The sequence below is a fragment of the Astyanax mexicanus genome, chromosome 7, assembly GCF_023375975.1.
Source record: "Astyanax mexicanus isolate ESR-SI-001 chromosome 7, AstMex3_surface, whole genome shotgun sequence".
NCBI lineage: Eukaryota > Metazoa > Chordata > Actinopteri > Characiformes > Acestrorhamphidae > Astyanax > Astyanax mexicanus.
This window is the reverse complement of record NC_064414.1, coordinates 18,228,759-18,289,706: the sequence shown is the minus strand read 5'-3', so window position 1 is coordinate 18,289,706 and position 60,948 is coordinate 18,228,759. Positions and strand designations below refer to the sequence as shown.

Here is a 60,948-nt window from a genome sequence, read left to right as displayed (position 1 = left end):
ATCAGATAAACTGATTAAGAAACTGAAGTGTTTTAGTTTTATATTACAGAATTTGTAACATGGTTGCACTTTATGTTGTCTATATTGTGTTGTTTAGTCCATGTTGCACAATAAAAGTCTCTTAACTTTATTTGACTTGATTCTAAGTATATATTCCACTTTCTGTATCTGTATTAGTAAATGTGCTCCAGCTGCAGTCAGTCAGTCAGTCAGACTCTCGGGATCCGGGGGAAGGACGTCCCGGCGCGGGGCTGCGCTTTAGGACCACGAGGAACGCGAGAGAGCCGAGAGCGCGCGCGCAGAGCTATAAAGACAGCATCCACGCGCAGGTCACGCACAGTGCGGCGCGGGCAGCTCCTCACACACCTCACCGTCAGCGAGCCGGAGCGTCCTAGATACGCGGGGGTGCGCGTGTGAACCGCAAACCGAACCGGACCCGGACCAGAGCCAGAGTCAGAGTAATGCAGCAGCGGCACCCGCACGGAGGGCGCGGGCTCGCGGTGTGGCTCGAGCTGTACAGCCCCTCTCTCCGGTGAGAGACTTCTTTCCGGGAGACACACGGCGGAGAGCGAGCTGCACATTCTGGACTTTATTATATTATTATCGTTTTTGTGTTTGTTTCATTCACATTCTTCTGTACAATCTCATCTCTGAGGGTTTTTAAAGCGCCAAAATCCAGCAGTTCCTGCTCGCCCTCCCGCCGCTCTGATCTGATCTGATCCGCAGCTCCTCCACTCTCAGCTCCATGCTCAGCTCTAAAGGTAAGAGGCTGCCTGTCTTACCAGTCAGAGCACGAACTTGTACAGCAAATGAGCGATTGCACCAAGATGACATCGATGCATCTCAGCCTCCCGCAGCCTGACAGCTCAGCTGCTGGCTCTGTTTGCGCCAAAACAAACCAAGAAAAAAAAACAGAAATATGGATAATCCCTGGATAATTGAACACTGATATTTTTATTATTTTATTTGTTCTATTACATGATGACATATAATTACTGATTACACACAGTGGTGTTTGTTACTGGTGACCTGTAGAGTAAATAGTAGCGACCATTGTACAGAATACCTTAAGTACTGTAACACAATAAATGTTTGAAATAGTGGAAAAGGTGAAAAAGGATTTACTTCCCATTATTGCCATTATAAATTACTTAATATACAGTATAATAACAACAATGTGCACCTATATGCAGGTTAAGCATGGCATGGTCTCCAGTCTTTTAAATATATCTACATATCTGCCAGTTCTGATGGCAGGTCAGGTGGGTTTCCTTGTGCCAAAAAGATGCAAAGCTGAAAAGCCCTGGATAATTTAACACTAACAAAAACCCACTGAATACACTGAATATGCTAATGAAACCTTAATATCTGTGTCTTAATTTATGCTGATTGTTTTTTTGAAGCAATAACCAACATGGCACCAGCAGATTCTGATGTTATTATTAATGATGCCCTATAGATCCCACAGTCCAGCATTTATACATCATCACATGGACCATTGCTTTTCAGACACCTCTAGAGACATACGTTAATACATACATACATATCTGCCAGGTCCAATGGCAGCTCGGCTGGGTTTATTTTTGCCCAAATAATGATGGAAAGCCCTGTATAATTTAACACTCCCAGCTTATTTTTCTTGTTTTCTTTTTTTGTTTGCAGTGTTGTTTTAATTGATGGCATTCTCTGTTTACTTACACACCGCGGTGTTTGTTACTGGTGGATTGTAGAGAATACCAGTTGATCCGTGTATCTGAATCTGAAATGAGTTTTGGTTATTATCTAATTCTTGGAGGAATGTACAGACTGCAACACAATGGACAGCTAACATCTTGTGCAGCTCCAAAACGAGCAGGCAATAATGACTTATTTATCACATTTATTATTTTTTTGGATTATAGGAAATACTTGAAATTCACCTTTTTCAGATTTAAAATATAAAAGTCTATTTTGATATAATCACTCTCTTTCGATTATTTTAGTATATACTACACCTGCACATGTGTGATAAAACGTATCTTAACATGGACAGATTCATTCTCTCTTTTTTTGCATTGTTGTTTTTTTTATTTTGATGCATTTGTTTACTGGTTATACACAGTGATGTTTGTTACTGGCGGTCTGTGGAGTATACCAGCGTACCTACCTACAGGAATGTGAAATTAGATTAGTTTATCTGATTCCTGGAAGATAAAGCTAGTAGATTACAGCACCACAGACAGTTCCCCATGTGCAGCTCAAAAACAAGGCACTGATGACTAATTGATCACATTTAGTTTTGATTATGAGAATAGAATGAAACAAGTATACATGTGTGATTGGTTTAACTAGAGGGCTACCTGGAATTCATGCGTGACAGCCAATATGCACTGATATGAATACAAGTGTGCTGATATTTTACATATATGTACTAGAGATGAGCCGATCCACATTGTTTCAGTTCCGATTCGATTTCGATACACAAGTTCTGATTTCAGCTTTTTCCATCCCAAAATATTTTTGTATTGTTTCATTTATTTTACATAATTAGATTTAATATCAGCATTGTTGGTATTACATCATAGGCTAACATTAAAAGGCTTAAACAGATGAAACTGCATATTCTATTATGAGAGCAAAAACATACATTGCATTTAAATTAATTGTAAAGTTTTACAATTTTATTTCAAAGATTGTTCCTGGACTCTAATTGCTCCAACAGGCTGCAAAATCCATTTTGAACAGCCTTTCCATAACTCCTTAGACTTTGGGTAATTGCTAAAAAAAAATGTCTTAATGTCTTCACCCCTCCTACTCTAATCTAAAACCAATGCAGGTGTTTAATTAAAATCTCAGCCCACAACCTTGATTGTTATCATTTACAGACTAAAATATCTCCAATCAAACAAACCAACTGCTAAATGTTACTAGCTTACACAGTTACTGACAGTTATCTATAGCAGGCTAGCGTGCCGCACTAAAATATCTCCAAACAAACAACTATTGAGTCAAATCAAACCAACAGGTAATGCTCTTTACACACTCAGAGATTGAAGATGCTGGTAACTGAAATCCAGATTGGTGATCTGTTTTTATTTTAGTGTTAGGGCGGGTTTATGATCTAGCGTAAACTGAAGACTGGAATCTGGATTGGTAAATTGATCGCCCCGGTCTGTACGATGACCGATACGTCAATATCGGACCTGATACCGATAAGGGATTGGATCCCTTCTGTCTCTACTATGTACATATCTTTTAATTCTGATTAAATCTCAGCCTCCTGCAGCCTGGCAGTATGGCTGAGTTTGTTTGCAACAAGAAGAAGAAGAGAGCCCTGTGTAATTTCTTGTATTATTGTATTGTTGTTTTAATTGAGGCATTTGTTAACTGTTTACGGACATTGTTGTTTGTTGCTGGTGGCCTGTAGAGTATGCCAGTCGATCTTTGTATCTGAATCTAAAATAAGGTTTCTTATCTGATTTCTGGAAGACTGTAGAATACTGTGCAATACCACAGAGAGCTTATTGTGCAGCTTCAAAACGAGGCATTAATTTATCAAACTTAGTTTAAAAAAAAAAAAAACATAGGTACAGTATACACATTACATCCGCACATATATAATGATGTACTGTATTTTACTGTAGAGTACTTGTCCATAAGTGCATCTAATCTGAAAGGAGGTTTCTTATCTGATATTAGGTGGAATGCTAACTGCAGTACCACGGACAGCTCTATGGGTAGCTCCAAAACAAGGCACTAATGGCCAGTTGATCTTATATAATTTTGATTGTAAGGACAAAAACTTACATTATCGCCAACATCAATTACTTACACTTTGAAAAGTGATTATATACACAGATATAGGAACTGTGGATTTATGTCCAATATTTTACATGCACATTCATAATTATTAAAAATAGGGAAAAATTAATGTTGGTCTTCTAATGATCTTCAGAAGAACCAACTGATGTAAATTCCTGTTGTAGTTGTGATTTGTAGAATGTTTTAGATGTTTCAGATGGGATAATGTGTTACATCAACAGGACTGAGTGAAACCCAGGGTCACAACTAAAATGGATAGTTTAACTTAAATATTATGGATTTATTATGAAATAAATATTTTTAAAGCATAAATGGGAATTTGGAGTCAGTGCAAAACAAATTACATCTATTTCATGGTAAAATGTATAGTTAGATAGTGGGGACAGATAACAAATATTATTCAGTGTCCTAAGTAGTTTTTATTCATATTTTAATTACATATTTTACTTTTGCAATTAGGTCAAAATACAAGACACTGTTTACACATTTATACATGTAATTTCTTGGGGATAGAAATGGCAGCCATTCTGTGAAATGGCCCACGTATAAAAAGTGTACCTGCAGTAAAATATACATATGAAAGTGTTATTCTGTAAAATCTACATTACATAAAGGCCAATGCTATAAATTATACATATAAAAAGGAGACATGCAGTAAAATACACATAGAAAATACACATAGATGGAGATCAGACACCAGCACATCTGACGTAAGCCAGTGATTACGCTAAGTACTGCAGGTGTAAGCTGCTCATCTTTTCAGCAGTGCTGAATTGTGCTCTCACACTTTGACAAGGCTTAGCCACAAATGCCTGTCAGATGTAATGACCAATTGTTTTTTAGTTTATTTCTACCATGGCCTCTTCCTACTTAAGGCCTCTGTTGCTTCCATTTGCACATGTGGAAATAGCTGCTCTTAGCTGCTAGGTTGATTAATGTAATTTGCACACTGGGCTGATACATGTGAATATGTATCTGACAGTAAAATTGGTTTCCTAAGTCCAGCCTCCTAGATCTTTTCAGTATTGAAGAGGCTAATTGGTCACAGGGCATTGCACAAGCAGCAAAATCTGCAGTAGAAAGGCTCTTAGTTAAGAGAGTGAAATTGTATTTGCAGATTCCCCAGAACCCAAACACAATGGATCTATTTAACTGTGAGTAAATTAATTAATTTGATGCAAATTGCTAAATGTGTTCAGTAATGCTAAACATTTCTGTGGACTGATGTGCTAAATGTTGGCTAATATCGACATTCATAACTGTACTTACTGTAGTCGATTAGCCAGCCCATGTATGTTTAACTGCATTGCCAAGATAGCAATGAGCGTCTAACGGTTGACTGTTGTCTAGACTATTGTCAGATAGTGGCTAATCTGTGTTTTCCATTGCCAAGATATCAAAACACCAGAAAATTGCCTGAAAACACCTCACTTCCAAACCACCAAGTCTATCAGCATAGATATATTCAAAGCGCCTTTGCTTTTTAAACATTGCAGACGCAAGACATTAAAATAGACTGTTGGCAGGGTGTAAGATAGCAATTAGGATCGCAACATGCCTTACACAGGGTGTAAAATAGAGCCTGAAGTGTTCATTTGTAAAATAAGAAATAAATAAGGTGCTATTCTTTAAACATATCTTTATCTGTTTTTGCAAATGCACCCTTTGCCTCTTAAATTTCAATGGAAGTCAATTTAAAAATATTTCATTCTGTCATTAGTGAACATTTCTATTGTTACTCTAGTCCTCTAGTAGCTGTTGTGTAAGTTAATAAATCTTCAAACATCAGTCTGAAGTATTGGTCAAATCTAAACAAATTAAAGTAAATATTAGCATATTATCGCTGTATTTAAAAAGACTTATATCTTCAAAATGGTAGATTTAGTGGAAAAGGAAAAATGTCTTAATTTAAATGGAATTCAGTGTAAAAAGGTTTAATTTTAAGTCATTTTGGATCATGTATATTGGTCCATTCATCATGAAATTCTGCTACAACATAAAGAACAACTTCTAGATTCACATTATGCCAAAAAATGGGTGCATGTAAATTTTTATATGACAAGGATGATATACAGCTAAAATTCTGATGTCATTAAAGCCGAACTTAAAATATTATAACTTTTTGTTTCTATAGTTCATTGCCCCCCCCCCCCCCCCCACCCCCTTCACTTGAATTCAGGAGGCAAAGTAAGTAAAGGCGTTGTTATTAAGCTTCAGCCGTATATGTATTGTCAGTCTGCATACATTTCATTTCAAGAAGTTGGCATGAAAATATTAATTTCTTGGTCGAAATTTCAGTATTATTATAGTGCAATCCATTAAACATCTGGCCTATGTGTTCTGTTCATTTATTTTTTTTAACAATGGAGCATGTCTCTCTTTCTTTCTCTCTCTCTCTCTCTCTCTTTCTCTCACAGACAAAGGGGTTCTTCTTGCTGAACTTAGCAGAAAAGCGTGTGTAAATTCCTGGGATCTTTGCCATGTGCTTTTAGATTCTTCAGTGGTGCAGAGGCAGGAATCAATGGCTCAGGGATGCATGACAGTGTGGGCTGCAGAGGCAGCATTTGCATAGCTGGGGAACAATTCACAGATCTATTCGCAGTCCTGCGCAGGAAATGGAGGAGAAGTTGTCAGGTGCCTTTTGACGCCAGGGCTGGAACATTTATAGCAGTGGTTGTGAGGGTATAGTGATGATGACTGTTTTTCAAAAGGTTGGCCATCAGTATAGTAAACACTAAGGAATGTGTTTTGGCTGTTATTGTGTGTACGCACTGCTTTATGCTGTCAGTGACTCAGATAATGAAGGGATGTATGCTTTTGCTGTACGGCATGTGTGCAACTGGACGTGGACCACCATCTGTTAAGCCTGAATGGCATTACAACATGAGGGAAGTGTTAAACTGTGTACTGAAATGCCTTACAGCAATGCAGTTTCCTCAGAAAGCATGTAGTAATGGAGAACCAGCATAGCATAGCTTTACACTCATAGCAATTTAGCATTGTTTTATTGTTTTAACAACCAGTAGTTAAAATGAAACTGCTTAAAATGACAGATTTCTATCAGGATGTCCCAAAAAAGTATATTTGTTAATTATTATTGATGAATTTTTAATCCATATTTAGTATTTAATTTAAATGTATGTATCAGTATTTTGAAAAGGCTGTTTCAGTTGATTTCAGTTAATATAATTCAGATAATATTAATATGAACAGCATAAAAGCCCACACTGGTAGAAATGGGCGATATGGAAAAAAAATATTATATCACAATATTTTAAGGCATATGCAATATTTATCACAATTTTGTAAGGCACACACAATGCATCAGCAGTGTCAGATTCTTAAAAACTGCCATTCAAATGCCATTTCATGAATATTACAGTGATTTTTATTCACGTTTGGCTTCACATCATCCAATAAAACAATGAAACAATGATTTTTGATGTCCTCTATACAGTTAATAAAGTATGTTGTTGATACAATAAGAAAATATCACAATACAAGAAAATATCTTCATATTGCCCAGCTCTTGTTACAGCATCAGTTCACATGTGCTTACTGTATTTCACTGTGTGTGTGTGTGTGTGTGTGTGTGTGCGCATGTGTGTGTGTTAGTGTTTGCGCTCACGTTGTGCTCTGTATACTTAGGGTTAATATGATTGTCTTGTCTTGTAAAAAATGATGTGTTAGTTTTATGCCAGATAGAAAGGGTCACACACCTTCCAAAAAGGTGTCACGTCAGTCCAACGGATATTTACCCAAACTCCTGGAGATCATCAGGATATTTTTTGGCGAATGTGAGGTGGGCTGTTGTGTTTTTGTAGTGTTTTTTGCGTTGGAACTCTCTCTTGAATACCATTTTCACCCAGTCTCTTTCTTATTATTAAATCATTAACACTGAACTTAACTGAGATAAACGAGACCTGCAGTTCTTTAAATGTTGTTCTGGGCTCTTTTGGAACCTCCTGGATGAGTTGTTCATGCCCTTTTAAAGTAATTTTGGTTGGTTGATCACCCCTGGGAAGGTTCACCAGTGTTTCATGTTTTCTCCATTTGTGAATAATAGCTCCCACTGTGGTCTGCTGAAGTCCCAAAGACTTTGTATCCTTTCCAGACTGATAGATTATAAATGACTTTGTTCTCTTATGTGTTTTGAGTGCTTTTTTTTACTCAGGATATATTGGTCTGATATTAAAGGTTGTTTGATAATCTAAAAAATGTAAGTATGAAAAATGTAAAAACACAAGAACTCTATAGGGGAGCAAATACCTTTTCACACCACTGTATATTATGTAAATTATTTGCAGCAATAAATGTGTTGGGCTACACTGATTGTTGTGTTCTACTTGATTTGATTTTTTGGTTTAGATTTTTAGATCTCTATATGTTTTTGTTAAGCTAACTGTCTTATAATTAATCAGAGAGAACAGATACATTAAGTATAGAATTTGCTTCCAGATCTGAGCATTCCATGCAGAATACTCCATGTTTCTTTGATAAGAACCACCTTTTCTTAGAATAGCTGCCTTGAAGTTGATGTGTGTGGGGATTTTGCGCTCCTGCTGGTGGTGTTGTTTGTGATAAGTGAAGATCTCTGGCTGTTAGAAAAGCAGCAAACATGAAAATATTCTCAAAAGGGTTTTATATGGTACTGAAAAGAAAGGTGTTCAAATGTTTTTTTGAGTTGTCATTAGTTCTATATAGAAACAATATCTGTACTAAAATTTTATTTTATTTTTGTAGTTAATTTAGGTGAAAACAAAAGCATACTCCAATATCATGTGTATTATATTTTTTAGAAAGAACTTGTACAAAGATTGTCCTCTCCACTTTTGCCATATTTTCACATAATAATGACAATGTGAATGGGGCAGTCATTCTTTATTGTGTGTAAAGTTGCATAATGAATGGAAGAATAGAAATGCTCAAAAATAACCTTTTTTACACTGACTTCCACTGAAAGTGAAGGTGAAGATTTTTCCTTCTTTTGTAAAAAATAGTTGCACCCAGAAGAGATTAACTATTAGGTATACAATTGGTGGGTAGTCGTGTCAGATTGTCACTGAGTGACTCAGAATGGCAGTGGGTCATCTTGAGTGGTCAGCACATTGATTAACGGATTGTTGTCACGCGTTACACGACATTCTGAAGGCCTGCTGTCATGGTGTGGGGTGCATCGCTCAATGCCAGATCACCTTTGGTCTTCATTACAGGCACTTTTAATAAGGTCCTGCAACCAGTGGTCCTATGTTTTCTAGGGTTGTCACGATACCAAAATTTTGACTTCGATACCGATACCAACTGTAGTATCATGATTCTCGATACCAAAACGATACTTGGAAGAAAAAAAAAACAATAAAAATATCTGAACATAAAATGTTTATTTTTGACTGAACTGGATTGAACACTGAACAATAGGTGCAAACATTTTTATTCTAAAATTAAACATTTGAACAAAAAACAAGTTTCGTTATTATAACCTTAACTATAACATAATTATCTAAACACTTCCTAAAAACTAAAACTAAAACCAGAGGTAATGGTAGCCTGACTATGTGAACCTGACGGGCGGGCAGAAGTTAAGTTCTGAATAAGGAAAATAAAGAGACAGAAGAACATTACAATGTTATGTTCATTTTAACACTCACTGCTCCGTTTTATTAATCAACCGTTTACCGTTTTTAATAAGCAGTCGCTAGTAAATCTTAGTAAAGCTACAGACAGAGTGTATCTTGACTAACTCCACTAACCTGTCGACTTCTCAGCTCTTTGTAGAGATCAGGGTGCTTGTCTGCTATTATGTTAAATAACACTGTAACATAGAAGCATAGAACTATTATTTAATTAAAATGATTTTAAGAACAGCTAAACACAGTGCTGCAGGTCAAACGCGGAGGCGTTCACGTGCGAGAGAGAGAGAAACAGAGAAAGAGACACAGCGAGAGTGAGAGAGAGAGAGATTTGCGTGTTCTGATGTGAGCTACTCACAGGTAAAGGTTCTCTTTTATCTCCTCGTGCTCATATTCTAGTCCCACACATAAGTCTGCAGCTCTCAGTGTTTTCTGTCGTATTTTGCGGCTAGCGCGAGCGCTTATAACGAACACCGCGGACCGCGAGGTGCCGCCGCGCTTGTGCCGAATCCGCTACTGAATCCGACTCCCGCTTCGCGGACAGAATCGGCACAACACCCCCCGCTGTACAACTGCGGGAGTGAAAACAGCGCTAATAAATAAAGTAGTTTAGTTTCACTTTCAGTTTTCGTTAATTTCGTTATTTTATTTAAAAATAAAAATATAAATAAAAAACAGATGCCTACATCTCAGACTATTTTCCCACACTTCACTCCTCGCGCCCGTTTTGTCCACAAGTCGCGGACGAGAGACATCTGTTATTTTAGCCGTCGCCATTCTACACTCGCTGCTGCTCTGCTGGCTTGCGCGTGAATCGATTCATTTGTTCAGAACACTAAGTTTATCTGAATCCTGCCACACCGACTGCTGCGGTGTGAATCAGTTTTCTTATGAACTGAATCAAATCGCGCCTACTAATTTGACTCATTTGAAGCTAGTGACTGGGCTATATACAGTATCGAAAGCATCGAAGAACCGAATCGTTTGTGATGACGTAGTATCGAAAAAGAATCGAACCTTCGGTACACCGTGCAACTCTAATGTTTTCTAAACGCACATTCCAGTGCAGTGTTTAAACAGGACTATGCTCATCTGCATACTTCTATCATCTTAAGAACTTGCCTTGAAACACAGATGCTATCCCATGGCCAGCCACATCACCGCCTACTCAGTACTGCACCTATATTGCAAAATCTGCAGAAACTGCATGTACATTCATGTTGCATGGGATGGATTATCGCAAGGACACAATTAGAACACCATTAGGAACTTCTACAACTTCATACATGAAGTATAATCAAAAGTTGCTCATATCAGTCTAAAGATTCTTAATCATTCTATGTTCCTGGTTACTTTATCTACCTCTTAAGTAGCATTATAATCTGGCACTCCTTTAATGATTAGTGTATAAGGAAATATATATATATATATATATATATGCTCCACACCCCGGTAACATTGCTAATGTTGCTTGCTTTGCTTTATTACAGGAGACAGTAGCAGGGCGATGTTTCCACCTCATGCCTCCTCGACATTACTCATGAGGGAAACCAGCGACGGGGCAGAGACCTTCCCCAGCGTCTGCACTCACTAGGCCAAAATGGAAACAGGGCTCAAAACAGAGGAGGAGAAGGACCCTCCCGCTCAGAGGAAGCCTTCTTCATCAACAGACAGTGGGGACGCAGTGTCTGAGTCCTGCAAACGCAACGGCCTGATCAACACCCGGGGCGTGATGGTGGAGACCAAGGAAGGCATGGTGTCGGTGTACTCTGCCCCGCAGTATCAGGGCCACATGGTGGTCAACCTCTCCCCCCAGCAGGGGGGCCAGGACAGGAATGGGACTCGGGTCACTGGGCACCACCCGCAGCTGCTCAACCCCAGTGCACTGCCCCAGACCGTAGATCCCTTCTACAGGCCCAACCTCATCCTGTACCCAGAGGGTGTGTTGAGGGCATGGGGGGAGGGAGGGGACTGCTGCGAGACCACCTTCATTGAGGACATGGCTCCAGCTTCAGGCACCACCAGCTTCACAAAAGAAGGAATTGTATTTGCCGATAGCAAGTTCCTGGACTTGTCTATGGACGACGCCAAGATTCAGACGCTCTCCTACGACGTGGACGACGATGACGAGTTTCAGGAGTTGGAGGTAGGAGAGCATTTAACATGGGAATTGTGGCAAACTTCCATGCTAACAATTTCACATTGACAGAGTTAATAAGAAAACTGTGTATCTATAGCCTTATCTGGACTGGATTAGTTTCTCAGGGGGTCCTGGGGTAATTGTCGACTGCCACACATCGTAATTACACTTTGAGTGGGCATTTCCACAGAGATCCACGTAAACACAACAGCGAGTGGAAATGGAGGAGCTACTGAATGTGATGTCATGTGACTGAGAAAGCCTAAAAACTCACTGTCCTCCTGTTTTTTTAATTGCAGTCTGGATGCAAGAGTTTTATCTCTGAGTAGAAGTGTGAAATATTTTTCACAGACGTCCCCCTCAGAAACTAAGCTCGTCCGGATAGGGCTTATGAAGTTGTGACTTTGCAGGTAGAGTTTGGCTTGATTAGAGAGGAAAATACAAGGCGTTGCAAAACAGTACAACTTCGAAGCAGCTTGAATCGAAATGCAATTTACAATACATGTATCTTTTGATTGCTCAAGAATTGTACCTACCGAATTAAGAGATTAGGGGTGGCAATCACAGGATCTCCCAATACAATATAACACACTGTTGTACACATTAATCATACTGTAATAATATCATGATACTGTGATAATGCTATGCAAAATATATACCAAGACAACTCTCTATGATACTTCACTGTATCTGTGCTACTAAAGAGGGTTACATTCTCAGAAATAAGCAAATTTCAGGAATTATTCAATTAACCTCTCATTTACTTGGATGATGTGTGTTTACATAGCAAGATTTGGAATCAAGTAGTTTCATAAGATGTTCATGTTGTACAGGGCAGCTGGTGTTTTTAGATGGTGTGCATAAATGATTGACAACTGTGATTCACAGTCCACATCCAACTGATGTTTATGTATATATACATGTGATACTATTTATTGCAGCAGTTTTCATTGGACTGACACACTCTCCTTCTTTAAAACACTAATATTTCTGATTTTGTTTGGTTGTTTTACAGAACTGAAGAGTGATTTGTAATTCACTGTTGATCATTTCACACTATCCAGTCATATAAGGCATTCACAGAGCACGTTTCTGCGGTTCTCTCCGCATGACTGGCTGTAAGAGTGAGTGTGTTATGGGGGTGATGGTTGTTGGAAGGGTTGTGAGCAGAGTGGCAGTCTGGACGGCCAGTTTCCTGCTGCTGCCCGCCTGGCCGGGCCACCTGTTCTGATTCTGCCGCTCAGTCCTGCAGATCCCCGTGAGGTGACAGTAATGCTGGGAGGGAGGGAAATACGCAGATGTGCTGCAGAGCTTAGTCAGTGATCTTTTCATTTAAATTTAGTAACTGAAAATCCTTGAGGTGTCATTGAATATACCTGACTAGCCTACCTCTTAATACAGTGTTGTGTGTAATGGGGCCTAATGGCTAATGGAAACTGGTATGGGTTTTTTTGGAAATGGAAAAGAGCAGTAGTATTAGTAGTATTAGTAGTATTTTTTCACTATTTATATAGTGAAGAACCAAAATATTTGGACCACACTTTCAAATGAATTGAAAAACACTGATAATGTCATTAACTCAGCGCATCTCAAGATCTGAGAAATGAGCCTGAACAGTCAGTTCTTGTAGTCAGCTTGTACTATGTGGGAGAAATTGGCAGGCATGAAGACCTGAGTGACTTTGACAAGGCCTACATCATTATGGTTAGACAGCTGGGTCAAAAAATCTCTCAAACGGCAGAGCTTGAGGGGTGCTCATGGTGAGCAGTGGTTAGTACCCAATTATAATGATCTTAAGAAGTTCAAATCACGGACTGGCATAAGTGTGTTGGACATCCACGGCTGATTGATGTATGAGGGCAACAACAGCCAGTCAGACTCACTGTAATTAAAGTACTAACAGTGTAAGAAGTTTTCCTCATGCAGTTATCAGCAGAGGGAAGCATGAAGTGCTGTAAGATTTTGTGGGAAAACACTGCACTGACTTTAGACTTGATAAAACACAGTGGATCAACACCAGCAGATGACATGTCTCTCCAAAACATCAGTGATTGTGGAAACGTCACCCTAGTCTTTTGATTTTCAAATGAAATGCAAAATTTACTGATGGTCAGTGATGGTTTGGAGAGCTGTCATCTGCTGGTGTTGGTCCACTGTGTTATATAAAGTCCAAAATCAGTTCAGTGTTTTCCTGGAAAATCTTAAAGCACTTCATGCTTCCCTTTGCATGAAGATTTATTGAGATGCAGATTTCCTTTTCCAGCAGGACTTGGCACACTGCCCACATTGCCAAAAGTACCAGTTGGTCTGATATAATATTTCTATTTTCTGAGACACTGATTTTTGGGTTTTCATTTAGTTTTCATCGCTTAAAATAGATCATTCTGTGTGCAGTACATCTATATAATATATGAATTTCACATTTTGAGCTGAATTACTAAAAATAAAGTAACTTTTCTATGATATTAAATTTTTTTTGAGATGCACTAGTATATCATGTAAATGGTTGGGTACATTAGCAAGTCTTATCGTAGCTCATCCACTTTACAACAATTTGACAAAAAATTAAGGTAGCATCATCATAGTTTATTGCATAATTTATGCGTATGATGTATTCTGTGTTCTTAGATTAGAATGGGAGATAATAGGCTACCGCTGTGATTAGTGCTGCTCAACATATCTTTTAGGCATTATCATCTCAGTGTGTACATGCGCAAAATTGTCAAATTGCCAGATGTATCATTCTGAAAGACCCCTGTAATGTTCTGTGCGTCATCTCTTTAGATTAAACATATACTTTCCTTCTTTGGAATCAACCACATTTATAATACTGTCAAATTTCAAGCACCACATATCCCAAATCTCGATATAAAGCTGCACTGTGTAAAGAAACTGAAAAAATAAACAAACATTAGACTGACAAAGTTCAACTTGCACACAGAGTGGAACTCAACACTAGCTTTAATGGGGTTCTGCACTAGTGCTGGGCGATAAAACGATATCGATAGTTATCGAGGAAACTATATATCGCGATAAGTCGGGGCGAGAAATTCGATAAACTAAATTTTCTATTTCCCGTTTAAGTAGCGTTGTGAACAGGCGCAGCACGAGATCAGGCAGCACGCTGAACTGCTGCTTAGCCCAGTACAACCCCTCCCCTCCCTCTCCACCATCCCCCTCTCCACCATCCCCCTCCGCCCCACCCCCCGAGCCCCTCCACTCTGAACTCCTCACACAGCGGCTCCTTCTCTCCCATTTACTGGATAAACTTCATTTATACTATTCAGCGGCGCTACACTGGAAAACTCACCTCTTAAATATGAGGCATGCGTCTCCAAGATATTTAGAGAGGTGAGCTTGTTCAGATTTCTGAAGGCAGGTAACGCTGCTCTGTTTGCTGCTAGTTAGATTAGCTTGTCTCCAGTTTAAAGTTAGCGATGTTTACGGTGTAAAAGGGATCTGTGCAATCTGTCATCATTAGCTAAGATGCTTTCACTGCTTTTTACATTCTAATAAACTAATAGGTAACGCACGTTAGCCGTGTTAATCCACGTTTCGTGTAAATTAAGGTTAACTTCAGCACGAGTGAGGGGTTAGTATATAAACACACAGAAAGGAAGCACTTTCCATCTTTTTTCCTAACTCTCACTGTTTCTGTTGGAAAACCCTGAGGGCAGAATTCTCCTCTGTCTGTGTTTTTAGTTTTTAACAGATAGAGAGTCTGTTATGCTGGATATTTTACTAAATACAGAAGATTATATAATCTGTCTAGCTGTATTTGAACTGAGCTAAACATTGCTGTTACTGAACTGGAGTTTTAAATACACTTAAGTAATGTAAGTCTAGTCTACTGAAAGCCAGTAATGTTAGTATAAATCTGTACTGCAGTAGAAGTGGATCATTTCAGAAACTTGACTTTATTCCTCCCACCTCCATTACAGGTCACTTACTTTAAAATATTTAAATGTTAGCTTAATTTAAATGTAAAAAAAACCTAAAGGCTCTTATTAAAAAAAAACATAAGCAGTAAATAATCTAAAATTACAACAAATAGAAAATAGAAAAACAGTAAAACATATGTAATACATACTTTTTATATGACCAAAATTAAACTAGACTGAAATGTGACTAAAACTAATAATATCCGATAGACTAAAATGTAACTAAAACTATTATACATTTTAGTGAAAAGACTAAGACTGTATCAAAATCACCTGTCAAAATGAACACTGTGATATACTCTTGTATTTTGCTTTATGTAGTTGCCTGCATTCAGGGAGGGGAATGATCTTTTGATTAAATATAATTTTATTAAAAAAAAATAAAGTGCTATTGCAATTTAAATTAAACAGACATATAATGTAAAGGGTCTTACATATTTTTTAGTTTATATATTTGTCCCCTTTTTAAAATTAATTTAAAAGCTGTACCCACCTGGCAAGATGTTAACATCCTAGTGTCTGTCCACAAGGCTCTGAGCCTGCTAGTGATTTTGGCCATAACTCCCTTATTCTGTCACTTCTGAGTAAAAAAGAAACCTTTAAGTGTAACAGAAAGTGATTTGATTTATATCGTGATACATATCGATATCGGCTGATATGAAAAACTATATCGTAATAAGATTTTTTTCCATATCGCCCAGCCCTATTCTGCACCTGTGACTAGGTTTGCATTTCCATCTAGAAGCTGAATGAGGAGCTTCCAGTACCTTGTGGCCTTGCTGTAGCAACTCACAAGTTATATAATCATATGCCCTGACCAGTTTAAGACAATCAGGATTGGCTAAATAATTGACCAATCGCCAGTCGCATTTTTAATCTGAAAACCGTCCAATGGCTGGTCATTCTGCAATGAAGAGACACTTACTGTTGCTTTTATAGACTTATAGAAGGCATTAGTCATAGTTGGTTTTAAACAACATAGGTCTTTCTGTGTGAAACAATAAAGAAATGGATACATTTTACTAGGCTAGGAGATGGTTTTGGGTATGTATTTATTAAGATAAAGTTGGTGAAAGTCCAGTGTTTGTTAGCAGTGTTAGCCTAGCATGGGCTGCTAACGGCTTGGTGCCAGATATCACAGACCATGTGGAGTGAGGTGTTTTGGTGGCATATGGAGAGACAACAGTATATTAGGAAGGTGGTCTAAATATTGGCTCATTGGTGTACATGATGACACTACAATATGCCTATAGTAATAAAACAGAAGTATGTCTGCATGTGGTGCGTTTAAATGCTGTCGCTACACTTCTGAACACTTTATTTGAAATGCAAACGTGTTAAGCCTACAAACCAGCCTGTGTTTTAAATCTGCATCTGAGTGAGGAGAAAAATTAAAGAATGTAATTGTATGTTAAGTGTGTTGCTAAAAAAACATAATTAAATAGGTAAATCCAACTCTAATTTATCTCACCTGATGCAACTAATTACCACATTAATTTGGGGCATCAGTGTATCTTTGCTATCATAATGATGGAAACAGCAAAAGCCTTGCGTGGCTCAAAATGCAAATAAGACATGTACTTATTAATCATGGATGTATTTTGGGCGTAAAATCAAATAAACCAGTCAACGTGTCACTTGCCATTCCCTTTATGCGCCAGGTGCGTTCTGACTTTTGCAGAATATTTTAATGGCACTGCATGTCCTTATGTGTGTAACAAGTGAGGACATAAGCACATTGGGCATTCTGTGTGTCTGCGTTGGCAAGATAGCAATAAGCGTCTGAAAGTTGATGTCTGTCTAGGCTGTTTTCAGTCAGTGGCTCACCTGTATTTTCCATTGCAAAGATAGCAATACACCATAAATGTGCCCAAAATCCACAATGCCCATCGGCGTAGATATATTCAAAAACTCTGTCGCTACTTAAATTATGCAAGCACAAGGCATGAAAAAAGACTGTTTAAGGAGTGTAAGGTAGCATCAAGCATTGCGACGTGCCTTGCACAGAGTGTTAGAGCCTTAAAAATCCTTATTTAAACGAATGTGGAGTGTTGGATTTGGCTTGGAAACCATCAAGATGGAGAGTTGGAGACCACTAGTATAAGAGTAACTATATAGGTGTAATTTTAAAAGTCCAATGCAGTACTATAGTGAGGGCACAAATTAAAATGCTGCTCACTAACTTCCAAAAAACATTGCAAAAGATTACTAGAGTTACAATTACAGACAAACACAATCAAACTGAGCTAATGAGATGCAAACAGTTGCACTGTTCGTGTCTTTATTTAACATTTACAGTGCAGGTTAGAAAAACAACATTGTTTTATTGAGTTTAATAACCTGTAAATCTTTTTCGCAATATTTGACTCCACCACACGTTTCATGTAACTGCACATAATGGCATATAGCCATTTTTTGCTGTAAATAAGTGTTAGCTTTTTTCTTTTTTAGGTTTTTTTCTTTTTTCTTTATAGGGTTAAGATCAAGACTTTGCCATTACAACACAAAAATACTATTTTTTCAACTATTATTTTGTTGATTTGCTTGTGTTCTCTGGGTCTTCGTCTTGTTGCATTACAAAATATCTCTTCCACTTAAGGTCATGGTCACAAAATACACTTTTAAATTGTTTTAATACACCTTACCTTCACTGTTCCCCCAATGATCATGAGGTATCCAAGACCTAAAGGGAACAAATCAACCCCAAAACCAGGGTGCTCTCTTCACCATGCTTCACAGCTGCCATAATACTGATGTTCGTGTGCAGTTTTATTTTTCCTACAAATATAGCATTCTGCATTTGTGTTGAAGTTTTCAGGACAGATACATTTTTACTGAAGTACCATAAAACACCAAGGTGGTCTTGAGACAGGGTGCAATGTTTTTTTTGGGCCAAAGCATTTTTCTTTGTGGTTTCCTTCCATCAGCATTGTTCTGGCTCAGTGTTTTCCAGTAGTGAACACATGAAGGTTCTTCTGTAGGTCTTTTGCTTTTACCTTCGGCTTCTCTCTCACCTCTTTTAAGAGTGAGATTGCCTTTTGTGCTCTTGGAGTGACCTTAACAGCATTCTCACTCCAAGGGAGAGTGCAAACAGTCCAGAATTTCCTCTCAGCTGTATACAGACATAGAAGACTTATTCTAGTTTGAATTTCATGCACCAAATGTAGCTTTTTATTACAGATAATGATTATAGGAATAAGCGTTTCTTAATGTTTATGTAAGACTACATTATTTAAAGCTTGATGTAGGTGTCTTATAGCCTTAACAATGTCATAGAAATGAAATTTCCTGTTACCTGTTCCTGTATAATAGCAATACTTCCTGAGTTGTTATGTTACATGGATATATTTTATTTTAAATCTGGCACATGTTGTATTAGTAGTATTAGTAGAATAAAAATACATTTGTAGAGAATTTTGGGAAATTCTAAGGTAATTCTAATATAATCTGATATAATATATATCTTTAATGCATGCATGCAAATGCAATGTATGTTTCACAATCCTTACACTGATTGGCTCACCGTATAATTTACATACTTCCCTAAAACTGATTCATGGACTTATTATGCTTTTAATGCAGTGAATGGAAATCTCATTACATTGTCTAGTAAAAGCACACCACTGTAATTTACTCTAAAGCAGCTGAGTGCGTTGAATGATTTATGTAACATTTTCTCTCATTATTTTCCTGCAGCAAGCTGAGCAGCCCTTGTGAACCACCCTGTGAATGAGCTGCATTGGGGGGCTCAGCTCAGTATTGTTAGAATAGATATAGAGAAGTCTATTATCCCTCCCTCCCCAAGCTGAAAGGCCATCATGTTCCTCTAATTATCTTAACCATTTAGGATGTGTTCTGACCTTTCAATAAAATGCACTTTTGAAGTTCATTTTGGGATCCAGTTAATGAAACACTTGACTTGCTATTATGCAGGGACACTCCTCACTCTTGCAGCAGTGCTTCTTCCCTCTCATTCCTCTTCATGACACCCTGCTTCGAATATGATTTGGTGGTTAGCTCAGCCATCGTGTCATCTCATAAAGAGACTAGTTTAAAAAAACAGAGGCTACAAACATATGCAGAGGCCTGTTTAGTTTCTCACTCCGGTTTATAAATTCATTTTTAGAATAGTCAGTTATCCTGAAAGAGTCAAGCAAAAGATAATTACTAAAAAGGGGTCACTATTAAGTACAAAACATTTTCTGTTTAGCTAAAACATCCCAGTGCTGCATGCCACTTAACACCCAGTGTTCCTTAAAAATATATATTTTTAATTTTCCTCTGGTAAACTTAAGGATTTTAAGTATGTTAAGTATGTTAAATATATGTTAAATAAACTACATCTGATTTTATGACTTTTAAATAAAACAAAATATAAATATTTGTTAAATATTTTAGTTTACATATAAAACAATAACACAGCAATTGATTTGTAATCTTTAAATGGTTACCGTTCATTTTAATGACCTATTCGTAGACAGTTAGCTTATATTTAAATAATTTTAAACCAACTGAACATTTAATAAAATGTTTTTTATTCTGATACATGTGTCCTACAATACACCTCCTGAATAGAAAACTGTTCAATATGAAATTAAATCAAATTTATTTATATAATTCTTTTTACAACTGATGTTGCAAAGCAGCTTTTCATAAAAATGCTAAAACAGAGAATCAGACACAACATTGTCACAACTGTCGGGAGGTGCACAGGGAGGATGCGAAGAGCAGACAAAAATGCAAGTATTTATATTTAATAAACAGAAAACGGACAACTAAAAAGAGATAAACAAAACGACATACAAACAAGGAATGCACTGAGACTGGAAACAAAGAAAAAAAACAACCTAACAGATGCAAAGACATACAAGAACCGACAAGGGAACACTGAAATAAAGGAGGCAATGTATACACAAGGAAGTAGACAGGAAACAGGAAACACCTAGGAACAGGTAACAAGGGGGTGGAGCTAACAAATGAACACAGGTGAAAACACTAAGGCAGAGACACGGGAGGAACAAACAGGGCCATGTGCAGGGGAGCACTTGGGAAAGAAACACTCTTCTGGTCAGACAGCTTATAAATAAATGTAAAAAAAGTCATTATACATCCACATATGTCTAATATATTCAGGTGAATAGCCACACCAGCAGTGGAAGCAGTTAGATAATTTGTAGTTTTTGTTAATATAAAATTTGTAATCGGTAGTGGATAGTGAGCAAGAAGTCCAAGGCAGGTGGCATGAACTGGGCGGTGAGCAGCGGGTCTGGGGTGGGTGATAAAACACTGGCATAATGAATAGTGAGTGTTTGATACATAGAAGTGGCTTCTCTGTATCTTTCTTCAGAAGCAAAGCCAATTCTGAAACTTCAGAACTGTTACAAAACGTAACAGTCTTGACAGCTGATGCAGCATTACCGAGCAGCCAGCGCGCTTGGAGGAAAGCGCAGCAACTCGGTTCTGGTACATCAGCTCACAGACGCCCTGTGCTGCGGACATCACCCTAGGCGTGATGTGGGGAGAGTGCGCCATCTACCCACCCAGAGGGGGCAGGGCCAATTTTGCTTCCTCTGAGCGCCGCCAGCTGGATGGCAAGCTGCATGAGCGGTGGTTCGAACCTGCAACCTCATAGTGGCAGCTCTTTAGACCACTGGACCACACTGCGCTTCAATAGCACCTTTTAAACCTAACTGTAAACTTTAATCCTAGTGAATATCAAGTTTCTCAAGTTGTGTGTTTGTGAGCATCTGTAGACGTTCTATTATCCAAATGTAGCTGGTTGCTACATTTGGAGATGTAGCAACCAAGCAACCAAGATGAAGTAATAAATGAAGTGTGACTGTGTTCAGCATTCCTAAAACATGTATACATATATTTTTGGTGGTTATGACAACAAAATACAAAGATGCTTCATAAAATATTTTTGGCTAGTTCAGATAGTTCAAATGCCTCTGTAACGCCAGGTAGTGAGGAGTGACGCGAGCCGAGTTAAAAGTACAAACAGGTTTATTAGCAGGAAGGCTAACAGATACTGCTAACAGAAAAGCCAGGCAAACAGTGATCTCACCGATAACCGAAGACGTAGTCAAAAATACAGTCCGAGTTTGAAACCGAGAAACAGTCCAACCATACATCAAATCCAGAAAGGGCAAAACAAAAGACATAAACCGATAATCCGAAAACAGGGTCGTAACGAAAAGGCAAAAACAGAACACAGGAAAACGCTTAGAATGCAACATGAGTCGACAATACCTCGCGGTGTTTGTTTACAAACTGACGCCTTAAATACAGGAAGCTAGAGGGGAATGAACCGGAACTAACTCAGAATACAGGTGAGTCTGAGCGTCGGAGCGTAATGTGATTGGGTGAAGGTGAGCGTGTGTTGTTGACGTTATTGTTCATGGGATTTTGGGAAATGGAGTCCGGTAGTGTGGAAGGAGAACACGGCGGCGTGACAGTCTCAGTAAGTAATTATCTAGAAGAATAGAGGAAAGAGGAGGAAGAGAACTTTTTGGGCTGGAGTTCAGGTTCAGCTTCTGCTTGTCATAGGAAACCAGTCCTCCCTCTCTAATAAGTAGAGTCAGAAAAGAGAGATATAAGTTAAAGGAAGGAGTAAGGGTGGAGCAGGGGTGAAAAGACTTTACGTAACATGTGAACAAGGTAAATTGTTTATAAGATAGAAGATTAAGAGGAGGGGCATTTTTTATGTATTATCTCTCATCCCAAAATGTTGTTATAATAGCACTAATGACTATTTTATTATGAAACTAATGTATAATCAGTGGGTTAAAAACTGCAGAGTTCTGCACCCGCTGACTGCTCTCAGTGACAGCATCCGCTGGGAAATTGTGGCATCCTGCAGTAACCATAGTAACATAGTAGACTCACATTTAACGTATAAGAGTAACAGCTTAACGTGGGTGCCTTTAACTGGTCTGTCCATTGTGCGATCTGTGTGTGTGTGTGTGTGTTTGTGTGTGTGTGAATTTGCATAGTACCTTTTTATGTACCTTTTTATTATATTTTTTATTGATTATTTATTCTACAACACTTGTGAAAGAAGTGTTATCTATATCTGAACTACACATGTTATTTGTTAAAATGTAAAAGTAGAATAGGTAGAATAGTGAATGAATGAATAAGGTTCTTTCGTGTACTACCTTAGAATGTGTGATTGCTAGACATCTCACTTCTTCAGGGACATCTGTGATTGTCACGCATATTAAGGGCAGCTACCTGTTGTCATTATACCAAAAATAGTCCTTTTAAGACAGAAAGAGCATCCTGTTTGGTCTCTCCTTGTGCTTAGACCTGTCACTGAAATGTGTGGGCAGGATTTAGACTCTAATTCCATTTAGATGTCTCCCATTCTAGGCTCAGGTATTCGTTCGGTTTAGTTCTGCAGCTCCATGGCATGGAGAGTTTAAATACATTCTGTGAGACATGTTGGGGTTTGCAGGTATGATGTTTTAGGGACAATATAAGTAAATATTTTAAAGCCCATATAGCTTTGGAAAAAAATTAAGAGACCATTTCAGTTTCTGAATCAGTTTCTCTGATTTTGCTATTTATAGGTATATGTTTGAGTAAAATGAACATTGTTGGTTTATTCTATAAACTACGGACAACATTTCTCCCAAATTTCAAATAAAATATTGTCATTTAGAGCATTTATTTGCGGAAAATGAGAAATGACTGAATACAAAAAGATGCAGAGCTTTCAGACATCAAATAATGCAAAGAAAACAAGTTTATATTCATAAAGTTTTAAGAGTTCAGAAATCAATATTTGGTGGAATAACCCTGGTTTTAATCACAGTTTTCATGCATTTTGGCATGTTCTCCTCCACCAGTCTTACACACTGCTTTTGGATAACTTTATGCCTGCACTCCTGGTGCACAAATTCAAGCAGTTCAGCTTGGTTTGATGGCTTGTGATCATCCATCTTCCACTTGATTATATTTCAGAATTCCAAAATGAAAGTAATTCATCATTTTAAAGTGGTCTCTTATTTTTTCCAGAGCTGTGTTTTTTTAACTTGTTTACAGAATAGTTCAAATTCGCTAAAGTGTAAAATAAAAAATATATACATAGAACATAGAATTTCACAGAATGTAAAGTTTCTACTACGGTTACATCCAAGCCAAACCATGAGACCATAGGGACCATTTTTTGAAAGAGTGTATACACTCTATTCAGCTGTGTGATTAGATCACTGGCCTTACAACGACCCCTGTCTATAATGATTCTAATGGTGATTAAGAATCATTACATATTCCGTTAGTCTATTATGGGCTGCTGTTTGTCATGTACTAATTTAGGCAGCAGACTGAGTGACGCTTCTGTTCCTGTATATTAAACACAGCTTTTCAGATAGTAATCTAGTGTAACAAGCTTAAGAGGTTTACGCACAGAGGTAAAAGGAGAACAACATGTAAATTTGATTCAGAATATGTAAATATGATTCATTCGTGTTTGATTTCCTGTCTCACTGATGCATGTTTTACTGTGTTAGTGTTTGTATGTGTGTGTGTGTGTGCATGTAATATCCCCCACACTGGTGCTAGGCTTCGGTCTCACTTGCTCTACAACACCTACACTGTTGCAGCAGAGATTCCATAATGCATTTTAGAGGGACAGAGTCTATTAAAAAAAGATTTATGTTGCCATGACACATGAGGCTCAGAGCGATTTCAGGATACCATTGCAGGGTATTGTATAAGCCAGAACGCAAGTGAGAAGCTGAGAAAGAATGAGAGAGAACATTTTCTAGTGAGCGTGGTGAACTACACCCTTGTCTGTGAACATATGCAGAAGGCCATCTTGGTGCAAATTAGCTGCAAGAGAGGCAGGCTGTGCAAGATGTTTGTGCTTTTCATACACGCAGTAAGGTGAGAGTGTCCACCGCCATCTGGAGTTCACTGATATAACGCCTGTCCAACAATATAACATTGTCTTAAAGGTGCCAGAAAATTAAAGTTGCATTTAAGGTGTGTTTTTAAGTGAGCTTTGGCCCAGAGAAGACGGTGGTGTTTTTGGATTGTGTTGATATATGGCTTCTTTTTTGCACAATACAGCTTTAACTTGCATTTGTAGATTGTTCACAGGCAAGTGTTTCTGAGCCTATGCATTGATTTCCAATACAGAATAATGCCTGTTTTTAATGCAGTGCCACCTGAGGGCCAGAAGATCATCAGCATCCAAAACTGACTGTTTGCCCTGTCCAAATCCCGAAATCGGGTCGGTTCGGGCCGAGATTTACCACCACATTCCTCGGGCCGGGTCGGGTCGGGCTCCAGAAAATAGTCTGAGATGTAGGCATCTGTTTTTTAATTATATTTTTATTTTTAAATAAAGCTCTGGTGTGATAATCACAATGTTGCTAAGTAACCAATTATTATTGTTAACGAAAACGAACCAAATAATGAAAACTGAAAGTAAAACTAAACTTATTTATAAGCGCTGTTTTCACTCCTGCAGTTGTACAGCGGGGGGTGTTGTTCCGATTCTGTCCGCGAAGCGGCAGTCGGATTCAGCAGCGGATTCGGATTCGGCACAAGCGCGGCGGCACCTCGCGGTCCACTGTGTTAGTTGTAAGCGCTCGCGCTAGCCGCAAAATACAACAGAAAACACTGAGGGAGCTGCAGAATTATGTATGGGACTAGAATATGAGCACGAGGAGATAAAAGAGAACCTTGTGAGTAGCTCATACACCAGAACACGCAAATCTCTCTCTCTCTCTCTCTCTCTCTGTCTCTCTCTGTGTCTCTCTGTGTCTCTCTCTCTCTTTCTCTCGCACGTGAACTCCTCCGCGTTTGACTTGCAGCACTGTGTGTAGCTGTTCTTAAAATCATTTTGATTAAATAATAGTTCTATGCTATGTTACAGTGTTAATTAACATAATTCTGATCATATTTCACTCATTCAAACAGCCCGAAAACAGCCAGTTTATGGGTCGGGTCGGGCTCGGGCTCATAATGACAGTTTATGGTTCGGGTTGAGTCAGGCTCCAACCTCTAAGAGTGATTTCTCCGGATTCTCTAAATGTTTTAATGATATTTACTCTAGATGGTAGAATATGCAAAGTCTTTGCAATTTCACTTTGAGGAACATATTTTGAAACATTTTCCACATTTTTCAGATTAGTGAATCTCTGCCTTTTTTTGCTTCTGAGAGACTCTGCCTCTCTAAAATGTTCTCTTTATAACTGACTCATGTACGTTTTTTGCAAATTGCTCGTATTGCAGCCATTTTTATAAGTATCTTCCATGTTCTCATCCTGTTCTGTGTCCTTCCTGTTTGTTTTCCTCCCCCATGTGCCTTATAGCACATGGCTCTGTGTTGTTCTCCCTTGTCTCCACCCTAGTCTCTAGTGTTCCCGCGTGTGTCATTTGTAACTCCGCCCTCTTGTTACCTTCTCCAGGTGTTTCCTGTTTCCTATTCCACTTCTGTGTGTATTTATAGCCCCTTTATTTCTTATATGTTTTCAGGTCTGTTTTGGTTGCTAGTGGTTCTTTGTTGTTTTCTGTCTTAGTGCATACCTATGTTAAGTTTTGTTTTGTTTTCTTGTTCATTAAATTTACTTGCGTTTACATCCACTTCCATATCCTTCCTTCCAGCACCATGACAGTATCTCTATAAATAGTACTTTTCCAAACAGTTGAGTAATCATGGCGCCCCCCGAGGCGGACGTGTTTGCTCGCTCTGCTCGAGTTTGCCATTTTTATCTTCTTTTTTGGACTTTTTACGCTCTCTTAGCAGTACACAAATGTCGTGCACTGCTAGTATATGACAGACAAACTCTGTTGGACATCGCATCACACAGTAATTTTGGATTTACTGGCTTTATTCCACCGGAGCTGCAACCCATTGTTCGCTCCCACAGCCACCGGCGCCGCCAGGAAGACCCAGCGGCGCCGACCCCAAGCGAGTGCGCTGACCCAAGGAGAGCGCTTCGGAGGTGGCGACGCAGGCGAGGCAAGAGAGGAGGGCTACATGCTAAGCTAAAGGCTCGCGCTAGCCGACCACCGCTGCCCAGCCTCCTGTTAGCTAACGTGCGGTCTTTGGAAAACAAATTGGATGAGCTGAGAGCGAGGATTACATCACAGCGGGAATTAAGAGAGTGCTGCACTCTTATTTTCACCGAGACCTGGCTCTCAGATAAAGTTCCGGACAGCGCTATTCAGCTAGAGACTCACTCCGTACACAGAGGAGACCGGACTGCAGCCTCCGGTAAGGCTAAAGGGGGAGGTGTGTGTGTGTTTGTAAACAACGCGTGGTGTGGAGACATACAGACCGCTTATAAGCACTGCTCACCAGACGTGGAGTTCATACTGCTGAAATGCCGTCCCCATTATCTACCACGGGAATTTACTGCTGTGTTTTTAGCCGCTGTTTACATCCCTCCGCGGGCTAACTCTACGGCAGCGCTCGGCAAACTCCATGACGTCATCAGCATGCTGGAAACGGCTCACCCTGATGCCGTCTTCATCACCGCAGGGGATTTTAATCAGTGCAACTTACGGACTGTGTTTCACAAACACTATCAACACGTGGACATTCCCACCCGCGACAAGAACACCCTTGACCATGTGTACAGCAATGTACGTGGTGCATTCAGAGCCGGACCTCGCCCCCACTTCGGACAGTCAGACCACATCTCAGTGTTCCTTTACCCAGCCTACAGACAGAGACTCAAACAGGCAAACCCTGTTACCAAAACAGTTAAACTGTGGTCTCTGGAGACTGAGGGCATCCTGCAGGACTGTTTTGCTACAACAGACTGGGATGTGTTTAAAGCTGCAGCCACAATGGAGGACTCCTCTGTCTGCATAGAGGACTATGCTGAGCATGTGTCCGGCTACATCAGCACTTGTGTGGATAACATCGTGCCCACCATACAAGTGAAGAGATTCCCCAATCAGAAGCCCTGGATCAACAGCCATGTACGACGCATGCTGCGTGCTCGCTCTCTTGCATTTAAATCAGGCAATGAGACTGAGTACAAAGCCGCAAAGTACAGACTGAGGAAGGCCATCACAGCAGCTAAGAGGCAGTACAGGGAGAAACTGGATGGCTTCTACTCCACTGCTGACTCCAGGCAGATGTGGCAAGGCCTGCAGCACATCACAGACTACAAGACTACCACCAGCACCTTGAGCACTGCAGACACCCTACCAGATGACCTCAACACCTTTTACACCCGCTTTGAAACTCCCAGCACTACCACCGAGAGGCACACACAGCCCTCCACACCCCCCTCCCCCCCTCTGACAGTATCATCAGGCCAGGTATACAGAGCTCTGAGGAAGATCAACCCCCGCAAGGCGGCAGGACCAGACAACATTCCTGGAAGGGCCCTCAGAGCATGTGCTAACGAACTGGCTAACATTTTCAGCTCCATTTTTAATCTTTCCCTCAGCCAGAGTATTGTTCCCACTTGCTACAAGAACACAACTATTGTCCCCCTCCCCAAGAGGAGCCCCCCAACCTGCCTGAATGATTACAGGCCAGTAGCACTCACTCCGATCATTATGAAGTGCTTTGAGAGAGTGGTTCTGGATCACATCCAGTGCAGCATACCGGACACTTTGGACCCCCTGCAGTATGCCTACCGTCCCAACAGATCCACCTCAGACGCTATCGCTGCTGCCCTCCACTACTCTCTCTCCCACCTGGAAAACAAAGACTCCTACATCAGGATGCTCTTTGTGGACTACAGTTCTGCCTTTAACACGGTCATTCCTCACAAACTCACAAACAAACTGTATGTACTCGGCCTGCACCCGACCCTTTGCAGCTGGCTGTTGGATTTCCTGACTGGCAGGCCTCAGTCTGTCAGGATTGGAGACAGGACTTCAGCCAGTATCACCACTTACACAGGCACCCCACAGGGATGTGTCCTCAGCCCTATCCTCTACACCCTGTTCACCCACGACTGTGTCGCTTCCCATAAGGACAACATCATCCTGAAGTTTGCAGACGACACCGCAGTGATAGGACGTATCAGTGGCGGAGATGAAGCGGCTTACAGGAGGGAGGTGACAAGACTGGTGTCATGGTGTGAGGACAACAACCTCGCCCTCAACACAGACAAGACGAAGGAGTTGATAGTGGATATGAGGAGGGAGAGGAGACCTCATCAGCCACTGTTCATCCGGGAGCTTGAAGTGGAGAGGGTGAACAGTTTTAAATACCTGGGCATCCACATCAGTGAGGACATTGAACACCACACAGCTGGTCAAAAAGGCTCAACAGCGGCTGTACTTCCTGAGGAGGCTGAGGAAGTTCAGGATGTCTCCCAAGATACTCTGCAACTTCTACAGCTGTGTTATTGAGAGCCTCTTGACCAACTGTATCACCGTGTGGTACGGCAACACTACTGCGACGGACCGCACACGCCTGCAGAGAGTGGTAAAGACTGCGGAGAAGATCATCAGAACTCCACTGCCCTCTCTGCAGAGCATCTACCACCAGAGAGTCCTCAGGAGAGCTGCCTCCATCCTCAAAGACTCTACCCACCCCCAGCAAGGACTGTTCACTCTTCTGCCTTCAGGCCGGAGGTACAGAAGTGTGAAATGCAAAACCACCAGGCTAAAGAACTCATTCTTCCCCACTGCTACCAGACTCTTGAACCTACCTCAGAAATAACCATTCACATTACTCTCTACACGTTTACATGTCAAGGACATTTCTCAGAGACACATGCTTACTTTACTTTGCAAAATTGTATAATTGCACTACTGAACCTTTTGCACTTTTTTCATATTCCACTGCTGTAGATAACATGTACTTACTTGTAAATAATATCCATACCCCATTACTGCTTTCATGTATATATTTCCATCATGGATGTAAAGTTAACACTAATTAATATTTATATTTTGTTATTTATTCTTTCTTTATTGTATATTTTCTATTTTTATCTTTATGCGGCATACTTGGCGAGGGGCAAAGAAAGAATTTCAATGTACGAGGAAACTTGTTTCTTACTGTGCACATGACAATAAACTCTTTGAACTTTGAAATGAGCAAAATGTCTCACTTTTAACAGTTTTAACTGATGTGGTCTGTTGTTCTATTGTGAATAAAATGTTTGTCTGTAAGATTTGCAAATCTTTTTTTATTTACATTTATTTACATGTACAAAGGGTCCCAACTTTTTTGTAACTGGGGTTGTACTAGTGAAAACTACCAGTGAACTTATGGGTCATATTTAGGTCTGTCACAATAATTACATTATTGACTTATACATAGACTTGCCCATCAATATTATTTGATAATCCTGATATCGTCTATCATGCAGTAGATAAAGAAAAATGTATTTATTTCCCAAACTATGATAAATTCAAATTGTGTTGTCTTTAAAAGTGTATGGTTCTTTGTTATGCTATTCTATTATCAGTATGTCAGTGACATTTATTGGTCTTACAATGACAGTAGTATTGTTTATCACAATAATTTCTGTAACAATATATCGTCCACAAAAAAATCTTAACCAGCCTGGTCATGCGAGTTTAAAGTGTAAAATTGATTTTGATAAAATAATAGTAAAATCAAAGCCATTTTTCATTTACATAAAATGTTGTTATTTCACAATGTATTTGGAACCATTGCTGCTATTGGTGATCCATTGTTGTGTCACCATCACTGTGAACAGTTCTGACTCTGTAGGTTTGTTGGCATATTTTATATCTCACACTCTGAATATCTTGATTTATATTACAGCCATTAATCATCCTATTTCATGAAACATTTGTGGGATTCCTCCTGTAAGACTTCAGTGCTGTCATTTTCTGTGAGAGGATATAGTTTATTTGATCAATTTGTCATAATGTCAGGCACAATCTTGTCCGCGTTGGTCCATCTGTGCACCCCACTCATATCTCATTAACATTTAGGGCACATATAAAATTGCTCGTGACACGTATTCATGAGAAGGGCTTTCGCCACATTTACTGACAGTTATTCACAAAAGTAGATTACACTCGTACTCAAAAACAGATTATCTTTCTTTTTATCCACAACCATACTTTTCAATTAGTCCGGCAGCCGCTGTCATTTGAATGGCCAATTACGCTACTGTTCTGGAGGAGCGATATTGCAAATTTGAATTTGATATACTTCAGGCAATAACACAGATGGCTCTGTAGCGTGGCTGAATAAACAGTTCTTGGAAAATGCCTCTAAAAACGATGGCATCGCCAATGTGCTGTTCGTCATGACAGAAACAAAAACACAACACGATTCATTGGCTGAAATTGGGCGGCGACGCTTTGTTGTGTGTTTCTCAGCTTACAAAGCTAATGACTTTCCCTCAGTGTCAGCCCATCAGAGTCAGACATGGAGGAAATAATAGTGGGAACCATCAGAGAGTATTGTGCCCGACACTGTAGGCTGGTTGTTGTCTTCTTGATGTTTGGTCTGATTGGGTGAGCAGTTTCTTTTTGTGTCTGTGTGTTCTTTCTGCAGAGCGAGTATTCGAGCGACTCGGAGAGCGAGGACAACTTCCTCATGATGCCGCCGCGAGACCATCTGGGCCTGAGCGTCTTCTCCATGCTGTGCTGCTTCTGGCCCCTCGGCATCGCTGCCTTCTACCTGTCTCACAAGGTAAAAAGCCCTCAACCACCTGCTCCTCATAATCTAATTCACCTCCCATAATCTAATTCACCCACTCCAGTGATATCAAAGGCTTTATGTTACTATCAGGACAGTAGTGCATCTTAAAATTGCCCTTGTGAATATTTCATTTTGTTCCTCTATTTTGTTTTCTCTGGCTCTGATGCTTTGTTTGTTAACCTGCCGAGGGTTATGTAGCAAAATCCTTTATTTCTTCCTCATAACTCACTGAAACAGGCAACAAGAACTCAGAAAAAGCAGGACAATTAATAGAAAATGTGATACAGAATATACTTATGTAATCTATATTTATACTACATTTACCACAAAGCTGTGGAATTCTCTAAAAATATTCATTCAGTCATAGTTTAATAGGCTTAATCTTCTAAACTCATGCAAATATATGGATGTATTGTGACTATGGGCATCTTCTATGTCGTTGTGTCCTGCCCTTACAGAAGTAAGCCAATACCTTCTCACAATCTCAGGATGATTGTGTGATAATAACAGCAGGAAAACGTGCAGCAGTGCACCATCATTGTCACACTCCAAAACGCTGCAGGGCATGAGATACGCAGGGAATTTCACACACTCACATATTGTTCTGCCCAATAAAGGTGAATACTGCATGCCACTGAGCCCTTTTTTTCCCCTGTGTTAGACTCCTAAGTGTAGAAAGAAATTACACAAACCCCACACAGAGAGATAAGGGGTTATTTGTTGTAAAGAAGACTATACAGAGGGGCGGTGGCAGTGAAATCCTGGAAAATTGTATATTTATTTATTTTTGTGTGTATACACAGTCTCACAGCTGCCATTAATTTATGATTGATTTACAATGACTTGAAATGAGGCAAGCACATGATGATTAGGGATGCTGTTTAAAATTATACTAAAAATTATGATGACTGGAGAGGTGACAGGAGAAAGAAAGGGTCAAACATCCATCGATATCAGGCCAGAGAGGTGGTCAATCAATAACTCGGAGGGAGGCAGAAAGATGGAATTAGTGTGGCTTAGATCCGGCAGATCTGAATAAAACAGCCTAACTAAAGGGAGACAGAGCCAGAAGGTAACATAGACACGGAGGCTCCCTGAAACACCAGCATTCACCCACTCCACCATCCGTCCATAAACCTGAGTGACTGAGTACAGTGGGAGAACAACAACACCAGCATCTCAGTTTACCACAACTCCCTATGTCCATGAACCCCTGGATCTGCAGCCTTATCTAAAGGAAAACATTCATTAGCAAAAGCTAAACAAAAATAAAAAGGTTTTTAGTCTAAATTTTGAAGAAATACAATATGAAAAGGGATGGGTAACGTTTTAACATATTTAATAGTGATAATGGTATTATACCTTGAATTTAGTACCAATACCCAAACGGTACTTTTTTCCTGAAGAATATTATTGGATGCATTTGAATTTTTAAGAGTTCTTTTTAAGGAATGTCAGCATTAGATTGACAAAATTTAATTATATTTATACTGGTGGTGTCAATCAGTTAAAATAAATTAAAATCAGTGTAGTGTGGTTTAAGTCTGGCAGACTAGATCATTTTTTACTGTATTATAATATCTCAGGGTAGAGAGAGAGAGAGAGAAGATGACTGCGCAATCGAGCGAGAGAGAGTGAGTGGTTGAGAGACAGAGCGAGCGAGAGATTTCAGCACAGCAGCGTTGTGTGGAATGATCTGCGTTTTTTTGCACGCGTTCTGCTTGTGTGCATCATGGTGCTGTGGCGCCGCATTTATGTGCATTTCATGCGAAGTATTGAAAACAAGCACCAAATCTTTTTATAATTTTCAGTACTCGATAGTACTGAGACATTTCAGTCTGTGCTGTTTTAGTATCAAATTTCGATACCCAGCCCTAAATATCAATTAGCAATGCATTAAAATGAGCATTTTTGACCATAACCGAAATGTAAAAGGCTAAATGCCAAGCTTGTTTATTTTGCAGGTATTAATACATTTTGACACTTTCTTCACAATTGCATACATTAAAAGTATAATTTATTAAATAAATAGATACACTTAAAAAGCAATTACAAAACTACAATTTACATCCCAGCTGGTTGCGATTTGGTCGCATCATGGTAAACATCTTTGTTCGGTATTAATTATGTGTAAATATGTACATTTTTAGTGCATTCCTATTATGAATTCAGTAGTCTTGCAACATAAAGGGTGTATAAAATGTAAAATATTTTAGTTTACAACTAATCTGTAAATTACTCTAATTAAAAATGTAATCTTTGTTTTGAGAACCTGTCTCATAGGCAGCGTATAAATGTAACAGCCAAGCTGAAATATTTACTAAAAGAATATTCAAGTCTAGATAAGATTTTCTACTAAAATACACAATGATAAACTACTACAGCAAACTATACATGACTTATAAAAACCAACTGTAATATTAATTCTTCTATGAATCATAAAATAGAAATTTGCTAGAGTTATTTTTGATCAATCAATAAAAAAAGGGAAAAATCCAAAATTATATATTTTGAATTTATAGCGCAAAAAAAAAAATAAGACTAATTGGTAACAGTACAGGTTGGTTTTCCAGACAGGGATTAAGTCTGGTCCTAGCCTAAATGTTCCTTTCAATGGGAAATCTCTATTCAAAATGCTGTGTAATCCAAGACTAGGTCTTATCCCTCTCTGGGAAATGGGCATAAAAAAGTGTGCCAAAAAAAATTCCCCACAACCTTCCACCATCCACTGTTGTCACAAGACAGATTGGTCCTGTTGTTCATTCTGAGAAGCTTTATCCGTATCCATGTGAACGTCCTTATTGTCTGTTGATTTTTTTCACCAGCAAGTTGTTCTGACCTGCAGAACTGTCACTCTCACAGGATGTTTTTTCCTTTTTACATATTTTAAGGCAACCCTATAGAATGTTTTGCTAAACAAATCCCAGGAGATCACCAGTTCTAGAAATATTCAAACCAGCTCTTCTCGCACCAACTATCATACTGTGCTCAAGATCACATTATTGAACATTACCAGAAGCTGCTATGTATCCTAGGTATGCACTGCACCGCTGCTACATGACTGACTGATGAGTAAATTGCATGAATGAGTAGGTGAACTGGTGAACACAGTGAGTGTAAATGATTTGAAATGGGGTTTTAATGCACACACCAAGCAGATGAGATGTCAGACAGCTGTCAAAATGCACAGATCACGTTGCTGCAAGTTGACTTAACTATATTTAAAAAGTGAGCTCATGTTTTACCCTGCATTAGATTTATGCAGGTGCCACTAAATGAAATCTAAAATAAATAAATAAATAAATAAATAAATATAAAAATGGTCACCTAAGAAAATATCTATAAGATTTTATTTGCATTAAAGCATGTCTGAGCATGTGGGATATTGGGGATCTCCTGTATTTCTTAGTCTGCCATCTTGGAAAGTTGGTAGCTTGTTTGAATTTCTTGTTTGGCAGCCTGTAACCTCCTGTCTGGGGGTGAGTGACTAATCTCCGAAGTCAGATTGTTTGCGTCTCTGAACACACGGATAACTGGAAACCACAAAGTTTTGTCCATAGACAGCAAATTTCTGGAGTTCCAAAACCTGGAGTTAAACAAAAATGTGTGAGAGTGTTAAATTGTGTGAGTTTATTCTTCAACTTAAACTACAAGTTGAGTTGAGGGGAACTCTTTGGGGGTGTAGAGTTTATTTCAGATTTTATTTCAAGGTGTTGAGGAGCGTGACTGAACTCTCTATTGGACGTGTCCCCCAATCCTAGCTTACCATCAGCATGAAGTCTTGCCCACCAGGGCTCCTTCCATGGGGTATTCCATTGTATTTTATATAATGGTTGTTTGCCTGGCTAACATTTTGTTGACTATAAGAGCAAGTTACCATCTTCTGCACTGTAAAGTGTGGCAAAGTGCTGGCAATGCACTGAAATCGGCACTGTTTAAAATTATATTTTTTAAAATAATATTAGTTTAATAGCACAATATTTTTTGCATTAGTTAACACTGTGAAGGAGTTTATGGTAAAATTAACTCTAGCTGAGAGCTGTATTTTACTCTAGATGAGATAGATATTTTAACTCCCACAACAGTTCAGATTTAACTCCTGAACAGAGTTAAAAGGCCAACTCCCAGGAAAGAGTTACTTTAACTCTGTCATAGAGTGTATTTGATGGTCACGCATATACACTTATAATGAGTTGATATTAACTCTCAGGGAGTTTATTCCAAAAAACAGAATTTGCTGTGTAGGAACCATATGGACCACACATGTAATTGTCAGTGATGAGACAAAGAAGAGTGTAAATATGTGGCCTAGATGAGACCCATTAAGATTAAGGTGTAAAGGTGATAAGGTGGTAACATCACATGTACAAACTTATTCAGAGCCCATGCCCACCTGGAACCCACCGAGCCCATATTTTACACATGTAAGCCGCACATGAGAACAGGGAAATTGTCCATATGGATATGGAAGCCCTTTAAAAATGTTGTTAATATCACTTCAACATCTGCTCAGCTGTTTGGTAGAGCAGTGTTTCTTAATTCTGGTCCTTTAGGCCCACTGTGCTGCACATATTGGTGCTTTTTCTACTTTATCAAAGCTACTTTAACTCAGTAATGGCCTGTTAATCAGCTGATTACTTGAATCAGATGTGCTGGAAGCTGGGAAAGCACAAAACATCCGGAGAAGAGGACCTCCAGGACCAGGGTTAAGAAACATTGTAATAGAGCACATTTAATTCACTTTAATTCAATCTTATTAAAGGTCTCATTTCATTGTTTTTCATTACCATATTTTTTGCACTAGAAGGCACACTGGATTATAAGGTGCTCTATCAGTAAACGTCTATTTTCTGGTCTATTTTCATACACAAGTCCCACTGGATTATGAGGCGCATTATACAACACTAGTAAGGAACAAGGGTTTTGCCATGTTTTTATTTTAAATTCACCACTGGGTGGGGAGACCTGTAAAGCTAAGCTAAGTAAACAAAACTGTAATTCTTTAAGACACCATTTTGTTTTAATAGCAAATGAGCACTGGATGTAAATCTACACAGATTTCTCTCCTTAAACCATCTATTTACAGTAAGCTTAGATTTGCAGATTTCCACTAAGGCTAGCTGCAGCTAATGCCGCCCGACAGCGCTACACTGAGAAACCCTGACTGTTCTAGTAAACCAAGGCGATATTAGGTAGCGATTCTTCCATGTAGCATATTTTAACACGGAAAACACACAGGCTACAGTCCGATATACTCACCTCTAGAGGCGCTAGAGGTGGCTAATGCTAATACTGAACTGCTTTATTGCTTCTTACAACCTGACTGCTAAAATTTATACATAAGTTGCACAGGATTGTAAGGCGCACTGATGATTTTTGGGAAAATTAAAGGATTTAGGTGTGCCTTATGGTGTGAAAAATATGGTAATTTTGCAGGGGTCTCTAGGATGAATGAACGCCCTGTGAGCTGTTCTTTTGTGCTCCTGTTGCAAGCTGTTTAAATTCGGTGGAGGAGGTTTAGTTCGGAAGAAGGACAGGATTTCTGCTCTTACTCATGAATAGTCATGACATGCAAGCGTATTGCCTCTGATTGGCTAACAGCACTGTGACACTCCCTCCAGGGCTCTGCAGCATGAGGTCGGGGGTGGGCGGGGCCTTGAATTTCAATTTACGTGTCGATGTCAGTCATTTTTCTGTCTACTTTCTTTTATTTGCTAAGGCAATGAAGGCAGAAGAACAGTTTCACTTGCAGCATGCAAATGAAAAAAGAGCAAGAACTAAATGGTTTGTAGTGAAATTACACATTTAAAGGTTAAACCTAACTAAACCATCTAAACCATAACTGTGCCATCTGTACCAATCGACACACACATCGGGCTAATAAAATCCACTAGAGGTTTCTGTTTTGGTTTTTGATGGAATTTTCAAAGAACATATTATTATTATTATTATTATTATTATTATTATTATTATTATAATTTAGTATTTGTGTTTGGTGCTCTGATTATATCTAATGGACATATACATTAGATACAAAAAATAGTATTTTTTGTATTATTGCTGTATATAAAAAAATACAAATATTAAAATCCCATTGAATATTTTTTTGGTGAGGATATTAAAACAATACATCTGTTCAAACTCTAATATATGACAAACTTCTTGTATATGTTTTTTTAAGTATTGCATAGCACTAAAATAGTTCCACTTTTTTTTTAGTTGAAACATTGTTGACTAAGCATATAAGCTCTTTTTTGGAGTTTTTCCAACCTTTTCTCTTGAGGATTACGAAGACTGTGCCAGAGAGAAGCTATGTATTCCTAAACAGGTCACACACATACAGCCTTTATAAAAGGAAACTCATTTCTCACCATGAAAACCAAATTTGGTAAGCTGATGCAGGACAAACAGCTGCCTTTTAGAAAGAAAATATGTGGTCTTAAAGCATTCAGATAGTTGTACATAATGACGGCTTTTCTGTCTTTATTAAGAGACAGTACTTGTAATACTGGCAGAAGGGTGCTTTAAATGAATTCAACTTGTAACTTTCAATTTCTCTTTATGTATAGATTCATTTTGTGCTAGTTTGTGACTGTATTGCAAGTGGTAGATTGGTCTAACATCTCTCTCTCTCTCTCTCTCTCTCTCTCTCTCCCACTCCTCTCTCTCTCCGACACACACACACACACACACAAACACACACTCAGCTTTCTGTCAATTCTGCACATCACGATTCAACACCTACAGCTCTCTAATTCTCCATCTGAAAGAAAAAAAGTCCTCCTAGCCTGGCACTAGCATCTAAGCCCACGCCAAAATCAATTCCCTTAAACCCCCACTACAAAGACTCACAGCGGACAAAAAAAGCTGTCACATGTCAGCGTGAAAACAGAGTCCCAGTGTCATTTTTGTGAGGTTTTATATGGTGCACAGACCTCAAGCTACATAGCTCTGTACAACAATGTCCCGCAGCATTTTAATTCATCTAGCATTTTGGATTGGTGCAGAAGAATCATATATCAGCATCCATTATAAAAAACAAATTTGACAGAAAAACTAATTAAAAAGGCTTATTTTGCCTGACTTTTAAGAATAAAATTTAGAATAGACAGCAGGGGTCTTTTAAAGCATGAGCACACATTGTCTTGTTTAAGGTTAAATATCAAAGGTCCTAATTATATATTTTGCTTAACATTATTTATATGTATGCTCAACATCAGTTTTGTTGAAGGTAGAACTTCAAACAGACTTCAGAATGAATCACACTTTGGTCACAAGCTTTCAGCTTGATTTCAGGTCTCAAGAGGGGCTTTAAAGGTCACTCAGCTTATAATTGGTTTCTGGTGTTTTGCAGGGTTTCAATTAATTGTGTCCTTTGAGGTATTACTACGTAATCAGTAGAAAGCTACCCATAATAACAGGAAGGCTATCAAATCAGGATTTAAAGCAGCACTATGCAAAAATAGTGTTTTCTTACTCCTGGGCTTCCCATACAGTCGGGAAGTGTAATTTATGATTTGATCCACTCATAAAGGACATGATTTTCACATGCATTTCTGGACAAGCTGAGAGATACAGAACAATCAGTAAAAAAAATCAACTTGAACTGAACTGAGGTGGTAGAATAATATAACAGAATATTAGAAAAATGTGACTCTGGTTAAGCAGTATGTTTTTCTACACAAGGGCTGTTCTGTCTGCTTCACCAGAGATATATAGTACAGTCGGCACTGTGCTGAGTTTAGAGTAACAAAGATAGATTCGCTATTCTCTCTAGTTTTTTTTTGTGAGGACTTTTCAATAGATGGGAATAGCGTATTTTATTCAGACAGTTTCTTCTTTGGCAACAACCTCTGTGATTCTGTTTTCTCAGTGCCTTAACAGCTATGCATTTTTATGCTAAACCTTACTCGTGCATGGAAGATTCATTTCCGCACTGAAAGATTCTGGAAGATAAAGCTATATGCCCACTGTTCCCTTCCACTTTAATAGCTTTGCTCTTTTTGGAATGTGCCTGCTCTCAGACTAGTATCTCTGTCCAACTCCCTCTTATTTTGACAGAAAACAAAATCTCACAATAATTGGCTTTAGTGAAATAACACATGCTAGCATAAATGCCACACAAGTGCTTAAAATGTTTCCAGAGTGTTATGCCCACGGATTATAGGTGCACATTTCTGCAGAGAGGGGGTGCCTTTGCACTAAGCCTCAAGCAATTACTGATGTTAGGGAGAAAGAGGCCTTGCAATCGCTGTTTCTCCAATGTCCTGAAACTGAACTGCAACAATCTGTTTTTGCTAAGCCTGTGTGTATAATCTGATTCGTTGCTTTTAGAGCGTGCTCTAACACAAATGGGGTAAGCTCTTTATGTAATATTTTGGCTCGTGAAAGTGCAAGAGTGGGCCTTATAAGGCATAAGCTGTGAATAAATACCTTCCCCCGGACAATAGGTGTACATATTCAAGAGAGCAGTTAAGCCCTTCACATCTGTGATAACATAAATATATATATATGTATAAATGTACCAGTCAAACAAATCAGAATATGTTTTATATTTTAGATTTTGTCAGTTTTATGAGGTAGAGTCACCTGGAATGGCTTTCAGTTTACGGCTGTGCTGAACTTGTCAAGATTTATTTACTTGAATTTCTTGCCTCTTAATGTATTTGAGAGCATCAGATGTAAAAGTTGTGAAGAGGGAAAGTTGGTATAAAACAGTTAATAGCCATATTTGACTAATGTTCTAATCCATGTTATACCAAGAACTACTCAACTAAGCAAAGGAAAAAAAATCCTCTAAGAAATGAGGGTGTTACGTATGAGGAAGGGATGGACGTAAGTGCAGATATAAAATTTCTCTTTTTAATTAATAAACAAGATAAATGAAAAACAGTAAACAAAACACGGGTAACGCAAAAAACTTACAAAAAAGGCTAGGATAAAATAAAACTTAAACAAAGACTAAGAAACAAAGACTAAGAAACAAAGACTGACAAACAAAGACTGAGAAACAAAGACTGAGAAACAAAAACCAACCTGACACATACACAGCTAGGTATCACACAAAAGACTAGACAAGGATACATACGGACGACAAGGATACAAAAGACTCAACACTGCACATTCAAACAGAGGGGCTTAAATACATGAGGAGAGTGAGAAACACCTGGGCTTGGATGACGAGGGGGCGGGGTTACAGACAAGACACAGGTGAGAACACTAATTGCTAGGGCAGGGCTGGGGCGGAGCTAGGGTGGAGACAGGTACAAAAACACAACAAAAGCACATGGCTGGGAACACTTGACAGGAAAACAGAGGGGCAGGAGCACAAGAGACCAAATTAGGGAGAAACAGAAGACAGACATGGGCTAAGGTGTTACAGAGGGTCAGTCAATCTATACAATTTTAAGAACTTTATCCTCAAGTACAGTCATTATAATAAAACTACCTCTCATCAGGAACGTCCTGGGAAAGGAAGATACATCAAAGATAAGTTCATCTGAGTAACCAGCCTTAGAAACGGCTAGTTAACAGCACCCCAGATAAGAGTCGCCTAAAAGCTTCACAGAGTATTTTGGTTTGTTTAACACTTAACCCTCCTATTATGTTCTTTTGTCAGGAACAGCAATGGTGTTCCTGGGTCATATTGACCTGGTGCATATTTAACCATCCAAAAGATGTCTGACACAAACAACAAAAAAAACTAACAAGCAGTGTAAATATTTAATTACTAACTCCATTGCTAATTATTCTATCAATGTTTAGTGCAATGGTGTTCCTTACCTCTAACAGGTAATGGTTTAATTAGGATTTTTTTTAAAGAAATGTTATACATAACATTTAAAACGTAGCATATTCATTTTGTTTTAGGTTTTTTTGCTGGGGGTGGTTGCAAATATGTTAGATTAACCATTTTTATATTATATGTTATATATTACACTAATTAGGGCAAGCAGAAGAAGTTTTATATTGAAAGAATACTGTTAACTATTTTTCCCAAATCTTCAACTTTTCAAACAGGTCAATTTGTGTGTCATGTTACTACATGACTCCTTATGTGTTGCTTCAAAGTTTTTCAATATTTTATAATGTAGAAAAATGTCCACAGTGTTGCAGGTAAAGAGAGCAAGTTACCATTTTCTTTAGCGCAAAGTATAAATTCATGCTGAGGAAGAATTGCAGTGCAGTAAATCTGATATTCTGTGCTAAATTAAATTCCTCATGTAATGATAAAATATGCTGGAGGAAAGAAAAGTGGGCCACTGTTTCCTGTATTAAGAAACAAAAACACAACGTAACCTTCCTTGAATTAGCAAATGAAGTGAAGTTTCTAGAAGGCAGGGATGGGGCTAGGAGTGTATGTAGGTAAGCTACAGCATAAACAGGTTATTACTGTATAATATACAGTAGAGGCACAGTAACATGCTTGCATATACGGTAAATTACCATAAAAGCAGTTATTCTACTGCCATATACTGTAGTTCATTATACAAGAAAAATACTCTTAATAAATTTCAGTACATTTATAAAACAGAAAAATCTCTGCTGACAGTTTTTCATAGTTCATTTAAAGTGAAATTCTTTACTGTGTCTGTGGGGGTGTATTCTATTCTTTCATTTACCCAGTACCGAAGATTTTAAGTGGTCTGTTTCTCTGCATTTCTACTGGCTGAAAGCACCTCAGCACAGGACCACCAGGCAGAGCTGTACTGTATGATACAGTCTGATGCAAGCACATGTTAATATTGGAGGCCCCACTGAACTGACTCCTTGATGGATGCTTGAAGTGCATTACGCCCTTTTCAAGACAAAAATCGCATCCGTTTTCATGTATCTTTCTCTTGCATCTTCGACTTCGGCCGCTGCGCTATTGTTAATTAGCTTTGCTTTGATTTGATGTTAATTAGGCGTGCATAAAGTGAAGCAGTAATTACTAAGTACAGTTCCTCAGCTGGGTAGAACAATAGCATTGTTAATCATATTTGCATAGTAAGTGTCCACATTAGCAGCAGGGGGGAACAAATCAACTGTTATCAACTTTTTTCTTTAAATAAAACCTCGGTTTGTGTGCTGCCATTGTGTGACTGTAAATCCTTTAACCCTTTCATGCATAGAGGTCACTACAGTGTACAGCTGTTTAAAAAAAAATTTTCTTTAAATATGCTTGCAATTGTGGGCACTGCTGCATATAGTCCACTGTAGTGGAAGCTATTGCATCATCCTATACAAAAAAATCCCATTGGTTGGTCATTGTAATGGGAAAAAGAAGTCAATGAAATCAAGATGGCCGGCAGACAGGGAAAACCACCAAACACCTTGGCTATTTTTGTTTCTACCTTTTATAAAATTATATCACTGCAGGTAAAAAATATATAATTACATCAAGTAACATCTAAGGTGACATATTATGTAAAGATTTTCGAAATTTTGATTTTATATTGGAGGGAATTGTAGATTAATCATCTGTCCACTTAATTGTACATCATGCATCATTAGCTATTTTTCAACTTTTATGCAATGTCAATTACTTCCAGTGTTGTTTTTAAAATAATTCATATTGTTTAATGTTTTGGCTGTAAATCAACTTCTTTAATTGAGGAATGTCTGCCAGTACAGACAGTTGCGAGCAGAGAAGTAGGGTCAAGCAGTGATAGTGAAGGTGAGTCTGGAAATGTTACTGAGGGAGTTGAGGCTGAGGAACGGAGATGAAGGAGATGAGGCTGTTGAAACTAAGGGCACCCCAATATCCAGTATGCCCCTGGAAACCACTGGCCCCAGCTCAAGAAAGTATAAAATGCCAGCACACGAAGAACCAAGTACATCTGCATGCAGTCTCAGAAATTAGCAACAAGCATGATTTGACAGGAAATATGATACATGCTATAAAATACTATAAGAGAATATGCTCACTTAACAGTTCAGAGACTTGACAAGAATACAGTATGATAATACCAGTCACAATCAAGATTCTATAAGGTTCTACGGTTCAGAGACATTTTCTTGTGTCACAATATCCTCCTCAGTTCCACTATTCCAACAGAATACCATATTACAACTGTATAACTGAATTACATTTGTGTTTTTTTTACAACAAAAAATGCATGAAGTACACTTGAGTGGACAGATAAATATTTCTTTATCGAATAAAGATAGAATATATATTTTTTTCAAACCTTGTTTTACATCCCTAAGGATGTATAAAAACACTTAGAAAAAAAATCCTGACTGAGTTTATTATAATTCATGCATGAGAGGGTTAATTGAATCTTTTTCTGAGAGAAAGGCTGTTTGAAAGTGGTTGTAGCTGTATTGTGCAGTTCATGTGAAAGCCAATTACAATCCAAAATTCCAATATTTTGTTTATCTAATCAACACTTAATGGCCACATATTCTATATTTGTAGTACCAGTCAACAGACACATCTTAAATAAAAAGAAATCTCCATTGCAGATTAATATTAAACTATGTAATTCAAACTATGAAGAAAAATGCATGGGATTATTTAGTAAAAAAATAATTTAAAACAGAATTGTTTAAAATTTCAGATTCTTCAAATTATGTACCTCTTTGCTTAGATAACAGCTTTGTACATCTTGGGTTGATCTTCTCAGTCAGCTTAATGTGGTAGAGTCACCTGGAGTAGCTTTCAGTTAACAGCTGTGCTGAACTTGTCAAGAGTTATTTACTTGAATTTCTTGCCTCTTAATGTGTTTGAGAGCATCAGTATTAAAGTTGTGTAGAGGTAGAGTTACAGGTATACAGTAAATAGCTCTATTTGAGGAATGTTCTATTCCATATTATGGCAAAAACTAAGAAAAAAAATATTGATAAAATTAATTCAATTTGAAAAAAAAAAATAATAATAGTGGGGCCATTCTGCATTTGTCTTGGTGGAGACGACTAATGAATGTGTGTGGAGACACTGTGATTAGAACCAAGATGAACAGTTTGTTGTCACACATCACATATCCTTTACTGCACCTGTCAGACCTCTATTTGTTTTCTATACTGCTGAAACAGAGATTATGTCCAAAGCTGAGCTTTAAGAATTGCCATGTGGGTCAGCCAGACTGACTCTTACTGTATCAATTTTCTTCAGTTTCCAAGAGTATTTTGAAGGTTATCTGTAATTATCTGTAATTTCTCAAAAGAAATGACTGATACTTTTAATAGTTACAGAGTTCTCTGTGTTTCTGTGCCTTTTTCAAGTTATGATGTTGAAAGTGTGAATGTGCCTTGTGTAAGTGTGTAAATGTAGCAATAGAGAGTGCAGTAACGCAATATGTTCCAGCACTGTAGATACTATAGATAAATGCTGTAGATAAATGCTTTGTAAACTGACATTTTTATAATCCATTTCCAAGGCAGCTCAGTTTATTTCCATTTCTACTTAACAGCTGTAAGCTGTGAAACAATGAATTGTTTGCTCAAAAATCACCCCCTTTTTAAAAATGTTTTTTTTTTTGGTATGATACATATTTTTTCAATATACTTTTACAATAGGCTAATATTTTATTAATTAATATTAATCAATATTAGGCTAATAATTGTATTAGTTTTTTCTCTTTAAGGCTGTGAAAGTTGTAAGATTTTGTACCATTTCCAGTTGTTGAGTGGACCTGAAAAGTTTAAATCGCAAAAATAAAGGGAAAAATGGGGGTGTCCTAAAACTTTTGAATTTAGAATTGTACTAATTTGTGTGACATGTACTGACCAATGTTTGCTAATGTATTTCTGGAATTAACAAATCTCTGCAGTGGTTGGAAAGCATAGAAAAGACAGTATCCAAATTTGTGCTCACATATCTTCTTTTAACTGTGTTCATTAGCTGCACTGAGCGAGAGGACATTCTGTCTACTGTATTTTTTTATTATTATTATTCTGCACTGTGTATAGACGTGTCAAACCATCATCGCTGTGCTGTCCGTAGATAAACTTCGAGCAGGCTATTACAGGTCTGTTCTGCAAATAAATCTGAAAGGTTTTCATGGTTTGCTTTGTTTGATGGGATGGTATATTTATAGCAGTGCTGACCTATTACTTGACAGGCATGTGGAATGCGCTGGGCTTACATGTTTTGTATGAAATGTCAGTAGCAGTCAGAGAAAAACGGAAGAAGGTGCCTTTTTTATGCACTCTCATAAAAACTGTGTGTCTGTGTGTGCTAATGGGAATATTTCAAAGCTTTTACGAGATGATAACATTAAGCTTAGATTAACAGTATTTTGCGGTCTGGCCTCAATGTGTCCTGACACTGTCTGTAGTTATTATCTCCCCTTTTTCAGGCTTTGCACGGCGGAAAGTGAGAGGAGAATGTGCCGTGTTCGCACGAATCCTTCATTAGGGCAGGCATGTTCGAGTTCCACCAAACCACGCTAATCATAAGAGAATTGCCCTTTGGTTTGGAGCTGCGTTTCCACTGTGGCAAAATGCCACCCCAGGGCCATTTCAATAACAACAGTTCAAAAGCAGAGGAAAAAATGCAATCCCTAATATATGGAGGGAAATCCTATTACAGAGAGCAACTGCCATTTCTTTCTCTCGCTCTTTGCAAGGATAACAAATAATTCTTTTTACATATCAGCGCAGCAGTTGTATGCCCTCTTTAAGGAGATTACTCCTTTTGTTTAGCTCCCTGAACTGTCAGCTCCAAGCTTATATGGAGGATTTCCTGTCAGTTTCAGTTTTTTGTTCATTTAATTTCGCAAAGTACAGACTTTTCTGACGTCTGCCTGAACATGGCGAATGCTCGGTGCGCTCGGCAGCTCGGTATAAATCTCACGGTTTCCGAGTGAGGAATGCTCTTCTGTCCCAGGCCAGGTTGGCCAGGACAAGAGTCTATATATCATCGTAATGTTGCGGCCTGAATTTTACATCTACATGTGATTGGGTTTCGGTTATAAATCTTTTTCATAGCCTTGTCCCTTAAAGACAGAAATGTCAGGATATAAATTGATTTCTCCTGCCTGGTCAGGAGCGCAGGATGCCTCTGAAACCACCATAGCCATGGTCCCGCAACGAATTATGTGGCGTTTCCAAAGAGTCGGGAACATTTGAGCGATATGCCAAGAAAATAAATGGATCGTGGAGCCAGAGATAACAACTCGCTGGTCTGCCTCTTGGGTTCAAGAGCTAAAATTTATGCCCTGGCAGAAGGCATTACACAAATCTTCTTGACTGGGTTTGTATTGCCGAGCTACAGGGAAAAGACTAGGAGAGAGGCTTCTGTTTACCAGTGAGCCTTCCGGCCTGGCCTGCTGGATTGTTTGCCTTTCAAACAATGCGACATGATAATATCACTGAGAGCCTTATTACATCACCTCATCAGTTAGAGAAAGGATGAGTTCTGCCTCCACCCACCATCCCAGATGCTGCAAAGCCCCCAAGTACCAAGGATGCCACAGAGGATGAATGAAAAATAGAGATACACTGTGTACTGTATGTACGTTTAACGGACATTAAGCTAAATTGCACACGACCAGGAATTTAAAACGTCCACCATTAGTCTTAACTGTGCTTGAAATGGCACCATAGGCATTTGCTGCTGCGTCTTCCTTGGCAGACACTCCAACAGCGTCGCTTACACTTTGGCACACAACTTTGGCACAACAACCTTGGCGGCAACTCTCAAATTCCCATCCCTGAAATTACTGCACACTCCAGTGAAGGTGAAATGGATTGCATTTTCAGAATGAATTAATTGCAAAGCTCACAATCAGAAACTGTTCCCCGCACACACAATCAAATACACACACACGCACATGCAAAATGAAACCATGTTTACGCCCAAGAACGTGCCACAAAGTTGGATCTTTAACAAGGACACACACAGACATAAGCTACATTTGTATGTACACAGTACACCCCATAGTTTCTAAGTCTGAGAGCTGGGCACTGTACACTGAGCATTCAGCATCTCTTGTAGTATAATTCCCCAATGTCTTCATGTTATATGATTAGCAGTGCACTCTCACTCACTCACACACAGTAAACAATCATAAAATAAAGATGTAAATCTGGCTAGACACAAAGCATTGGTAACTGATGCTGAATTCAAGTCGTGTCGGAAATATTATTTTTATGAGATGAGAGCACAGGAACGCCACCACTCATTCATATTTACCAGTGGGAAACTTTTAGATAAGCCCCGAGTTTCCCAGTTGGGGGGGGGTGTCGCTAAAAAGAGGTCAATAAATTGATGCAGACAGTTCGTATTGCTACGTAAACTTCTTATACTTCTGTTGTTACTACAAAACTTAAACACTTGCAGGTTGTTATTAGCTAATTTATTTGCTTATTAGCTAACTTATAAAATCACTAGCAATACGTAAAAGTCTAGTATGATGTTTGTTTCTAATGGGATGAAAGGGGATTATAGTAGATAAAATAAACTATAAATATATATATATAAAATATATAGACCAAAAAATATAAACAAAATCATTTTCCGATTTCCACCCGTCTAAAAACACTTGAACCGAGGAGGACTTGAAAGCAGCATGAGTTTGTAAAACATGTTTGAAAGGAAATAATAAAATGAATCAACTAACAGAAAGCTAAGCTTTATGTGAAGCCCTTTGGATCATTTGGTTCTCTGGAAATATGTAATTACTGTATGTTATTGGCATAGCTGTGATAACATAGTTTTCATGACTCCATTCTTGTCATAATATGGCCAGAAGCACGTACTAAGAAAAAATAAGTCAGCCTAATACACAACCCTGTGGGACACCATATTAGTATATCACACATTTACACAAATTACTAAGTACTCTTTTTCTTTTTATTGGATCATGAACACTGACTTTAACTGAGGCGAGTGTGGACTGCAGTTCTTAAGCTGTTGATCTGGGTTCTTTTGTGACCTCTTGGATGAGGTGTCCATGCCATTTTAGACTAATTTCCCACAAAAATGCCAAAGTCTTACAAATAACTTGAATGAAATACAACATTTTCCAGTCTGATAGATGTCAATGACTTTGTTTTCTTTTCTGTTCTTCGAAAAAGCAGTACATAAGAATATCACGATCTATTGTATCAACTGCTGCATTTAAGTTAAAAAGTACATGGAAAAAATACTGTTTTTATCAGCAATGACGCTAATAATTGTATCATAACAGGATTAAAAAACTGAAGGGAATTTGACATTTTTAACATTTTCACTAAGAAACTGAATTACTCTTGTAAATACACATCTGATATTTGACTATAAATTTTGGTTTATATTGGGTGATGTTGCGTGAACAAAATGACATTAATGCAAGAATGCGTTTTTATTCTCTGGCCCTGTCTCATCTCCTGGCTGCTCTGCAGTGTGGATGTTAAAGCGCTGTGTATGCTGAGCTGATATGCCTGCGGTTATCTTGTGGGACTCAACAGGGAGAGCGCATGAATATTTCAGTGGCTCTGCTGTCATTGACCACTTTTTCTGTTTGGTCGGAGGAATAAATAATGAACTAGTTATCTGTATTAAGGTAGACTTCAGCACCAGTTTTATTTGCAGTGTTTTCTCTCTTTGTTTCAGCTTGCTCTGTAACTGACTCACTCCGCCTCTTCCTCGCTTCCTACCCTGCGCATGTTCCAGACAGAAAATTGTCCTCCCTCGAGAGAAAGAACATGTAAAAGGCTGAAAAGAGTTTTGATATCTTACCTATTAAGCATAGAGAAAAATTACCCTTAGTCTGCTTACTCCAGCTGAAGTTAAAGTAATATTTACTAAATAATCTGATAACATAATGTAGCCATAGTCTACATGTGCTTTGTTTGTAACACTGCACTTTTAATAACAATAACTTAACATTTTTCTGCCTTTTTGCTGTAGCAACTTTGTTTAGCAATTCAAATCACAGCTTCAGAATCACATTGATGCTCCACTGACCATCATAGGGAGAAGTGTATCTCTGTCTTAACCATTGCTGGCCAGAATGCTGCTACTGCACTGTGGAGCTTTGGTGAAGCAGCTTGGGACCGCTCATAAGAACTGTGACACACTAGATCATATTTTTGGAAAATTATAAAACATTAAGTCCACAACCTTCGTTCACTTCTTTATTGCTTCTGTATTTCTCAACTTGTGAACCGATGCATATGTACAGCTTTTCATAAAGGAGAACTCAAAGCATGATTTGTATTTACAGCAGTGAAGTAAAAGTAAATTACACTCCCCAACTATAAGGGGGAGTCAACTAGCAAAAAATAACGATTCTAATATAATACTACTTTAAAGACTGCTCTTCTGAGAGCAGTGACTTCAAAGCAGAATGGAAATAAAATACAGTCCCTTCCAAAAGTATTGGAACAGTATTTTACATTAAATTATAGATAATATCTGGATTTGATAGCACCTTCTGCCTGAATGCATCCATTTTTCTTATAAGCAAAACATTGTACACATGTATTGGTACATGTGACTGTCAGGTGTGTTTTATTGCCCAGGTGTATCCTGATGCTTTGATTATTCAAACAATAAACAGCTCTAAATATCTAAAGACAGTGCATTTATATTTAGAGGAGTAACCAACATGAAAAACAGAGAGCTGTCTATGGGTGAAAAACAAGCAACTGTGAAGCTGAGAGAAGATGGAAAATCAATCAGAACAATTGCATAAATATTGTCCATAGCCAGAACAATTGTATGGGCTGTCCTGAAGAAGAAAGTCATCACTGGTGTACTAAGTAAGAGATGTTGAACAGGTAGATCAAGGAAAACCGCAACAGTTGATAACAGAAACATTGTGAGAGAAGGCAGGAGTGAAGGTATTACCATCTACCGTTCACAGAACAAAAGCACAGAGGCTTCACCAGAAAGAAGATGAAAATCACTATTAATGAGGTGAAAAGTAAAACCAGGCTGGAATTTGCCAAGTGCAGAGAAAAGCCTGTAGACTGATTATTGACTCATGAGACAAAGATTAACCTTTACTAATGTGATGGAAAGGCAAATGTGTGGAGAAAGATAGGATCTGCTTATGATCCCAAACATATTAGCTTAAATAAAGAGATCTCCCTCACTATTCCAATACTTTTGGAGGGAACTGTATAAAAAATATAAAAAATAAATATAAATGTATATATGTAAATCTGTAATATAAAGTTCTGTGGTACAGACTAGGTTATTGCTGTGTCGTGTATGTTGTAAAGAATGTAAATGCAACTGCCAGTACAAGATCCTATTCTTTATTGATCATCAACAATTACTAAGCCAGCTGTATGATGTTTCTCTATTGTGTAGGTTCCCGTGATAATTTACTGTTTTATAAGCCCCCTAACAAAGGAAACCAGTTGAGTTTAGAATGATTAGAAGATCAAAAATCACAGGATTTCCATTTGAAAAATGGGATAAAATGTAATCCTCTTGTGCCCACCTCTTCTTCCCTGACCCAGAGACCGTTCTGATTTGATGTTTTATGATCTTGGCCTCGCAGCCATGTAGTAATCTGCTTTTCGCATACCTCGTGATGCAACTGGGTTGGCTTTCCCTAATATGATTGCCTGATAGATTAGAGCTTGGGTTTGATAATTAACCACATCAGGTCAGGCTTAGCACGCTGTGGCCTGTTTGATGGCTTGGGCAAAATATGTAAGCTAAAAGGCTACAGAGGACGGCCTGGCTTTTCTCCCTGACCGTTACGTAATAAATCAAACAAATGAAAGAAGAAGGATTTTTTTTTTGGAGAGAGAGAGAGAGATAGGGGTCAGAAAGAGACATCTGCCAATGAGAAAGAGAGGAAAAGCAACGCTACAGCAGGGTGTTGAGACATAAATGAATTCATCAAGAAAAAAAAAAAACGGAAACTGTCGTTAATCTTGGCAACATTTCCTGAACTTCAAAGGCTCAGGAGCCCTTAGGAGAGAACTGAATCATGGCACTCTAATTATTTATGCAACCACTCTCTAGCAGATCCCCCCTGTCAGTCAGCTGCTGGAGAGAGGCCAATTATTAATTTCTACTCCATGTTTTCTCTCCTTTGCCTTTCTCCTTCATCATGTTTTTTTCTCCACATAATCTTTTGTGCTTGTTTTTTTTTTTTTCACGGCATCCACTGATTAATTGCTGTCTCTCTCTCTCTCTCTCTCTCTCTCGCTCTCTGTCTGTCTCTCTCTCTTTTTCCTCATCAGACAAACAAGGCGGTGACCAAGGGTGACTTTTACCAGGCCAGCTCCAGCTCCAGGCGGGCTCTCTTCCTGGCCGTGCTGTCCATCACCATCGGAACAGGCATCTACGTGGGCGTGGCGGTGGCTCTTATCGCGTACCTCTCCAAGAACAACCACTTGTAGCCTTGCCTTGCCTTGCCTCCCTGTCGTCGTCTCTCAGCTGACTGATTGTTCCAAGTGGATTTACTCTGAGGGCCACTTAGGGGTAACACACAGAGTAACGATCCGTGCACTCCACTCCGGCACTTTTCTGAATCACACAAAATCATTGAGTGGCTCCTCATTGGTAAACACAGCGATTATTCTGCTCAGTGTGAAATCATGACATTTTTCGTCTGTATTCAGTATTTACCACAGCAGAGAGAGAGAGAGAGAGAGAGAGAACGAGAGAGAGAGAGAGAACGAGCGCTCGGAGAGACTATATACTAAAGCACAGACTTTAAGATCTCTATACAAGGCAAGGACATCAGGTCAGGTGGTTTTGAGCAATCACAAATACTGTACAGTATCTAATGTGCCGATTTAACCCTCTGAACCCTTTGTTGTTTTCTTTTTTTTTTTCTTTTGACGGTAAGATATGGAAAACACAATCTATCTGAAGTGCCACAGTACTTTGAAGCCTTTTTAATAAGAGCTACAATATTATAAGGTCTAGGGGTCAGGGATTCCACACCATAAGAAGGGGCTTTTTTCAATACTTGTATGAAATTTCAAGGGTAAAACTTGGACTCGAAGCCATATAAATGGGCTGGGAGACCTTCCTGATCTAGCAGTAAGCCTATGATCCTTGAGGGTCATGGTGTGTATATTTGTAAGCTGTCATTGATGAGGTATCACTCGGAATCCCCAAAACCTCTGTAACCAGGCCCTCCTGCTTTCAGTTTCTATTTGCCAAACTATGACTCTGTACATGCTTCCACTGTCAATGTTATGGTGTTCCATCTTTTGGGAGATTTCAACCACTAACAGACTGCAACCTCTTGCCAATTAAATGTAGTCTTTTCATTCAAATCTTTTATTGTTGTTGCTTATTTGTCTGACCTTTGTGACTCTGCATACCCTTGATTTTTCACTGTTCTGCGTCGTCTCGTCTCGCATCGAACATTGTTCCGTAAGTGTTTGATCTCAACAAATACATTCTGTTCCTTTGTGCCTTACACCGTGTACCAGAAATAGAGTATGTGCACAAACCCACAGGCCAGAGTTTAGTTAAGCTCGTATGCAAGCAAAATGAGTCATATACTTTCAGATGTTTCTGTTTGTGCAATCATCCCTAGTTTTACTTAGTTCACAGTGGAAGGTGAAAGGCAGTAAAACTTGCTTGTCACATCTTTATCATGGTTGTTTTTCTAGAAGAGAAAATTACCACACTCCCTCTTTTAAAATAGAAGAACTGACTTCATTGTTCATTGTTATGGAACGATAGACAGTGTTGTTGCCTGGCAATTTATTTCAGTTCGGGCTTATTGTAATCCAGAAAATAGAACGATAGCAATCATAGAGAAAGCAACAATGAACATCACAATAGAACCAAACAATGCAACACGCATCCAGCTTAAAATATGAGATAGGGGTCAGTTTGCCAGACAAGGATGAAGCTGAATTCTGGACTGTATACTTTTCCTCAATGGAAAATGTCCGGTCACAATGCCGTGTATATATATATATATATATATATATATATATATATATATATATATATATATATATATATATATATACCCAGTTTGATAAATGAGAAATCACCCCAAAGTGACCAAAAACAGAACAGTTTAAATGTGTATTTCGTGTATTCAAAAGTCAATGTGTATTCAGAATGTATAAAAAATAATCTGTATTCAGTAAATATATATTTTAAAGAAAAATATATTTGTACCATACATACCCACTTATAGAACCACTATATGTGCTTGCTTACTAAATGCATACTACACACATCTGCATAGATACTGTTGATCAGCACATGGCAAGAGCCAATAATTGATGATTGATTGATAAATCACTGTGATGATCAGTTATTTATCTCAGTGTTACTAAACTCTGCTTAAGCGTAAGTACACTAATAAATCACTTTGTTGATCAGTTATTTATCTTAGTGTTACTGAGCTCTACTAGAGCACGAGCAGACTGATAAATCTATGTGTTGATCAGTTACTCATCCCTGTGATACTAAGCTCTACTAATGCAGGAGTAGAATGATGCTGATCAGTTATTTGTCTCAGTCTTTTAATGAACTTTACTAAAGCATGAGTAGACTGATAAATCACTGTGTTGATCAGTTACTTACTGTATCTCAGTGTTACTGAGCTCTACTAAATTGTGAGTTCAGTAATAAATATCTGTGTTGATCAGTTATTTATCTTAGTGTTACTAAGCTCTACTAGAGCACGAGCAGACTGATAAATATATGTGTTGATCAGTTACTCATCCCTGTGATACTAAGCTCTACTAAAGCATGAGTAAACTGATAAATCACTGTCTTGATCAGTTACTTACTGTAGCTCAGTATTACTGAGCTCTACTAAATAATGAGTTCACTAATAAATATCTGTGCTGATTAGTTATTTATCTTAGTGTTACTAAGCTCTACTAGAGCACGAGCCGACTGATAAATCTCTGTGTTGATCAGTTACTCATCTCTGTGATACTAAGCTCTACTAATGCAGGTGTAGGATGATGCTGATCAGTTTTTTGTCTCAGTCTTTTAATGAACTATACTAAAGCATGAGTAGACTGATAATCACTGTGTTGATCAGTTACTTATCTCAGTGTTACTGAGCTCTACTAAAGCATGAGTAGACTGATAAATCACTGTGTTGATCAGTTACTTACTGTATCTCAGTGTTACTGAGCTCTACTAAATCATGAGTTCACTAATACATATCTGTGCTGATCAGTTATTTATCTTTGTGTTACTGAGCTCTATTAGAGCACGAGCAGACTGATAAATCTATGTGGTGATCAGTTACTCATCTCTGTGATACTGAGCTCTACTAATGCAGGAGTAGGATGATGCTGATCAGTTAATTGTCTCAGTCTTTTAATGAACTATACTAAAGCATGAGTAGACTGATAAACCTCTGTGCTGATCAGTTACTCTTTTCTACAAATGCAGCAGGAAGATGATACTGTATACCACTGTGTTGATCAGTTACTTAGCTCAGTGTTACTGAGCTCTACTAAATGATCAGCAAACTGATAATTCACTCTGCTGATTAGCTGTTTATCAGCTGTTTGTTCCTTGTGAAAGGCAGTAAATGCACAGTGAATCCACTGACTTTTTTATAAATATATCCTAAATGTATTCAGAATATGTTACTGACTACACCAAGATTACTAAATGCAGTGTTCAGCCATCACTACATCATTACATTCAGCGAACACTCAGCGAAATATAAACAACAGTTCAGTCCAGCTCATCTCAGTCTCCACTATCTGCTCCGCTGCGCCATACTGAATGACTAATCACCTGCAAACACCATGCATATTTCATAGCTGCAGAAACATCTTCACAGGCTGTCAGTGATATTAGCCGGCTGTGCTCTCAGCTGATTTATACATTTGGCCGGTGCAGGCAAGCGAGATGCGGGCTGTGATAGCGGCTTTGTGGGCACCCTTTAAGAGCTCGCTGCACAGGGTGAAGACCCCGCAGAGAAAGATCAGAGGAGGCTGAGGTTGCTCTCTAATTAAGGAAATTGTCATTCAGGATGCTCATCCCGAGGTAATTAGCGAAGCTCTTAGTGCTCCAGCTTGTGAGTTTAAGTGAAAGAGAAAACGAGCAAAGACTGCACTGACTTGAATGACAATTATGACACATCTCTGTCTGTTGATCGTTCCTAGACTGTAATATATCTGTAATTAAAGATTTCTGTAAATTAACTTGATCTTGATGAATCTACGGTGTTAATTCATGTGCAATACATTGGTATTTTCACCATTTATGAATCAAGAATCATGAAAACTCTATCATGGGTCTTGTTTCTCAATAAAACATAGGAGCATGAGTTCATTACAGGTGCCGCAGAGATCAAATCCTGTCTGTGATTGAAAAATAATTTAATAAGAGGAGCGTAATCAAGTATGAAGGGATTTTTATAGAATTTATTATAGAACAGAGGCCGTTTCAGTTAGAAGTTACAGCCAAATCAACATCTAAGGCCAAAGATTCACTGATAACCAGCTGAGATGTGCATTCCAAGGTTCTGAAAGTGATCAAAAGACAAACTGTGCCCATGGCAAAGGTTGAGATGGTCGTTGCTGCAGAACCACAAGTCCAGGGGGTGGGGTTGGACCTGATCCAACTCCTCCTATGTTGTGTTTTCATTGGTCTGAAACAAATCGGTCCCCAAGCCTAACCCTTACCCTTGGACTTATGAGAGGAGGTTGATCAGATCCAGCCCCACCCTCTGGACTTGTGGCTCTGCAGTGAGTGGTATTTGCAGTGGTTCAAAGGGACCCACAAGGATCACACCATTTCATCACCTGTATCGGACCATATGCTACTGTTTTTTTTTCCAAAGAACAGAAATGGTGTTTATGTAGCTTCCTCTTATACATAATGCATCTCATCTGTGCTATCATGACACATGATATAATATCAATTTCTTATATACAGTAATTATTTCAAACTCTGTTATTTTTAACTTTCTGCTACGTATAACTCTGTGTTTAAAACCAAACATAGCCCAGAATTCTCTATAGACAAATGGGTCATACTGAAGAGTTCAGTGATTTTAAATGTGGTACTGTCATAGGATGCTACCTTGCCACATTTTAGTTTTACAATTTCTGCCCTAATAAATCTACCGTAGTCAACCGTATGTGCAATTATTATATAAATAATAAGTGTTTAGGTAATAACAACAGCTCAGCCACTAACTGTTAATATAACGGCACAGTACATGTTTTGAAGCCAAAACATGTCCAAAATGTCTTAGTAGCAGTGATAAATGGACTTAGATTGGCAAAAAAAAATAGCTGCCCGCATTAATGTTTGGGAGAAGAGGGATAATGGTATGACTTTGATTTGCATGAGTCTGGTATGGAGGAACTACACAGGCCCCTGACGTCAACCTCATAGAACATCTTTGGGATGGTGCATGGTGCATGGATGGCCCAACCACCTGTGTACATTGAGATTCATCAGAGGAAGAGCCATTTTTCCAGTTTTCTTCAAAAAATTAGCATGTTGCACATTCTGTAATGCTCTCCTGCTCATCAGACTGAATATATGAGTTACTGTAGCTTCAAGATTGTGTGTTGTTTGACCTCTCAACAACCACAATCTGAGGAAACTCTAGAGACTTCTAGACAGAGCTAATTTGAAACCGACAATCAGTGAATTGTGTCAGTGTAATGATCAATAATTGTCCAAATATTGTGTGCATCATGATATGTATTGTGTCAAAATATGTTTGATAGACAGCGATAATTCTTCGAAATCTATGTAATTCTCTTATTTTTGGCCAGTGGCATTTTAGACAGTTAGAATTGAAATTATTGCAATCCAAATAAATAGATATTCTTATGTAAAGCATTTAGTATACTGATAGATGCTGGTGGGTGGAGAGGCTTGGAGAGAATAAACACCTCTGGGATATAATGTAAGTGAACAAAGGAACAAGTGCTATTTTCTTTTTGCAGTATAGACCTATAAGATCCTAGTTACAATGTTGATTTCATGTAGTGAATCAGATTTGGTTTACAAACTTAAAATAAGAGATTTTGTCTGTCTGGTACAATATTTCCATCAGTATTCTCTTGTTGCGGATTATCTCAGTCTACCATCTGGTACCATGACCAAAACCTCACCTTGAAAATACACGACCCTGTGCCAGACAACCCTGCCAAGAAAACCACAGGTTCACCTCCTATTAGTAATCCAACACAGTCATCTGATTACTGGAGGTCATATCTATGCTATGTCTTTGTAAAGATGGGAAAATTAAAAAGGAACATTTTGGCTGTTTGACGTCATTTAGAGAAGGGGAAAAAACATTAGAGGATGGTTATACCTTTTAAGACACAGGCACAACCATTAGCTTACTCCCTAGAGCTCCATCAGTACCGCCCCACTCGCCCCACTCTACTAAAAGGGTTAAAATGGTGATGAGGGTGACAGTACGATTAGCTTAATGCATGGTTTGCTTTCATTTATAATAGCCTTCCAAGACAGAATCTCCAGAAACAGGACAGTGTTGGTTGTTTATGTGCAATCTGTCTACATATCTAATGGACTATGGGTGGATATATTCCCTTGAGAATTTAATACAGTCGGATAATAAGCAGATTAGCAACAGTTCTAACACTATAAAAAGTGAGTAGTGGTCTAGTGGGAGGAACATACATCTGACATCTGACTAAGCCATGGAAACGCTGCACATTACAGAGAGATCTATCAGTGTCCCTCACGACTGAAAGACATGACTATAACAAGACACACTCACCACAGTGCATTCCAATCACAGGGTACTCCCAAAGGACTCCCATTCCCTCAAAAAGAGAAACACTAACTATGAAACAAATTCCCACTATGGGATATATTTGCTACAATTAGTTAACTACCTGTAAACACATTTTTTCTTTCTTTTTAAACCTTAACACACTAAATTACTATAACATATGGAAAGCTGCATCTCACCTCTCCTCCATATTAGTATTATAGGATGTAGATCTTGATTGGTGGGGAATGGGATGGTCTGGTGCTAACTTTCTCAGAATATAAGCACTTTATAGAAAATGTATTAATGGCACTGCAGTACTCACAGTCATGACAAAGCAAAAAGACAGGCAGGGATGTTCAATTAAAAATATATACAGCTCTGGAAAAAATTAAGAGACCACTTCATTTTCTAAATCAGTTTCTCTGATTTTGCTATTTATAAGTATATGTTTGAGTAAAATTAACATTGCTTTTTAAATTTATAAACTATGGATATATGGATATGGATAAAATTTCTCCCAAATTACATAAAGAAATATAATATAATGGCTGAAATAACAAAACATAATGACCTTAAATAATGCAAAGAAAACAAATTCATATTTATAAAGTTTTAAGAGTTCAGAAATCAATATTTGGTGGAATAACCCTGATTTTAATCACAGTGCTTCTTGGCATGTTCTTCACCAGTCTTACACACTGCTTTTGGATAACTCCTGGTTATCACTTTTTTTGGTACAAAACTTCAAGCAGTTCAGCTTGGTTTGATGGCTTGTGATCATCCATCTTCCTCCTGATTATATTCCAGAGGTTTTCAATTTGGTAAAATCAGGTTTTTTCCCAGAGCTGATTATTAAAAATATTACATAAACCACAAAAAGAAAAAAATCTAACGTGCACAAAAAAACGCAACAGCAGACAACATAAATTGTGAAAGTAGATGCAATTGGTTATAGTTTGGTCATATGTAGTCCTAAATTGGATACATATCCGATCTGTGGACATGCAACATGAATGTGAACGGTCAAATCAGAATTCATGCGTCTTTTTGCTTTTATGCATGAATGTGTATTTTAATATACCAGAGGCTACAATGGACAGCATGCTCACACAGTCCTGCATACATCAGTTAAAACTCAGCAGTGTCTACAGTAACATCAAAAATGCTCAGATAAATGATTCAAGAAAAAAATATGAAAGAGTGGGGCAATTTATCAGAGGCTGGGCGCACTTGCTTGGGGGTCTGGTCAATGAATCAGCATGGCAGTCATTTCTCTGGGGTCATTTATTAGACATGAACACAAACACAGGGCTTCAGATAGCCTGGAGAGATAGGGAGCGCTGCCTTAGCTTTCAGTGGAGCTCCGTATCTCCCTCCTGCATGCCTGAAACAACAACCCAATCATCACCGACCAGCGAGGAACTGAAGGATAGCCCAGAAATCTTCCGCATGCTACTCAGTCTCGCTAACAAGAGCCGATTGAACCCACACAGAAAAAGACAGTCCTGGTGAATTCTGTTTGGAATGCAGAGGCCAAAACGTGAGGATTATTTGAAGCCACTGTTCATTTACTCCAGCAGGTCTGAGCTAAGACTGCAGTCATTATTTTTTATTTATTGATTCATTTATAGTCACAGAGATCAGAGTGCGTTCAGCTCAGTGTTTGATCTTCAATAAATCAGAAACCTTATATAATATTTAGAAACCTCCAGTTTGCTTTTGTTAGGACTAACAAGGGCATGTGAGCTGGTGCGTACTGAAGCATGGCTGTTTTCCCATTGTTCTTAATATTTGTCAGACACTGTGAGCGAGGGATGAGAGTTATTGTTGTTATGTATTCCATAGACGTCATTATACTCAATTTACTGAGGAATAAGGCACAAGATAAAATGTTATTGTACTCCACTAAAACCACAGCAGTAAAGTAGCCAATCCAGTACAGGTACTACATTTCCCATAATGCCAAACATCTTTAGTTGGAATAACCTAGTAACTAAAGGTTTCAGAAAAAAAATATTTTATTTTTTGCACAGAAAATTGGACATTGGACAACAGACAAGGTAATGATAGCTCATAGCTAAATATTTTTGGTTCTAGCCATAACTGTACAGTACTGTATGTAATAAACTGTACATAGTGCCTAACGTGAACTTGTACAACCAAATCAAATTAAATAATCAAATAAACACCAAAATACATATATATCACCAATTAAACAAAGGCATCAATCACATTATCTGTAATAACCAATATAATGTTATGTAGCTAACATGACTTAATGATGCAAATGCAAAATCAGAATTTATGATCATCTTTCCTTAAAAAAAACTTTAATGCAAGAAATGTGGATGCAGTTTTGGCAAATATTGCTGCAAAGATTTACATTGTTTCTGTGTTTATATAAAACATTATGTAAGGTTGATGACTTAATTTCTCATCTGTTGCATATTGCATTGTCAGCCCATCATAATGATAAATCACTTAATCTATTTAATGCTTAACAGGCATATTAATAGACTGATTGACAAATAGTGCCCCTCTAAATTCTGTGTGCCCCCAGTACAACAAAAAAGAAACATTCCTGCTGTAAATGATGCAAACCATTTTAACTTTGTAAACATAAACATGATCATTAACATAAACAATGATGCCTGTTTTAAATGAGGTTTGTCCAATATGTACTCAGACATTTGGAGTAAATGTATTTATTTTATTAAATGAATTAAATATAAAGAAAAAAAAAGGCTCAAATAAAAACTGCCCCATCATAAGACAATCACTTCATGTTTGAAAAAGGGAAAAATAAAGCTCCCTTTTTGCTTAAGATCTAAAAATTCACATTTGTTTTTGTCCATCCATTTCATTGTGAGAATACAAATAAACAATATTGGTTTGATCAAGAAATCAATATTGAGAAAAAGAAAAAAAAACTAAAAGAACAATTGCAAATCAAATAGCGTTTTTGCTTGCGTTCCCAGAACAAGGGATTGAACACCTTAGAATCCAAACATCAACATCATTGAAAGTGATTGCTTGGTCGGTGAAAAGCAGAAAACACTACAACTTCAAAGACTAAACTTTAGGTATGTACAAATATTCCTGCAGGTTTTTCTTAAATCAATTCACCTAAAAAAAAGATTTCAAACCACTTTTTAATGACACACCAAGAAGTTGTTGCAATCAAATGATGGTAATGTAATTATGATGTATTTTAACTATA

At 38.3% G+C, this 60,948-nt stretch overlaps 1 protein-coding gene across 1 annotated transcript; it reads left to right on the top strand.

Moving 5' to 3' along the window:
• The first annotated feature begins 234 nt into the window (after window positions 1–234).
• Window positions 235–52,296, top strand: LOC103046560 (synapse differentiation-inducing gene protein 1). Its single transcript, XM_007247367.4, has 4 exons — window positions 235–761; window positions 10,922–11,577; window positions 30,985–31,122; window positions 51,250–52,296. The coding sequence occupies exons 2-4, from the start codon at window positions 11,032–11,034 to the stop codon at window positions 51,406–51,408; spliced, it is 843 nt and encodes a 280-aa protein (XP_007247429.2). The 5' UTR covers window positions 235–761; window positions 10,922–11,031; the 3' UTR covers window positions 51,409–52,296.
• Window positions 52,297–60,948: the final 8,652 nt, after the last annotated feature.

Excerpts from the sequence above, each read along its gene's own strand:
- LOC103046560 (XM_007247367.4), top strand. The coding sequence starts at position 11,032 with ATGGAAACAGGGCTCAAAACAGAGGAGGAGAAGGACCCTCCCGCTCAG. Across the intron at positions 11,578-30,984 it reads ACGAGTTTCAGGAGTTGGAG|AGCGAGTATTCGAGCGACTC; the intron begins GTAGGAGAGCAT and ends TTCTTTCTGCAG. Across the intron at positions 31,123-51,249 it reads CCTTCTACCTGTCTCACAAG|ACAAACAAGGCGGTGACCAA; the intron begins GTAAAAAGCCCT and ends TTTCCTCATCAG.